This window comes from Lycium barbarum, chromosome 8, assembly GCF_019175385.1.
Source record: "Lycium barbarum isolate Lr01 chromosome 8, ASM1917538v2, whole genome shotgun sequence".
NCBI lineage: Eukaryota > Viridiplantae > Streptophyta > Magnoliopsida > Solanales > Solanaceae > Lycium > Lycium barbarum.
The window spans coordinates 36,270,644-36,342,732 of record NC_083344.1 but is presented as its reverse complement, the minus strand read 5'-3'; positions in this window follow the sequence as shown (position 1 = coordinate 36,342,732).

The following is a 72,089-nucleotide window of genomic DNA, read 5'->3' as shown; positions in this document are numbered from 1 at the left end:
GAACGATCTCCAAAACTTAGTTGTAAACTGGGTCCCTCTATCGGAGATAATAGATACTGGAACGCCATGGATTTTCACTATCTCTTTAAGATAAAGCTTCGCATAATCTTCTGCCACATAGGTCGTCCTGATCGGTAAGAAATGAGCTGACTTTGTGAGTCTATCCACAATCACCCATATGGAATCATACTTATGTCGAGAACGGGGTAACCCTGTAATGAAATCCATATTAATCACTTCCCACTTCCAAGTTGGGATTTCTATAGCTTGCAATAATCCACCCGGCTTTTGGTGTTCAATCTTCACTTCTTAGCAATTAGGACACTGAGCTACGAATTCCGCTATATCTTTCTTCATTCCATTCCACCAGTAAATAGACTTAAGATCATGATACATTTTCGTCGCTCCGGGGTGTACGGAGTAACGGGAACAATGAGCTTCCCTCAATATTTGGTGACGTAGGCCTACCACATCGGGAACACATAACCTGCCTCGACATCGAAGAACTCCGTCTCCCAAAATATCAAATGATGACTCCTCCTTCTGAGGGAGTGTATCTCTGTACTGCAATAGCATAGGATCCTCATATCGTCGCTCTTTTACTTCCGCTACTAGTGATGAAACTGCTGAATTCTGAATAGTAGCTCCGCTGCTACCTGAGTCCAATACTCGGACTCCTAGGCTCGCTAACTGTTGAAGCTCACGGGCCATCTCTTTCTTTTCTGGTCGTACATCACTTAGACTTCCCATGGATCTGCGGCTAAGACCGTCAACCACAACGTTAGCCTTTCCGGGGTGATACAAGATATCAACATCGTAATTCTTTAGCAACTCCAACCATCGTCGTTGCCACAAATTCAACTCTTTCTGCTTGAAGATATAGTGAAGGCTCTTATGATCTGTATAAACATCCACATGGACACCATATAAATAATGTCACCATATCTTTAATGCATGGACCACTGCGGCTAATTCTAAATCATGGGTCGGGTAATTCTGTTCATGTTTCCGCAATTGCCTAGAAGCGTACGCAATCACCTTACCGTGTTGCATCAGTACACAACCTAGCCCGACGCCTGAAGCATCGCAATAAAAAACATACCCTTCCAATCCCTCTGGAAGTGTCAAGACTGCGGCAGAAGTCAATCTATCTTTCAACTCTTGGAAGCTATGCTCGCAGGCATCTGTCCATTGAAACTTAGCTGACTTCTGAGTCAACTTTGTGAGCGGTGCAGAAATAGAAGAGAAACCTTCAACAAATCTTCTGTAATAACCTGCTAAGCCTAAAAAGCTACGAACTTCCGTAGGAGTCGTGGGCCTTGGCCAAGTCTTCACGCCCTCAATCTTTTGGCTATCCACCCGAATACCATCAGCTGCAACAATATGGCCCAGAAATGATACTGAGTTCAACCAAAACTCACACTTGCAGAATTTTCCAAACAACTCTCGAGCTCGCAGAACTCCAAGGACTATACGCAGATGCTCCGCATGATCTGTCTCGGATCTAGAATACGCCAGGATATCGTCGATGAATACAATCACGAATAGATCCAGAAAATGTCTGAATACATTATTCATTAAGCCCATAAACGCTGCCGGTGCATTAGTTAACCCGAACGACATTACTCGGAACTCGAAATGGCCATATCTCGTTCTGAAAGCTGTCTTAGAGATATATTTCTCCCTAACTCTTACTTGGTGGTACCCAGACCTCAAATCAATCTTTGAAAATCATTTGGCACCTTGCAATTGATCAAATAAATCATCGATCCTCGGAAGAGGATAATTGTTTTTAATCATCACTTTATTCAATTGCCGATAATCAATGCACATTCTCAAGGAGCCATCCTTCTTTCGGACGAACAATACGGGTGCTCCCCACGGGGATGAACTAAGCCTAATGAAGCCTTTATCAAGCAAGTCCTTCAATTGCTCTTTCAACTCCTTCAATTCTGCGGGTGCCATTCTATATTGGGGGATAGATATAGGTGTGGTGCCTGGCTACACATCAATGGAAAAATCAATCTCCCATTCGGGAGGAAGACCTGGAAGCTCTTCCGGGAACACATCCGGAAATTCGTTCACTACGGGAACTGACTGAAGAGTCGGCGATTCAGCTTCTACATCTTGAACTCGCAATAGATGATAAATGCACCCTTTTGTGATCATTTTCCTTGCCTTTAGATAGGAAATAAACCTACCTTTTGGTGATGCCGTATTTCCTTTCCATTCTAACACTGGTTCTCCCGGAAACTGCAAACGAACCAACTTCATCCGGCAATCAACGTTGGCATAACAAGAAGCCAACCAATCCATGCCCATAATGACATCAATATCTACCATTTCTAGCTCATGCAAATCAATCATAGTACGACGATCACAAATCACAATCACACAATTCCTATATACTCGGCTAGCTATTACCGATTCACCCACGAGTGTAGACACCTCAAAAGGTTTGATAGACTCCGGCTCAATTATAAATCGACCCGCAATATATGGAGTAACATATGATAATGTGGAGCCCAGATCAATCAAAGCATATACATCATGAGAGAATACCGATAATATACCTGTGACCACGTCAGGAGAAGACTCAAGATCTTGGCGTCCAGCCAAAGCATAAATACGGTGCTGAGGACCGCTAGTACTGGGAGCTCTGCCTCTACCTCTACCATGGCCGACTGGCGCATGTGCATCTGGCCCCGTAGGGCGTACAGATACTGATGATCCGGCTGCCGACCCTGATGGCTGGGTCCTACCCCTACCCTGTACTGAGGGGCAATCACGCATGATATGGCCTGGTTGACCACATGAATAGCAACCATCCGAGCCCAATCGGCATCGACCCCAATGCAACTTCCCACACTGGGAACGTCGTGGTACAGGTGGCCTTGACTGGCCTGAATCATCTCTGAAATGAGGTCCTGAATAACTGGGACTCGGCCCTGAATAAGCAGATCTATCTAGGCTCTGGCCTGGGAACTGAAGAGATGCACTGGTCATAGAATAGCCTGAATGTGTAGGGAACTGCTGCCTGTGTCCGCCTCTAAACTCGCTTGTCGGACCCGAAGATCTAGCTCTCTTGCTATATCCCCAATCTTGCTCACCCTCACTCCTCCGCTGTTGTAGGTTTTCTTCTAAGTTCTGAGCATGTGCCTGAATGTGTGCAATATCCATACCGTCCTGAAGGGACGCAGTCAAGAATTTATCCATCAAGTGTGGCCCTAGGCCCTTTACGAATCGGTGTACCCTGTCGCCCATATCTGCCACCATGGCCGAAGCATACCTAGCCAAGGAGTTAAAGCAGAGGCTATACTCTAGGGCACTCATACTACCTTGCCTCAAATTTAAGAATTTATCGGCCCTTGCTCGCCGAACTTTTGAAGGCATATAGTGACGGAGAAAAGCATCAACAAACTGTTGCCATACCGGGGGATGTGCATTGGCCCCCCGTGAAGCCATCCATACCGTATACCACTGGATTGAGACATCTCTCAATCTATATGACGCTAGCTCTACCGACTCGGTGTCTGAAGTATGTATCAACCGGAGCGTCCTTACCATACCATCAATAAAGTCCTGGGGATCCTCCTCCGGTTTTGACCCAAAGAATTCCGGAGGGTTCAAAGTAATGAAATCACGGGCTCTTGCACTAACAGCCCTATCACCATACCCTGAACTTTGACTCGGAGCCTGGGCCGCAACCAACTGGGTCAACAAATTAATGGCCTCTTTCACATCTTGGCCCGAAGCATCTGGTGGAGGAGCTGGAGGTGCTGGAGCTGGGGCTGAGGCTCCCTCACGCTCCTCAGTAATAGGCACTGTCTAGGAGGACTGAGATTGAGCCGCACTCTGGGACTCACTTTCCTCTACTACCGGTGGCGGTGCTTTCTTAGCCCGCTTCTCTACCACTTCTTGCCCTTTTGGGCTGCCATAGCCTTTTCCTTTTTAGCCATCTCTGAAATACACAACACACGATTTAGGAGCAAGAATTTCCTACATCATAGCTCTATCGCACGATTTTTATGAAGAAAGAAGGCCATTTATTGCTAAAATGTCCGCAGCTTCTTGTTTATAAGTGTGGCGCGCAACACACCCATAACCAAGACTCTACTAGACATGGCTCGTAGATACACCCTAGGACTGAACTGCTCTGATACCACTTTTTTCACAACCTGACTCGTGGCCGCGACGAGCACCCGGTGCTAGCCCACCCAAGCACCCTCTTAGCTTACTCTTATACTTACATCTAGGTGAGCCACATAATTATACATACATTTTCATTCATTCGTCAAGGAGTCCCAATTGGACAACAGTACATTTATATCACCATAGGCATCTATGCCACATCAATGTACCTGGGCCAACGTGGCCGACAAAATGATACACAAAACATAGGCCGATAAGGCCGGACATGTCTAACCATATACACATGACTACGAGCCTCTAGGAAAAGTATAACACATCACATGAGCGGGACAGGACCCCGCTATGCCCATAATAATATACACAAAAGAATAAGTACCCAAAGCTATGGCTCCGAAGGAAATGGAGCTCCGCTATGTAATCTCTGAATAAGCAGCTATGGATCAAGTCTGTCTCCCTGTGCACCTGCGGGCATGGCGCAGCGTCCACAAACAAAAGGACGTCAGTACGAAGAATGTACTGGGTATGTAAAACATGATCAACATCAATATAGAAGCATCATAGACAATATATGAAGTGGCATAGGAGGGAAGACAATAATATCATCATCATGGCACTTACCTGCCTTTCATAGGAACTTTCCATTTCTCATGCGTATTTCATAATTGTGCTCGTATTCGTATACATGCCCCTATTCGCATTCATATACATAGTCTTTTCACATTCATATTCATAGTATATACATAGCCATACACTTATATACATACATAGCGTACCCGACCATAAGGTTCGGTGTTTCATACATACTTGGCCAACCAAGGCTCAATGTTATTTCTACCTGGACCTACCAAGGCTTCAGGGTTATCCGTACCATCTGCAGATGTGTGCGCGCATTACGTAATCATATATATACATATATATATACGTCAATATACATATATTCTACCCGGTATTACAAGCTCGGGGTGTCATTATAGCCCTTCATAGGCACATGTGAATATAATAGCCCGTAGGCACCTTTAGCATCATTATTATTATCATCGTCATCACTAACATCATCGTTTTCGCTACATCTCTGTCTTATGCTTACTCGTCAAATGGGGTGCGTAGTACATTCGTAGCACGTATTGAGGATCGTAAGCTTATGGGCTCGGAGTGTTAATCGTTTGAATACAACATACTCATATAGAGGGTTCAAGAGTTTGGCCAAGGAACCATGCCTTATGAAAAAAAGGGTTAGCCTTACATACCTTTTCGTCGGACTATTCTACACTTGCACGCTTCCTTCCAATGCTAGCATCTATACTTTCATTAATATCATAACAATGGCCATTAGTCATTCACGTTATCCACATTATTTAGATTCCTTAATTTGCCTCTAATTCACCCATATTCATGGTCATAACATCCAACTTCGTCCATTCGTCTAAAGTGTCTAGTTCATGATCTTAGTACCATTTATAATGCATTCATATCACAACACAACAACATTCATGATTCAATTCAAACTATTCCTCAAAATGTCATTATTCATCATTCATGACCTACTTGACCATATTTTCTACAATCCATGTATTTTAACTCTTCAATACCTTAAACATCATGTAAAAATCATGAATCTTACCTTAGAAGTTGTAGGAACAAGCTTTGGTTAATAATACTCCACTTTGAGCAAAACCCTAGTTTTTCTCCATTTGCATTTCTTGACTTGAATGGTATTTAATGGCTTGCTTACACTTGCTTCACTTGTTTATGTTGTTGGTGACTTATAATCCTTGAAAACTTATGAAATAAATGTAGAGAGATGATTCTAGAGAGAAGTGGTGTAATGTAGAAATGAAATAAAACAAGTCTTGGTCCTCATATTTAATGAATTGAAATTCTGTGATGAGGTGTACAGTGGTCGTCCATGGAGGTTTACGGTCCGTATTCCAGTTTACGGACCGTCCCTCGTGGTCGTCTTTAACCTTAAGCAGAACCAGAAACTTTGGCTGCATGCATGGTGATTTACGACCATGGTTTACGGGCCGTAAATCACTTTACGGTCCGTCCACCAGGTCGTATTTTACCACTTCTCAACTGGGAGAAAGTTGAAACCTTGCATGGCAATTTACGACTGCCAGTTTACGGACCGTATTCCATTTTACGGTCCGTATTTTGCACTTTACGACCACTGGGCAGTTTTGCCAACTTTCAACTTTTCACATTTCTCAACTTTTCATTCTAATCATTCTCGTCCATATACGCACATTTCTCATGAAACATTATACACTCGCACTCCTCGCACACATCACTAGTTCGTTTACTTGCGTACCAACGGGAAATTTCCCGAGGTGCAACGTGGAAGTTTCATGGTGGCCGGAGAGGCCATGAATGGCCTAAAAGTTGTCCTCTCTCACTAGGTCACCTAGAGAGAGAAGCTCTAGGGTTAGGGTTTTTCTAATTGCTCCCACGCCCCTTTATTACTTACTTGTGGTGAAATTTTACATCACATAAGGAAGCCTTTCAGATTTCTAAAATTCTGGATAGAACATGAATCATTCTTAGAGGTGGTTAATCAGGCATGGATCACAAATTTTGAAGGAGATGACTTTATCAGATTTAAGTTAAAGTTGAAGAATGTGAAATCTGCATTATCTGCATGGAGTAAGGCAACTTTTGGTGATATTTTCAAGCAACTAACAGTAAGGGAAGAGGTTGTGAGAATTAAAGAACAATTTTTTGAAGAGGATCCTTCTCCTATGAACAGGATGGTGCTACAGCAAGCACAAGCAGAATTGAAGAAGTATGTTCACTATGAGGAAGAATTTTTGAGACAAAAGTCACATATGACTAGTTTTGCTGAAGGAGACAGGAATACAAGGTATTTTCACAGTATTGTGAATGGTAGGATAAAGAGATTGCAGATCAAAAGAATTCAGAATCAGCAATGAATACGGATAGAAAGGGATTCACTTTTGGCAGAAGAAGCTTGTAGATTTTATCAACAGCAGTTCTCTCAAGAGGGTGATCCATTAGACTTTGATTTGCTAAAACATGTTCCTAGTATGGTTGATCAGGATACTAACAATCAGCTGGTAAGCATGCTAACTTTGGAGGAGGTGAAGAAGGTTGTGTTTGAATTATCTGCAGATAGTGCTGGTGGTCCAGATGGTATGATTGGAATATTTTATCAGGTGTGTTGGGACATTGTTGGTGCTGATGTGTACAATCTTGTGAAAGCTTTCTTTGATGGGCAGACTCTTCCTAAGTCAATCACACATACCAACCTGGTACTATTACCAAAGAAGAATAACATTGAGACTTTTGCTGATATGAGACCAATCAGTCTCAGCAACTTCATCAACAAAGTTATTTCTAGAGTGGTTCAAGATAAGCTGGAAGGCATTCTAGCTTCTCTGATATCTCCCAACCAGTCTTGCTTTGTTAAGGGCGGATGTATCATTGAAAATTTCCTTCTAACTCAAGAAGTTGTGACTGACATTAGACTAAGAGGAAAACCAGCTAATGTTGTGCTTAAGCTTGACATGGCCAAAGCATATGATAGAGTATCATGGAGTTACTTGATCAGAGTTTTAAGGAAGATGGGATTTGCAGAAATTTTCATAGATATGGTTTGGAGGTTGATAGCAAATAACTGGTGTTCCATACTCCTTAATGGTCAAGCTTCTGGTTTTTTCCACTCCACCAGGGGTGTAAAACAAGGAGATCCACTCTCTCCTGCTTTGTTCATCTTATCTGCTACAGTTTTATCTAGAGCATTGAACTCTTTATTTGAGAACAATGATTTTAGAAGTTATGGAATGCCCAAATGGAGTGCAAGTCTGAATCATCTGGCATATGTAGATGACACAATAATTTTTTCATCTGCTGATGCTAGGTCTTTAGAGCTAATTATGGAGGTATTACATGAATATGAGCAGGTATCAGGCCAACTTATCAATAAGGGCAAGAGCTCATTCTATGTATACAGTAAAGTGTCTAATGTGATGATACAATAGGTGGAGAATATTACTGGTTTTAAAAGAGTTACCTTTCCTTTTACATATTTGGGTTGTCCTGTCACACATTCAAGGAAGACGAAAGCTGATTACAATAATCTAATCAAGAAAGTCAAGAATAGGCTGCAGACTTGGAAAGGAATATTGCTATCATTTGGAGGAAAAGTTGTTCTGATCAATAATGTTCTAATGAGCATGCCAATACATTTGTTGTCAGCCATCAAACCTCCAAAATGTGTTATTAATGATATGCACAAAATATTTTCAAGATTCTTCTGGAATAATAGTGAGGAAGGCAGAAGAAGACATTGGTCATCATGGTTGAACTTGTGTATGCCAAAAGAGGAAGGAAGAGTAGGCTTTAGATCTTTGTTTGATGTATCTAAAGCCTTATGTGCAAAACTTTGGTGGAAATTCAGGACAACAAATACTCTATGGGCAAACTACATGTGGATCAAATATTGCAAAAGGCACAGTCCTCAGAATGTGCAGTGGAAGGGAGGTTCTCAAGTATGGAAGGCAATGATAGAGGCTAGAGATAATATAGAACAAGAAATGTGGTGGGAACCAAGGAGTGGAACTGCAAATGTATGGTTTGACAACTGGACAAAGCTAGGAGCTCTAAATCACATTATTCCTGATGATTTTGTGATAGATGAGGGTGTTCAAGATGTAAAAGAACTTATGTTGCAGGATGGTTGGAACATAGGATGCCTGCAGCAGTCATTCCCCATGGATATTGTGGACCATATATTAGAAGAATTGCACTTTCATGAACCAAAAGAAAAGTGGGATAGGCCAAGATGGATGATGACAGCTTCAGGCAAATTCACTGTAGGCACTGCATGGGAACTTTTAAGGAGAAAAGCAGTCAAGTCAGATGTCTTTAAGAACATGTGGATATCAGGTGTACCTTTTAAGATATCTTTCTTCTTCTGAAGGTTGTGGAAGTACAAAATACCAGTTGGAGAGGTAGTAAGAAGGATTGGGATAGATACTGAGGCAAGATGTTATTGTTGTGATCATAGGCAATATGAAACTGTGGATCATTTGTTTGTTACAGGAAATGTTGCTACAAAAGTTTGGACTTATGTTAAAACTGTTGTTGGCATCACAACACAGTTTCAACAAGTCAAGCAGATTCTTTAGGTCTGGTGGAATGCAGATTGTCCCTCAAAGTTCAGAACTATCTTTAAAGCTATTCCAATGGTCACTATGTGGCAGATATGGAAGTGGAGGAATACAGTCCTACATGGAGGGAAGATGTCCATCAACAAAGTGATTTATGAGATAAACATGATCATATATCAAATGTGTAGAATGAGGTTTCCAGGGCAGAACAACTTACCAAGATGCATACCTCAAATCCTACAAGTCTTTGAAGCATACAGGCCAAGAATTATAAGCAAGATAGTGAAATGGAATTTCCTATGCCAGGGTGGTTTAAATGTAATTCTGATAGAGCTTCTAAGGGAAATCCTGGACCAAGCTCTGTGGCCTTTTGTATTAGAAATGCAGTAGGTGATTTCCAATTTGCAGCAGTAAGAAGGATATCAGATGGCTCAAATTTGATGGATGAAGCAAGGGCACTACATGAGGGTCTTAAGTATTGTGTTACACACAGTCTGTTTCCAGTTGTGATGAAAACAGACTCACTGACTATGAAAATGATCTTAACTGGATAGTGGGAGACTCCATCGAGTATATCAATGATCATAAATGATATTTCAAGATTGAGGAGGGATAATGAAGTGAGGGCGGAGCATGTTCTGAGAGAAGGAAATGGCTTGGCTGATTTTTTAACTAACTATGCTTTTGATTTTGCAGGTGATCACCATTTTCATAGTTTTACTTCACTTCCTGTGAAAGCAAGGAAAATCCTAAACACAGAGAAGTCACATATACCATACATGAGGATCAGGAAAGCTAAGGACCATCATATTCCTTGAGATTAATAGCAAATTTGGAGAACAGTAGCAGCAACAAGGCTACATTTCAACATGCCATGAATAGCAACATGTACCTATATGAAACTATCTTTGGCAGGAGTACAAGAGTGGTATTAGCATGAAGCTCATTCTCTTGTAAGACTTCTAAAGATTTTTTCATTAAGGAAACTTGAGACAATGGCAAACAAAGATCAACATCAAGGCAAGGAGATAGCAGCTACATTTGAAGGAAAATGGGGGAATTTTACTCCATCCTGGAAACCTGAATATGTATTCATTTTGACTTTGAACCATAGCACCTGATGAGAGCTTGTAGGTGTTTGAGATGGTATCAAGTCAAGCCCAAAGGATCTGCAGTAGACAAGCTTCTATCTAGTCTGTGGATGTAGTTTACATTTCATTTCTGTTTTTTAGGATCTTTTTCATTTGTTTTCTTTTGTTTTCTTTCTTTTGTACAGAAAAATTACTATTTTAATAAAACATTGCCAAACTTGGTTTGGTGGTTTTCATGCAAAAAAAAAATACATCTCCTCTCTTCTTGCCTATCTAGCCCGTCTCATATCTCACGACCATTTAAAGTTTCAATTATAAGGATCATATGCTCCTACTTTCCCCCAACTATTCTAGTTTCTCATATTCTCGTACGTTTAAATGTTAAACCTATAGGACTTCTTAAAATATTTTCTAAGTCCTAATTATGAGACTCTAGCAATATAGACTTAATAAATGGTCCCCACTCGAATGCCTACTCCTCTTTCCTTTCCATTCCTAAGCCGACATCGCTCTTATTTTTCTGTTGTCAGGTGACCCACACCGCATCTGTCTAAAAAATCAAGGTAAACCTTCTTATAAGGATCACACCCGTCCTTTTCACTACTGTATGATATTTCGTCACATGTCTTTAAAAAAATGATTTGAAGTTCTAATTGAAGACCCAAGTAAAACACTATAATACATTTCCTCATGTCTATAAAAGTCCTTTACTCTCCTAGCTGGATAAATGCTATTGTAACCTTTCGAATTCCCAATATCTAGAAAATTCTTCATAACCACAAGTCAACACACGTGGCAGCTTTTCATTTTCAGTCCCGAGGTTCCTCATGGAAGCAAAAATGTCTTAGTCGTAATTACCCATAAATACTCCAGTTGTCGGTTCATTTAGAATTCCACTCATCAACTATTAAATGATATCCTGTAAGAATCGCACATAACATAAATAATTAAGATAAAAGGCCCATATGTCGGTAGTCGGCATGTCCTGATCCTGGTCTGGGGGACTGTAAAGTGAAATATCTCTTTCATCATCCTCCCACCATCTACTGGTCTGACTATCCTCATCTTCCCCATCATAGTCCGAAGGATATGAATACTCTGGTAACTCCTGATTAACTGAAGGCCAAGACAGAGGGCTAGAATACTCCGTAACACTTACAATCGTGGCTGCTCTGACGTAATGCTCAATCATAGGCCAAATCTGGTGCAGCCTCAAGAGTCTCCTGCTCCACTGGTGTCTCATACGAACCCTCATATAGGTCCGTCTTATAATTATCCTCTGATGGAACTTCCTCCATAGAAGTCACAGGCTCTGGGGGAATCGTCTCAATATCCTCAGAAGGATCTGTCTAGATGGAGTAACTAAGACTCCTCCTAATCTATCCCGGTACCTATGGTCCGGAGTCCACCCTGGGGACCTTCTTTCACCCCTACTATCAGAAGCCAACCTCTTCATCTTTATCAATCTGCACTTACCTATAGGAAAAGAGAGTCAGAAACAATCTTTCCTAGACATTGGCTCTATCTCATGATACTTTGGCTCTATCGCACGATCCGAGATAGAAAGAAAGGTCAATGATTCCTAAATGCCCCGCAGCCTCTTGTTTATAAGTGTGGCACGCTTCACACTCATAAACAAGACTCTATTGGACATGGTCTGTAGATAACCCTAGGACAGAACTGCGCTGATACCACTTTTGTCACGACCCAAGCCGATGAGCAGTGACGAATGCCTGACCACCACTGACCAAGCACCCCTAGACTCGTACTTGCATCTTACTGAGTAACCTGGTGGCCCATATATTATTTATAACTGAGCTATACCGTCTTCTGTAACATTATTGCCATAAACTCAGCATCGAAAACTCACAACCCGTGCATATATATATATATATATATATATATATATATATATATATATATATATATATATATATATATATATATATATATATATATATATATATATATATATATATATAAACATATGTGATAAGGATAACAGTGCAGGCCGACTTGGCCGCTACATATGCTATACAACAAAATAAAATCTGACAAAGTTACACAACATCCTAATATATACTACTGTCTACAGAACTCTATGGAATACGAACTATAGAAAATACAGGACAAGGCCCCGTCATACCCATATATGCACATATCAAAATAGCATACCAAGAAGGTCCACAGCTCTAGATCAATGGAGCGCACTGACTGTGGCTGAGAGGAAGACCTACTAGGCCAGATCGTCTGGATGACTACCTGAACCTGCGGGCATGAACGCAGCGTCCACAAGAAAGGACGTCAGTACGAGTAATGTACTGAGTATGTAAGGCATGACTAACAACATAATAAGATATGTGAAACATAACAAGATATAAGGATAACCTGTACATCTGATTTCCTCTTAAGACAGATATCATGCATGTGTAGATTTCTAAAGAAAACATCTTTAATATAAATATATAACATAATCATTAGCTCGCGTCCGGACCTCTAGCGCCCGAGCCTCCCGTGGTTAACCACCTCACACCGCCCACTAGTGGTGACTGCCCGGCCATATACGCACGGTGTTATTATCATGTACATAAGCCGCCCACTGAAGTGGTGTCTACCGGCCAAATAGGAACGGTGTAACCATACATAAACATAAGCATGCATGAGAGCCTAATAAAAAGCTACAACTCTATCGGAGTGACGTAAGGTCAGCAACCTCCGATTTATATTATGGAATAATCATCAGCGCTATATCTCACCTTGAAGGGACAATGATCACAGGGTGAGATCAACAACGATGAATAAAATCAAGAAAATCATAGAATAACTCAGTAAATCTCATAATATCATTAAAAGCATAAGCTTTGGAATTTCTAGAAGTAGGATCATCATCATCATTATCATCATAAAAACATACCCATCTTTAGTGTCATAAGAAACTTTAAGAATCATGAACTTCTAACTTTTGGGAATAAGAATGTTATGGAAAACATATATATGTTCATAAGAAAGGAATCATGCCTTTATAAAGAAAGCGACTAGCCTTAACATACTTGGAAGTTCACTTCTCAACTTTCCCATCTATTTTCGATCTCGCAATCTAGATATAAGACCATTCATACTGTGGTTAGGCCTATCGACATATACTTATCCTAAGCCTTCAAAGTAAATCTCCTTAAAATCTGTTGAAATTTGGGCAGCATCTCCCCTATTTATAACCCTAACCCGAAATCACAATAGCAACAAAATAACAATAATAGCAACACTGATATCCACCATATCATCATCTATACCAACACATTCCATAAAACATCCCACACGATGTTTAAATAATTTCTCAACTCACAAATTCATTATACAATCATTTAGTAGCTTTATCTCCGTAAATAAATCTAAATCAATATTAATAAAGAGGGATTCATACCTCACTCCCGCTAGAACCGCATTATCTTTAATATCCGCCTTGAATCCAAGCCAAGATCCCTCACAAGATAATATTACAATCGTAACTATACGATGTTCGAACCTAAATCTGGAGAACTCCACTTAATTCGCGCTAAAATTTTATAACCGGAAGTCGGAGGAATATTCCAGGGGGTTTGAGGTGATTTTCACGGGTGGTTTGGAGGAAATAAGGGGGGTAAGCCCCCTTTTATAACATTCTAGAGTCGGTTTGCATCGACGTAGGATTTGCTCAGCACGTTCGCGCCACCTTGGGGCGCGTTCGCGCTGAGTTATCCCCTGGTTCCACTACGCGTTCGCGCCACCTCCAGGCGCGTTCGCACAGAGTAAATCTCTGCTCTCGCAGCCTGTCTTAAAATGCTCATAACGTTTGATTCCGAGGTTGGATTGCGCGCGGTTTGTTGCGTTGGAAACTAGACTTCCTAAACTTCAATTTAGGCTGTCACTTTACCTCAAAAATCTTCGTATACTAAAAGATATTATTTCCCCAAGTTCTCATATTTTGCCATTCAAAGTAACATTCATCTTCTTCCAAAGTCATGCTAACTCAACTTCTTCAACTCATTTCCTTACAGAAGATTCCTTATGTACATTCCTTACTTATAAAATATACTTAATAATACTTCGCTCCTTATATTCCAAGGATATTTTACTTAGCCCTAGCCTGACATCCTTACGTTACAATTTGATAAGTGGTTCTCTAAAAGTACAAGGTGTAACATGCACTTCCCACCAACCTGAACCTAATCCATTCAAACAGGAATATATGTTAAAGAAGTAAAAATTTGAACTTAAATCGTTTAGAATGTTAATATTGGTACATTATAAACTACTTATTTTATGAACTGATCTTTTTGTTTATTAAACTTAAAAGGGTGCGCCCTTTTCTTTACCTAGTTGTTGGTGAGATTGTTATATCCCGCATTTTGTACGTTCGGATAATTCAAGATAATTGCGAGAAGTTAAGGGCAATGTTATGTTTTGATCTTGTTGAATACACAAGTTGTTTATGGAAATCTTTGATGTGGAAATATAAGGAAAGCTAAGGGTAAAAAGGGAAATTCACAAGGTGGCTCATGGGAATATTAAGGAAAATTTGGGGTTAAAAGTTGATTTTGGAAAAAATTAAAATTCTTGAAACCATAGGCCCAAGTGGACGGCCAAGGTATATGTGGGCCTTGGCCCACATGGAGGCATCTTATATGTGTATAAAAAGATGACAAATTAGTCATATGCTTCATATTCACCACTTGGAAAGTTCAAGAAGCTTGAAGAAAAAGGGAAGAGAGCATTCGGCTATGGCTATGGAAAATTGAATCCTTGGGAAATTGATCAAAAAATTATTTTCTTCTAGCAATTCAACTAATTGGAAGGCCCTTATTAACATGGAGTAGTTGTTGGAATAACCAAATCATTCATTTGGACAACTTATAAGTCTAGCCGAATGAAGGAGTTAAGTGAAGAAGGTATGTATTCAATCTTCTTTCACATGTGTTAGGGGTGATTTGTGCATGTTATAGTATGTAGAAATGGGTGAAATTCATGAAATATGTGTATATGGGTTGTGGCCGAATAGGGCCATGTTGGTAGAATGTGATGAATTGATTTTACTTAGTATTTTAATTGTTGTTGTGGTATATTCTATGATGTAAAATGAGGATTTAATGGTTTGAAATGAAGTTGTAGTCGTTTGTGGATTATGGAAGAAGTTAATGTGACATTAGTATGGCTCCTTATAATTATAAGAATAGAGTTGTTAATGTGTAGGTTGTAAATATAATTCATGCATTTGAAAGTGAGACATGTGTTTGGAAGATTGTATTTTGGGTTGTTGTAATTGAATTTGAAAGAAGGAAATGTGTGTCATTGTTCTTGTTGAATTCAGAAGGCTTCGGGTGAAGTAATATGTTGATTGGGTTGTTTGGAATATTATGTGAATTGTTTGAAGTATTCTTGAATTTTGCTTGTAAGGTCTTGGGCAAGTACTTGAGTGTGAGATCATTGGTATTGGCTTGATTTCATGTGATTGAATTGAGTATAAATGGGATGCCGTCGGATTGTGTAGAAAGAATTGTTAATGTTAGAATGTATTTTGAAATAATTGTTGAAGTCAGAGATATGATTGTTGGTATTGTTGTTGATAATTTGGCCGAGTTGAATTCTCGGATTATTGTTGATAAATTGGCCGAGTTAGATTCTCGGGGATGGTGTATTTACAGGGGCAATGCTGCCGAAATTTCGGTAGAATATAAATGAATTCATTTGAAGGACTAAGACAAGCATATGTCGATGAATCTAATGATTATGTCAATTCTTTTGAATATAGACTAGCAAGTTTGGACGAATAAGCGAACCTAATTGGACGCGGGACAGGTACGTAAGGCTTACCCTTTCTTTCTTTTGGCATGATCTTTGTGACACGAACAGACGATACGTATATGATTCCAAAGGAGCTCCCATTCTTAGAGCCACTAGGATGGCTAACGTTCTTGATTTCCATAAGCTGTCCCATATGGTTTTGATGCATACTTATGATGTCCGAAGTTCTGTTTGATATGTTTCCGAATGGCATTCGAAAGATAATTGATATGACTAAAGTTTTGACCCTCAAATGCTAGCACGTTCGATTATTCCATTGAGTCTTTGATATGTACATATGGTTCCAAAAGTTATATTTGATTTGATCCATAACAATATTCGAAGGGTACCTAACATGATTATGGCTTTGGTTTTCCAAAAATGGCTTCTGAAACGCTTGTAGAAGGTTCTGTACTTCAAACGCTCATAACTTTCTTATACTAAGTCGGATTAACCCGAAACTTGTTTCTGAGCCTTCAGGGGTCGGTGAGTATACTTGTCCATCGAGTCTTAGAATTGATTTATATACACATGGTTCTCACTACTCCGCTCATGCGTGCTACTATTATATCGTTCGCCGAGCCTCGGGCCGGTTATATCTTTGTGTGCACTACGTTATACTCGCCACTAACATGTTATGTCATATATGGATCGGAGCCGACGCCTCGGCAATATTATATGGGGTTAAAGGGATCGGAGCCGACGCCTCGGCAACATGATATGTTCTATTTTCTGTATATATATGAACAAGAAATGTTTTTTTTCAAAGGAAGTATTACTATGCATATATGTATATAATATATATATGGAGCGGGCTGCACGTTCCGCAGCAGTATAATATATATATGGATCGGGCTGCACGTTCCGCAGCAGTATAATATATATATGGATCGGGCTGCACGTTCCGCAGCAGTATAATATATATACGTTCCGCAGCAGTATAATATATGTATGGATCGGGCTGCACGTTCCGCAGCAGTTTAATATATGTATGGATCGAGCTGCACGTTCCGCAGCAGTATAATATATATATGGATCGGGCTGCACGTTCCGCAGCAGTATAATATATATTTATGGATCGGGCCGAACGTTCCTCGGCACTAATATGTTATATATATGGATCGGCCCGAACGTTCCTCGGCACTAACATGTTATATATGTGAATCGGGTCGTACGTTCCTCGGCACCATTATATTACATATGGATCAGTTGTATGTATATGTATACGATGTCATATGATGTTGGCACGCACGGTCTGTGTATGGAAAGTAAGCATTTTGGCACTCTGGATGATTTACTTATTTTTTGTACTTCTTCTGACATTTGACATCAGTATACACGGTTTGCATTCTGAAAAATAAGCATTGTGGTATTCTGAAAATGTACCTACTTTTGTACTGCTTGTTTCGATTATGGTTCTGTTTTCCGTATTCCATGCCTTACATGCTCAGTACATTTTTCGTACTGTCCCCCTTTCTTCAGGGGCCGCGTTTCATGCCGCACAGGTACACCCAGATGAGTTGAAGCTATTAAAAAAGATGTTCCAGCGGAGTTGGCAAGCTCCTCTTGCTCCTGGAGTGCTGCCGAGTCAGAGTGTATGTGCTATGATATCTGATTATTGTTAGAGACTTTGCAGACAGAGTCGTGGGTATAGAATGTCAGTTTTGTAAGCGGCTCCATCAGCCGATATGTCATTCTGTGCTATGTGATAAACTCTATATGATTACAGATTTTGTTTGATTTGAGAACAACGAGAATGAATATTTTTGGAAAGCTTTACTATGTGTTTCATCCTTATTTGATTTAAAAGTCCAAAGGGATTATATATGTAATAAGAGTCAGAGGGTTCACTCGGCTCCGAATATGGGGTCGGGTGCCCATCACACCTTAGTAAGGTTAGGGTGTGATAGAGATAGAGAAGGACCACATATGAATCTTGTACCTTGTGACGGGGAGGAGGTGAGTGAGGAAATAGATGCATAAAGGGAGGAGATTGCGGATGCAAATTCATCAATAGGCTAAAAGAGGCCCGCCAACGATGTCTAGCCATTGAAGTAGAGAAGAAGGCAGTAGAGCAGGAGCATGTGACTTCTTAGGATACTGGACCATATCCTATTGGTGGAAAAACATATGGACAAGGTGCAATTAGGGGTAGTGGTGTTACACCCCAAAAAATTTCGCATTACCAAGACTGTAGACGGCTTAGTATGAACTCAAGGGAGAGCAAAGTTATACAAGGATCAGGGATGAAGATTATATGATCTGAGCAAAAGAATATATATATGACATTTGGAGACAGTATGGAGTAAATCAGTTAATATGTTACTTGATGAATAGCCCTCGTAACCGTAAGTTAAGGTGGGGCCCACATATCGTGGTTTTATAAAAGATACATGAAAAGTGATATGAGTAGTAAATGGGAAGTTGAGCAAGTCTTAAGAAGGACCTTTAAGCCAAATATGTGCATAAGCCCTCCAAAAGGATGATTTAAGGATACGTTTTCGGATTATCTGACTTGGAGGGGCCAAAACGCTATTATATGTTTGGAATTTGGAAACACACCAAAACTGGATGTTGTAGATAATTGAAAGATCGGGATCAAGAGTTATGGCCATTTTAATATAATGACTCCAAGCTGCCAAATGGCTTCCGCGGGTCCCACTTGAGAAGGTCGGTGGAACAGACTTATAAGGGGTATAAATACCCCCATTAACTCCATTTTTTCAGCATTTTACATTCTCAATAGTCCTAGAAACTTCTCAACACAACCCCCAAACATTTATATCCCATTAAATCAAGAATTTAACAATATTACACCAAACTAGTCTATGAAAGGTGATTGTTCTTGCTTCTACTTGATGTTGTGGTAAGTTTGGTCTTGAAGAAATTTGGTGTGGCTGAATTTCTTCAATTATAAGGTATGTTTTTCATCCTATCTCTTATGTTGAGTTGATTTGAAGGTTTAGCAAGTCTTAAAAGTGAAAATAGTTATGGAGGGAAGGTCATAAAGTGTCGTGTTGTAGTTGTTGTGTTTATGGACTATTTTGAGCATGTTGTGGCCGTGTGGCTGGGCTGATTTACATGTATAGAAATGGTATCCAATGTCGTTGGTGTGTTGATGAGATTATGCTTCTTGATTGGGAAGAAAGGAAGTGTATATTGTTGTTGTATGTTGAAAACATCGTGTGGGATGTTTTATGGAATATATTGGTATTGATAATATTGTTGTTGATGTTGGTGTTGTTGTTGTTGTTGTTGGTTGCTGGATTGCGATTTCGGGCTAGGCATATAAACAGGGGAGATGCTGTCCGAATATTGGCAGATTCTAAAGGAGTTTGGTTTAAGGACTTGAGATAGGCATATGACGATAAGTCTAACGGTAGTATAATTTCTCTTGAGTGTAGATTTTCAAGTTCGAGAGAATAAGCGTTAATTCGTAGGAGATCAATCAGGTATGTTAAGGCTATCCTTTCCTTCATTGTGGCATGATCTATGACAAGTGAAAAGTGTAATGATATCCATAATGAATCCACTCCTAGATGTAGGATATCCTGAGTTCCTTGACTTCTTAAGTCCTAAAGGGCATCCATAAGTTGTACGATTTCATAATGTTTTCTAATTCCCGAAGGGTACGTTCATAAGGTTTTCTCTTTCCTATGCATTTTACATTTGATTTTTAAGTCTCGAAAGAGACAAATGAAAAGGCGAAGAAGTTCCCATTTTTAAGAAAAGGGGAAGAAGTTCTCATTTTTAAGAAAAGGGAAGAAGTTCCCATTTTGAACTAAAAGTTGCTCCGAAGGGAGTCTGTTGATGGTTTCCAAATATTTTCATACCTTTTCATATTTACATACATGCACGACATCATTTCATGGGGAAGGGGAAAGGGCTAAGGCGTTATATACGCAAACTACCTGATCAGTTGGTATACGATGATTATGATGCTTGCAGGGGCCATTATGCTATTATGCCCGAAGGGGCTGCGAGCAGGGTGAAGGCATGCATTATCTATATATATATATATATATATATATATATATATACACACACACATACTCATGCTGCATCAAAAGTTCATACGCATACATGTTTATCAGAGCTGGTTACAGGTACAGATTGAGTCTGCTACTCTTTTATCATCCGAGTCGAGATATATTGTTTTAGTTCTGCCTTACATACTCGGTACATTATTCGTACTGACGTCCCTTTGCCTGGGGGCACTGCGTTTCATGCCACGCAAGTGTATATAGATGAGTAAGAAGACATTGACTATAGGATATTCCCAAGCTATCAGCTGGATTGGTGAGCTCCATCTCAGTTCGGAGTGTTGCCGAGTCAGAGTATTTATGTTATGGTATCTCGTGTATGTTAGAGACTTTTACAGACAGTGTCATGTGGATAGTGCGTCGAGATGTCGACAGTTGTGTAAAGCGACCATATAGGTCGATGTGTTTTTATGCTTTATTTTTAAAGATTTTATTGTGACCAAATGTTTTCTTTGAATTAATGATAAGGGAGAAGTCCCTAAGCTGACGAAAGAGTTTTATTGAAAAGTTTTTCATGTTTTACCTAACGAAAGCTTTATTTCATAAATTAAAGGTTCAGAAGAAGTTGTGACTCATGGATGGACTGGTAGTATGGCACTCAGCCGAGTAGGATCTTGGGTGTCAGTCGCGGCCCTCCTGTTTGGGTCGTGACAGAAGTGGTATCAGAGCAGTTCGTCCTATGGGATGTCTGCAAAGTCGTGTCCAGTAGAGTCTTGTTTATGGTGTGTTGCGCGCCACATTTATAAACAGGAGGCTACATGGTATTTAGGATGGTTACCCTTCTTTCATATCTAAGATCGTGCGATGAGAGCTAAGTCATAGGAAATGAAATTCGTTGCACTAACCCATGATTTCAGCAGAAGAATGGTATTGACAGAGGAAGTGAATGATGATATTGGGATTGCAGGGATAATATAAGTTGAAGAAATCAGTACAGAGGTAAGTATTGGTAAAAAGGATTATGAGTCAGATATGGTAAGAATGTTGCAAGTATGATTGAAATGTATAGCTAATGAATAGAAGAGGAAGTGAATAGGAAAGTACAAAAGGATGATCGATAAAGGTTCAGGTATATTCTGAGTTGTGACGCAAGAGGTAAGTTTCGTCATCTTTGCATTTCTGTTCGATATTGAGAGCCCTATATGGCTAAGGTGTGCTAAGTATGTATATATTTGTCCCTGTGAGGCATTGTATGTATTTTTTGGGCTGCGTGCAGGTCTTGGATAGTAAGAAATATAAGGGACACTCTGCTTAAATTTTTCCTAAAATTTAAGGACAAGGACCAAAGATTTAGGAGATCACGAAGATTATACATCTATGATTGCTACAGATTGATTAATGGGAAAGTATGGGACAAGATAATATGGAATGATAAGATGAAGATGACACTACAAGTGGACATTGGGCATTAGTTATTGGAATAAAAAGTACTATTCCGACTGGACAGACAGTCGGGCACATCACTATTTTGAGTATCCCATAAATTTCGATCAACAATGATAATGAAATACAACACCATAAGGTAAATCCTTTAAGGGGGAAAGCGAGTAAGCATGGGTATGAGCACAAGGACTGAAATAATATGTGGTAGATGTTGTATTGGAAATGGATTATAGAGATAGTTCGAAGTAAGAATTGTTGTGGAAATAAGATTAACAAAATCTGAAGGCAAGTCAGCAAATGAATAGAGTAACTAAAGAGTATCTTTTGAGGCTGGACTGAAAATAATTCGTGGGGAAGAAAACAAATTGAATGATATTCTAGTAGGGAACTTAATGTCCACAAAACGGGAAGGATATGACAAGAAAATAGAAGGGAATGCAAGGGAGTTTAAAGATGGTCTTCGTGTGCATGAAGAATGGTTTATAAGGAAGATGATTAGTAGTCCGAAGGATTAAAATGGGTTACATTAGAGGTTTTGTAGGAACAAGGTCTATTGGGGGATTCAGGGAAAGTCGACAAATGAGTTCTGCTATGGCTTAATATAAAGAAAAGGTTTTCACGACTAACTCAAAAGAAATTATTTATAGGAAGGATTATGGAACTGATTATATGTTAAGCTTGAGTTAAAGAATGTCATAAAGATAAGAGCTATTGGAGTACATGAGGTCATAATTGGTTCAGACCTCAGTTAAGAGGCCAGAAGCGTCGTGGTTCGGTATCCAGGTATGTTAGCGATTTCTTCAGAAGCATGTTTTCCGACTTATGAGTTTCAAGAGCAATGAGATTAGCTATGAGAGTAGAAAAAGATTTGTAAACCTATAATATTAGTAAATTCAGTAGAAGGCTATGAGTGGATTTAAACAGGTTAAAAGTCGGGGAATGGATGACAAGATTTCGGGAAGGACTGAAGTAAGCTTAGGAAAGAGCGAGTAAATAACCAATGGAGACCTGTTATGGCGATAGTACGATTAAATACGATATGTTAACGGGAAGAATGATTCGATAAGGGGATGCACCAGAGAATGGGACCAGGGATAGAGTACAAGACTAGTTTAAACATTCGAGGACGAAAGTTGGGAGGGATGTTACACCCCAGAAAATTTCGCGTTACCAAGACTGTAGATGGCTTACTATGGGCTCAAGGGAGAGCAAAGTTATACAAGGATCAGGGATGAAGTTTATATGATCTGAGTATAAGAATATATATATATATATATATATATATATGACATTTGGAGACCGTATGAAGTAAATGAGTTAATACATTACTTGATGAATAGTCCTCGTAACCGTAAGTTAAGGTGGGGCTCACATGTAGGGGTTTTATAAAGGACACATGAAAAGTGATATGAGTAGTACATGGGAAGTTGAGCAAGTCTTAAGAAGGACCCTTAAGCCAAATATGTGCATAAGCCCCCAAAAGGATGATTTACGGATACGTTTTCGGATGATCTGACTTGGAGGGGCCAAAACTCTATTATAAGTTTGAAATTTGAAAACACACCAAAACTGAATGTTGTAGATAATTGAAAGAGCTTTCCAACCACAGGTCGTGCGCCCTCGTACGATATCGGGATCAAGAGTTATGGCCATTTTAATATAAAGACTCCAAGCTGCCAAATGGCTTCCGCGAGTCCACTTGAGAAGGTCGGTGGAACCGACTTATGAGAGGTATATATACCCCATTAAATCCATTATTTTCAGCATTTTACATTCTCAATAGTCCTAGAAACTTCTCAACACAACCCCCAAACATTTATATCCCATTAAATCAAGAATTTTACAAGATTACACCAAACTAGTACATGAAAGGTGATTGTTCTTGCTTCTACTTGATGTTGTGGTATGTTTGGGTCACGACCCGGCCAGGGGGGCATGACAGGTATCCGGAGCTGACTACCGAGCACCACTCATTATGCTAATCATCATACACAACCGGGATATACACCATCTCCAAGGAAACATATAAATATACATAAGCCCTCAAACCTACAAAAATGATATAAAAAAATATACACTGATGTATCCATAAGACAACAACTACCCACGCATCCGTATCTACGAGCCTCTACTAGAGTACTGAGGGATAAGGATGGGACAGGACCCCGTCATACCCCAAATATACACAAAAGAATATGACCATAAGTAGCACTTCCGGAGTAGTGGAGTGCTTTTGTGAATCCGCTGATAAACTCCTACGTGTCTGCACCGTCTCCCTGTCTACCTGTGGGCATGAACACAACATCCAAAAAGAAAAGGACGTCAGTACGAAAAATGTATTGCGTATATAAGGCACGAATAATACTAGCATAAAAAGACATAATGAACATGAGGCAAAGATATAACTTGCTAGCTTTTAAAGGATATTATGCATATCGAATATACCATCATCGTTAATACGCATCCGTGTAACTATCGCACGCCGCCCACTAGTGGTGTCATGTTCAGCCACATAGGCACGGTGTAATCATAAGCCGCCCACCGTAGCGGTGTCATGTCCGGCCAACTAGGAACGGTGTAATCATAAGCTGCCCGTCGTAGTGGTGCCATGTTCGGCCAACTAGGAACAGTGTAATAATAAGCCGCTCGCCGTAGCGGTGTCATGTCCGGCCAACTAGGCACGGTGTAATCATAAGCCGCCCGCCGTAGCGGTGTCATGTCCGGCCAACTAGGCACGGTAAAATCATAAGCCTTCCGCCGTAGCGGTGTCATGTCTGGCCAACTAGGCATGGTGTAATCTCATCATTATATGCTTATCATAGGACATGCATAAGAACTCAAGTAAAAACTAATACTTTATCGGGGTGACGTAAGGTCGAGAACCCCCGATTCCATTATGGAGTAGTCGTGACCATAATGCCTCACCTTGAAGGAAATGGCATTATTAGGCGAGGGTATCAACAATGAATAGCATCAAGGAATCATGTCAAGATCATTAGCATCATAATAACATCATATCATTATCATGGAACATATCTCATCTCTATCTTGTGGGAAACTGTTAATGCTCTTTAGCTTTCATCTTTTGGAATGTAAGAAGGTCATGGAAATTACCGGAAAGAAATCACCATATATATAGGAATCATGCATTTTGAAAAAAGGAACCAGCCTCACATACCTTTGTATCTCTTCAACTCTATCATCTAATTGCGTGCCTCTCAAGCTTGCGATTATACCTTCAAGGGAATTCGTACTAAGATTAGATAATTGAATACATACTTAAGCTTAATCTAGATCGGCTAAGATCTAACGAAAATTGGGCAATATCCCCATTCTTTCGACCACTTCCTCCAACTGTAACAATTCCCAACCATCAACGACAACATCCACAATATTGTATCAATGTTCTTCACTGAACTATACATCATTCAATTCTCACAATTCTATTTAAAAGTCATCCCTAACCATAGCTACAACACAACACCACATTCATCCTCATATAATGCTTCTTTAACATCATTTATACAAGATCATACTCACAACATGTCAAGAACTATAATTCAAATAAAGTCATAATTCAAGAATATTACTATTTTCATATTTGCACTCCATATCTTCCTCCCTTCCATAATCTAAGCCTTTTAGCCTCTCAATATTCTTAATAACTTGACTTGAACATAAAACTTACCTTTGATGATGTAGGAATAAGCTTTGGATGAAGATTCTTCACTTGAAGGAACTCCAACTTCAAAGGAAATCTTGTCTTCCACAAACCCTAGTGGGCATCCAAACCCTTGATTCTACTAATTTATGATGATTATTCTTTAATCCCTCATGGATTTGTGATAATATGACATGGAGAGTATTCTAGAGTTTTCAGGGCTGAGAGAAAAGTGAAATCTGAAAATTGTGGACTAGGGTCGTGTATTTATAGCTGGGGCTGGAAGATTCCAGATTGGCAGTTCAACAGTCGTGTCGACGGTCCGACGACTTGCTCCGTCGACCTACTTCTGCAGATCAAAAGTTACAAAGCCATATTGACGGCGGCGATCGACCGCCCGTCGACATGTCGACGGTCCGTCGACGTGTCTTGTCGATAGGTTTCTGCTGATTTGAATTCTCGGAACATAGAGACAGTGCACAATGACAGCCCGTCGACATGGTCGACGGTCTGTCGTTACTGTCTGGTGTCTGCAGATTCCTTGAATCTGCTCAGCCTGCGTCGGTTCAACCCGTTCAACTTCTAATCCTATGATATACCTAGAATGCCTGCTAGTACCTCCATACACGGGGTAAAATACTTAGCATGTCAATACTCGAGTACAAATCTCCCTTTCAAGGCATACTTTACTATGAAGTCGTAAGTTTTTCCTACCATGAAAATGAGAGGTGTAACATTCTTCCCCCCTTTAAAAATATTCGTCCTCGAATTTTAAGTTCTCGGGAATCCTACCAAAATTTTGCCAGAGTTTCCCCTGTAATACGGCCCTACCATCCTGTCACAATAGCCAAAAATAACAACGCCTCATAGGGCTACAACACAATAGCAAGAAAGAATATGGCCACACACGGCCAAAGCATTAAAAGGAAAGCATTTCATACCTCTTAATACCGATGTCTCGTCTTGAATCTCTGCCGGGGCTGGAAACAATTGCGGATATTGGGACTTCATGTTTTCTTCCGCTTCCCATGTTATTTCCTCTCGGTTATTGTTTCTCCACAAGACCTTAACTGAGGCTACCTCTTTATTTCTAAGTTTTCGTACTTGCCTATCTAATATGGCAATGGGTACCTCTTCATAAGTCAACTTTTCCTTAACTTGAATATCATTTACCGGCACAATTTTAGTAGGGTCTCTGACACACTTACGGAGCATTGATACGTGGAAAACTGGATGGACTGATTCAAGTTCTGGGGGTAATTCCAGTTCATAAGCTACTTGGCCTATCTTACGGATAATCCTATAGGGTCCAATGTATCGAGGACTTAATTTTCCCTTATTACTAAATCTCATCACGCCTTTCATCAATGATACCTTTAAGAATACCCAATCATCAACTTGGAATTCTAAGTCTTGCCGACGGTTGTCCGCATAAGGTTTCTAGAGACTTTGGGCTGTCAATAATCGATCTCGGATAACCTTGATCTTTGCCACTGCTTGTTGAATCATCTACGGACCGATTAGTTGTATCTCTCCTACTTCAAACCACCCAATTAGGGATCTATATTTTCTTCCATATAGGGCTTCATATGGGACCCTCTGAATACTGGAATGATAGTTTTTGTTGTATGCAAACTCAATAAGAGGTAAGTGGTCATCCCAACTACCGCCAAAATCTAGCACACATGCCCGTAACATATCTTCCAAGGTCTGAATAGTGTGTTTGGCTTGCCCATCAGTTTGTGGATAAAACGCTGTGTTAAGGCTTACCTAAGTACCCAAACCTTCTTGGAAAGACTTCAAGAATTTAGCTATAAATTGTGCTCCTCTGTCTGTGATAATAGATATCGGGACACCATGAAGTCGCACTATCTCTTGAGGATACAACCTTGCATAATCTTCTGCCGAATATGTGGTTCTGACTGGAAGGAAATGAACTGATTTTGTCAGTCTGTCCACGATCACCTATATGGAGTCATACCTGCATCGGGAGCGAGGAAAACCTATAATGAAATCCATATTGATCGCTTCCCATTTCCAGGTTGGAATTTCCATGGCTTGTAACAATCCTCCTGGCTTTTGGTGCTCAATTTTCACTTGTTGGCAATTTGGACATTGAGCTACAAATTCTGCTATGTCTTTCTTCATTCCATCCCACCAATACATTAACTTGAGATCGTGATACATCTTTGTCGCTCCTGGGTAAATGCAATATCGAGAGTAATGAACTTCTTCTAGAATCCGACGACGTAGTCCTGCAACATTTGGAACACATAGCCTGTGTCGGTACCTAAGAAATCCATCTACAGAAACTTCAAATGGTGACTTTTCTTTCTCAGGAAATGTATCTCTATAGTGATTCAACTGGGAGTCTTCATATTGGCGCTCTCTCACTTCCATATCTAAGGACGAAATAGCTGGGTTGTGAATACCAATTCCTGCAATGCTTGATCAATTAGACGAACTCCGAGACTGGCTAGCTGGTGAAGCTCACGGATTAATTCTTTTTTCTCTGGAGGAACCTCACATAAACTTCCCATTGATTTGCGGCTAAGTGCATCAGCTACTACATTCGCCTTTCGGGGGTGGTATAAAATACTCACATCATAATCTTTTAGTAGTTCCAACCACCGCCATTGCCGTAGATTCAACTCCTTCTGTTTGAAAATATATTGAATACTTGTGTGATCTGTAAAAATATCAACATAAACGCCATACAAATAGTGTCTCCACATCTTTAGTGCATGAATAACCGCAGCCAATTCAAGATCACGGGTTGGATAGTTCTTCTCGTGTTTCCGCAACTGCCTGGAAGCATAGGCAATAACTTTACCGTGTTGCATCAACATACATCCCAATCCGACACCGAAGGAATCACAATAAAAAACATACCCCTCTGATCCTTCTGGAAGTGTCCGGACTGGGGCTGAAGTTAGTCTATCCTTCAATTCCAGGAAACTGCATTCACAAGCATTGATCACTTGGAATCTTGCTGATTTCTGAGTTAGCTTCGTTAATGGTACTGAAATAGAAGAGAATCCTTCCACAACTCTCCTATAATAGCCTGCTAATCCCAAGAAGCTACGAACCTCTATCGGTGTTGTGGGCCTTGGCCAAGTCTTCACAGCCTCTATTTTCTGAGTATCAACTTGAATGTCGTCAGCTGAAATGATATGGCCAAGAAAAGTTACAAAATTTAGCCAAAACTCGCTTTTGAAAACTTAGCATACAACTCGCGAGTCCAAAGTATCCCAAGGACAACACGCAAGTGGTCTACATGCTTTGTTTCTGACCGAGACTATACTAAGATGTCATCGATGAACATGATTATGAATAAGTCAAGAAAGGGCCTGAATACATTATTCATAAGATTCATTAACACTACTGGAGAGTTAGTCAACCCAAATGACATCACCCGAAACTCATAATGGCTGTATCTTGTCCTGAAAGTTGTTTTGGGAATATCCTCTTCTTTAACTCCCACTTGGTGATACCTTAATCATAGATCAATTTTGGAAAACCATTTGGCACCCTGTAATTGATCAAACAAATCATCGATTCTTGGAAGCGGATATTTATTCTTTATCGTCACCTTGTTCAATTGGCTGTAGTCAATGCACATCCGTAGGGAACCATCATTCTTTCTCACAAATAGAATAGGTGCTCCCTACAGTGATGAACTGGGCCTAATAAATCCTTTCTTAAGTAAGTCTTTCAATTGCGCCTTCAGCTCTTTCAACTCTGCAGGAGCCATTCGGTAAGGAGGAATAGATACAGGCTTGGTGTTCGGCAGCACATCAATAGCAAAGTCAATCTCTCTTTCCGGAGGAAGGCCTGGAAGATCATCTGGAAATTCATTTACTACCGGGATGGATTGAAAAGTCGGCGGCTTTGCTTCGGTGTCATGAACTCGGACTAGATGATAAATATAGCCTTTGGCGATCATCTTCCTTGCCTTAAGCACGGGTTATCCCGGGAATTGAAATCGAACTATTTTGGTTCTGTAATCAACATTGGCATAACAAGAGGCCAACCAATCCATGCCCTTAATCACATCAAAATCTAACATTTCCAGATCAATTAAATCAGCAATAGTCTGACGATTACATATCCCCATAACACACTTTTTGTATACTTATCTAGATATTACGGGATCACCAACCAGAGTGGATACCTCCAAAAGTTTAATTAGCTCGAGTTTCACCCCAATGCGGTCAGCAATATAAGGAGTAAGATAAGACAGCGTAGAACCCGGATCAATCAATGCATAAACATCATGAGAGGATATGGATAGTATACCTGTAACCACATCCTGGGAGGACATAAGATCCTGACATCCGGCTAAAGCATAAATACGGGGCTGAGTACCACCTGAATTGGACACTCCTCCTCTGCCCCTACCGCGATCTGTCAGAGTCTGGGAAGTCTACCCTACGGGGCGCACGGACGAGGAAGAACCTGTCACGACCCAACCCCGTAGGCCATGACTAGTGCCCGAGTTGGACACTCATATTATCTGTTAACTATAATCATTTATAATCAGCATGTCATGATCTCATTTGTATAAAAAGGTAGAGTGTTATTTTAAAGCTGTCAAGTTTTGTATGTCTTAGGCACCTGTCTCCTGAGGAGTTGCACTTTTTAAACAACAACATGTATATATTCCTACGCAAGCCGACAAGGCTGCCACGATATGCAAAATACCAAACATACATATATATGCAAGCCGACAAGGCTGCCATTACGAATGGGTACGCCCCAAACATAAGTCATAGTCGTAAAACGCATCAACAACTACAAACAAACCCACACAGATGTCCACAGACCTCTAAGAGTAATGACTGTATCATATGGCGGGACAGGGCCCCGCCGTACCCAATTAAACACATATGAGTACAACATAAGGGAGTTATACCACAAGCTAGATCCGGAACAAAGGAGCAGTCCAAAATAGCTGAATAAGTGTCCTAGGCTGGCGGATCTCCGAAACCAGCGTATGTACCTGCAGGCATGAACGCAGCCCCTCGAAGAAAGGGGGTCAGTACGGAATATGTACTGAGCATGTAAAGCTTGAAACATAGTAATAGACTTATATTGAGACGTGGTATATAGGATTCAATGCAACAACCAAAATTTCATAAAACTTGCCTTTGAACATATTTCATCTGTATCATTCTCATATCCATGTCATTATAGAGTTTTGTAATCAAAGCTGCATAGCATAATCATTCTGTATATAACATATATTACGTGTCCCGGCCCTTTAATGAGGGACTTGGTAATTAAAATCATAGCATCATAATCATAAACATGTACGTGTCCCGACCCTTTAATGAGGGACTCGGTAATAAGGAATATATGCCCTCCTGGCCACCATCTCCATATCATCATATCATCATCTTATCATCATATCATCTTGTCATCATATCATCATCATATCATCATACCATCATATATATATATATATATAATGTGTCCCGGCCCTTTAATGAGGGACTCGGTGAATAATAGAGTAAACATGCGCATGAAAACGTATCCTGGCCCGGGAATCAGTGAAGGATATAGCGGTAGGAACGAGCAGAATAACAGGCAACCACATATATGCAATTTATCTTTTTGAGACTCAATGGATAAGCAACTAACCAGTTCTAAAGTGTCAAAATAATATTCATATTCAGTTCATTTTAAATCTCACAACAAACTATTACAAGGAACGTTTCAGACTTCATGTACGTATATCACTTTAACATGGTGTAGCTTTTGAAAGTCAAGTATGTCTCTAGTTGTGCAATTCTTTAAGAATAGGAACTTTCATGCATTAATCATTAGTCACTCATATTGTAGGCACACGACAATAGCCTTAATGAAATATAGAATCATAAGTCATGCATGGAACTAGAGAATAGAATTTACCCCAAGGTTCATATCGTTTCATACTTACGTCTAGGACATGCCAAAAGAAAGAAGGAATAGGCTTTACATACCTTTAGCGTTTAGTTGTATTCTAACTTGTACTTGCTGCCCAAAAACACTTATCCTATATCAAGATATGAAGAGCTACAATTATTCTACAAGGGAATTCAATACGTATTTTGACGCTCACAATCCCTTTCTAACATTTAAACGACGTTTCGTTCGCATTCAAACCAACTAGCGCTACAAGCTAACATTGCCAATCGTTCTTTCATGTATCAATCCAAACTTGTTTAAACACTACATAGTGAACTTGGGCAGTCCATACATCATTCAAAACTGCCCCATACACACGGCTAAACAACACACATAACATTTTCATTCTCGCTTAGCAATTTTCCAGTTTTAACTTGCAACAACAACTACACGTTTAATGACATTACTTTCATGGTTCTTGGAACTGTTTTAGCATCATCTTCATTCTTACAACAGTCCACAATTCATTTCAGTTTTAACTTGAATCATTGCACTTTACTTTCACTAAACGTTTGCAACAAGAATCAACATTCAACACACACAAATTAACTTCTAGTACCAAAACAGTCCACGGTTTTGGACTGCCTATACACTTCAACAAAATTCATTTCTTTAACACCTCAATTCACATATTCAACATGCATACAATACACCACAATTTTCATAACAACAACAATCCTAAATCCCCCCAAAACAGTCCACTCACACGGCTACAACACCACTTCAACAACTTCATGATTTCCATCCATTTATCCATACTACAACACATTCAATTCACTTCCAATCCATGCACAAAAAGATTAAGCATGACTTCATTAGAATCAAGGGCACACGGCTCATTTTAATTTCAAGAAAACAGTCCAATATCCAACATGCAACATCACAACCAAACTTCTACAATCTTTGTTCATTTACCTATGTTGATACCTATTCAATTCATCAACAATACATGAAAAATGAAATAAATCATGACTTCACCACACTCACGGATCACTCTCTACTTCAACCATAACAACAATCCAACACCAACATGCATGAAATATACATTCAAATTATCATGCAACACAAGAACAATAAGCATTCTTACCTTTCAATCTTGTTCTTCACCTTGGACGAAACTTCAACTCTATTTAGGTGCTACACTTTCTTGTTTCTTTTCAACAACTACTACACCTTCTTATACACTAGATGAGGAGTAAAATTGGTGGAGAAAACTGGAACTTTTGAGCAATTTGTGAACCTCACTCTCGGCTAGCTCTTAGCCGAGAGCTTCCCTCTCTCTCTCTAAGTGTTCTACACTTTGGAATGTTGAAATGAGTTGTGAAAATGTGGAGTGAACAGATTTTCTTGTCTATATGTCCCCTCCATGCCTTGTACATGTGGATCACACTAAATTGGGTCAAGATTCCTTGACCAAGGCACTATAGTGCACGGCCAAACATGGCCTAAAATAGTGGGCAGATTTTTGTCTTTCCAATCCCACTTATTAACCCAATTACGGTTAGTTTAATCCCAATTTTCCATTAATACTTCAATGCCAAACGAAAATTATAGATAAATTGTGACTCGAAACGAAACCGGAAGTTAAAATCTCTACTTCGTACCTTAAGATAGTCTTGTCTTTAACTTGTCGCGTTTATTTTAAAACGTCCTAATGTATGAAAATACGGGACATAACATCCTCCCCCCCTTTAGAACATTCGTCCTCGAATGTCGATTTTATCCCGTTGGGTTCTATAAGAGTTTTGGGAAGGGTTTTCCTTATCGCTAACATATAAAGTGAGCAACCAATTAACACAATCAAGCAAAGGAGTTTAAATTACCTGTAGATGTGGAAAACAAGCGAGGATATTTCTTTTTCATCTCCTCTTCAGCCTCCCAAGTCATTTCCTCCCTATTATTGTTCCGCCACAACACTTTAACCAACGCCACATCTTTTGTTCGTAACCTCCTGATTTGTCGATCAAGTATGGAAATAGGCTGCTCTTCGTATGATAGCTCCTCTGTTACCTGAATATCATCTGTAGGGAATACCCTGGAAGGATCGCCTATATACTTCTGAAGCATTGACACATGGAAGACCGGATGTACTGCTTCTAAATCTGCTGGTAGATCTAACTCGTAGGCAACTTGGCCTACCTTACGGATAACCTGGTAAGGTCCAATGCATCTCGGGCTCAACTTCTCTTTCTTGCCGAATCTCATAACACCCTTCATGGGTGACACATTAAAGAAAACCCAATCGCCAACCTGAAATTCCAAGTGTCGACGTCGATTATCTGCATATGCCTTCTGTCGACTCTGGGCTGCCAGTAATCTTTCCTGAATAAGTTTCACCTTATCGACAGCCTGCTGAAGCATATCTGGGCCTATCAGCTTAGTCTCGCCAACATCAAACCAGCCTATAGGGGATCTGCATTTCCTGCCGTACAGGGCTTCGTACGGTGCCATCTGAATACTAGAGTGGTAACTGTTATTATAAGCAAACTCGATAAGCGGCAAGTGATCCTCCCAGCTGCCCTTGAAATCAATAACACAGGCCCGCAACATATCTTGTAGCGTCTGGATGGTACGCTCGGCCTGCCCGTCAGTCTGAGGATGAAATGCGGTGCTGAGACTCACCTGTGTCCCCAATCCCTCCTGAAAGGATCTCCAGAAGTTAGCTGTAAACTGGGCCCCTCTGTCCGAGATAATAGCTGTGGGAACTCCATGAAGTCTCACTATCTCCTTAAGATACAGTCGGGCATAATCCTCAGTTGAGTACGTAGTCCTGACTGGAAGAAAGTGGGCTGATTTTGTCAATCTATCAACAATAACCCAGACAGAGTCATACTTCCGTGGAGTGCGAGGGAAACCTGTGACGAAGTCCATGTTGACTACCTCCCATTTCCAGGTCGGAATCTCCATTTCCTGCAATAATCCCCCGGGCTTCTGGTGCTCTATCTTGACCTGTTGGCAATTCGGACACTGGGCCACAAATTCTGCTATGTCCTTTTTCATACCATCCCACCAGTACAAACACCTAAGATCATGATACATTTTTGTCTATCCCGGGTGGATAGAATAACGAGCACAGTGTGCTTCCCCCATTACCTGCTGTCGTAACCCTGTAACCTCAGGTACACATAATCTGTCTCTGTATCGTAGTACTCCATCAGCTGACATCTTAAATGGAGTCTCATCCTTCTGAAGTGTTGTATCTCTATAATGTACCAGAACAGGATCCTCGTATTGACGCCTCTTTACCTCTTCTACAATAGAGGACTCAGCAACACCCCGCACAACAATGCTACCATTATCAGAATCAGCCAAACGAACTCCGAGACTAGCTAGCTGATGAATCTCACGGGCTATCTCTTTCTTTCCTGGTTGTACGCCTACCAAACTAGCCATGGATTTACGGCTGAGTGCGTCTGCTACAACATTAGCCTTTCCTGGGTGATATAGAATATCGACATCATAATCTTTCAGCAACTCTAGCCATCTCCTTTGCCGCAAATTCAGTTCCTTCTGCTTAAAGATGTACTGAAGACTTTTATGATCTGTATAAATATCAACGTGCACGCCATATAGATAATGTCTCCATATCTTCAAAGCATGTATCACCGCCGCCAACTCCAGGTCATGTGTAGGATAATTTCTTTCATGTTTCCTGAGCTGTCGGGAGGCATAGGCTATAACTCTGCCGTGCTGCATCAACACGCAACCCAACCCAACACCGGAAGCATCACAATAAGCAACATAGCCATCTGGCCCTTCAGGAAGAGTTAGGACTGGAGCTGTAGTCAACTTATCTTTCAATAATTGGAAACTCCGTTCACAAGCATCGGTCCACTGGAATTTAGCTGCTTTCTGTGTTAGCCTTGTTAAAGGCGCTGATATAGAAGCAAACTTTTCTACAAATCTCCTGTAATACCCTGCCAGCCCCAGAAAGCTACGTACCTCAGTAGGCGTCGTAGGTCTAGGCCAAGTCTTGACGGCCTCAATTTGCTGCGAGTCTACCCGAATGCCGTCTGCTCCAACAATATGCCCCAGAAATGCTACAGAAGCCAACCATAATTCACATTTAGAGAACTTAGCATATAACTTCTGGTGCTGGAGTACCCTGAGTACTGTCCTCAAGTGATCTGCATGCTCTTCTTCCGATCGTGAATATACCAGGATATCATCAATGAATACAATCACGAACAAGTCGAGAAATGGCTTAAACACCCTATTCATTAAGTCCATAAACACGGTTGGAGCATTGGTCAGCCCAAAAGACATCACTTTAAACTCGTAATGCTCGTATCGGGTCCTGAATGCAGTCTTTGGAATGTCTGCTTCCTTTACCCGCACCTGGTGATAACCTGACCGCAATTCTATCTTTGAAAAACACTTAGCACCCTACAACTGGTCAAATAAATCATCAATCCTAGGGAGGGGATATCTGTTCTTTATTGTGACTCTGTTCAGCTGCCTATAATCAATACACATCCGCAGCGACCCATCTTTCTTTCTTACAAATAATACCGGTGCGCCCCAAGGTGATGTACTGGGCCTAATAAAGCCCTTTTCTAGCAAATCTCTCAGTTGTTCCTTCAATTCTTTCAATTCTGCAGGTGCCATTCTGTAAGGAGGAATAGATATAGGCCGAGTGTCTGGCAATACATCTATAGTGAACTCTATCTCACGTTCAGGAGGAAGGCCTGGAAGTTCATCTGGGAATACACCTGGAAATTCATTAACCACTGGGACAGATTGAAGAGTCGGTGCTTCTGCTTTCAAGTCATGCACACGAACCAGGTGATAAATATAGCCCTTTCTAACCATCTTCCTTGCCTTGAGGTATGAAATAAACTTACCCCTCGGCGATGCTGTATTCCCCCTCCATTCTATAATTGGTTCCCCTGGGAACTGAAACCGAACTACTTTGCCTCTGCAATCAACGTTAGCATAGCAGGAAGCCAACCAATCCATCCCCATAATAACATCGAACTCAGTCATATCTAGCTCTATCAAATCTTCTTTGGTACAGCGATTACATATGACCACCGAACAATCTTTATATATTAGCTCTGCTACGACAAAATCCCCTACTGGTGTAGCTACCTCAAATGGTTCTATAGATTCAGATTTATCCCAATTTTACTAGCAACAAAAGGGGAAATATATGATAATGTGGAGCCTGGGTCTATCAATGCATATACATTCTGGGAGAAAATCGATAATATACATGTGACCACATTGGCGATGCTTCCTGATCCTGTTTGCTGGCTAAAGCATATAGGCAGTTTGAAGGACCGCCAGAACTGGAAGCCCCTCCACGGCCTCTGCCACGACCTGCTGGTGTCGGAATACCTTGCCCCATAGGGCGCATAGCAACTGAAGATGAAGAAGAACCCGCAACCGATCCCGTAGGCTGAGCTGGGCCACCTTCACCACCCCCAAATCGACACTCCCTCATAGTATGGCCCTGACGGCCGCAAGTGAAACAAACACCAGTCATGAAACAACATTCTCCTGGATGGCGTCTTCCACATCGAGGACACGGAGGTATGGGTGGCCTCATCTGGCCTGAATTCCTGTGCATCTAGAAACCTGAAGTCATGGAGCTTTGACCAGCTCCTGAATACCCCGTGCTATCAAACCTCCTACTCGTAAATCATGAAGGTGCACTCTGTGCCGGCTGGGAAGGATATTGACTATACTGTTGTTGGGGCTGCCCGCCCCGAAAGTCACCAGAAGAATACCCAGCTGATCTAGCTCTCTTATGCTGACCCCTGTCCTGCTCCCTATCAAATCGACGCCCTCTCTATCGACCCTCGACTCCCTGTGCATATGCCTGCACTCGAGCGATATCTATACCGGGATGAGAAGCCATTGCCATACAGCTATCAATCAAGTAATTATCCAGCCCCATTACATAACGATGCACCCTATCTGCCATGTCAGCTACCATAGTGGGCGCGTACCTAGCCAGCGAATCAAACTCGAGGCTATAATCTCGAACACTTCTACCATTCTGCCTCAGGTGTATAAATCTGTCAACTCTGGCTCGCCTCATCTCCGGAGGCAGAAAATGACCCAGAAAAGCCTCTACGAACTCATCCCATACTGCTGGTGGAGCATTATCACCCCTGGACAACTCCCAGGACTCATACCAATTAACTGCCACATCCCACAAACGATATGAAGCCAATTCGACCGACTCAGTCTCGGAATATTTAGTCACCCGCAACATACGCAGCATCTGTCGAATAAAATCCTGTGGATCCTCTGCGGGCTTTGACCCATAGAACTCTGGGGGGTTACAAGTCAGAAATTCACGGACCCTCAAACTATCGTGTCTATCCGCATAATCATCTCCTAACTCGCGTCTACGAGCCTGTCCTGATACCAACCTAGTCAATAACTGTACTGCTTCACGCATAGCCCTATCCTCTGCTCCAGGCTGGGGAACTGGAGGCTCGGGTGCTGGAGCCGCAGGAGCTGGTGGTAAATCTGTCTCCTGACCTGTAGCTGTTGTTGCCCTAGGCTCCTTTGATAGTGATGGTGTAGCGGAGGTCGCGGACTAAAGCCTAATCCCAGGCACATATTGGGAATAAGCTCTAGTGACCCTCCGGGTCCCACTGGTCTCCCCAACTACCGTTTTGCCCTTCTGGGCGGCTGTCGCCTTCTTTGGAGGCATCGCTGTAAACATAGCAATCTGTTAGGGAAAGATTTATCCTTATAATATAGCTCTATCGCACAATCTAGAATGAGAAGAAAAGATGACATCCTAAATGTCCTGTAGCTTCCTGTTTATAAACGTGGTGCATAACACATCGATAAACTCTCTACTAGACACGGTCTGTAGACACTCCGAGGATTGAACCGCTCTGATACCACTTTTGTCACGACCCAACCCCGTAGGCCATGACTAGTGCCCGAGTTGGACACTCATATTATCTGTTAACTATAATCATTTATAATTAGCATGTCATGATCTCATTTGTATAAAAAGGTAGAGTGTTATTTTAAAGCTGCCAAGTTTTGTATGTCTTAGGCACCTGTCTCCTGAGGAGTTGCACTTTTTAAACAACAACATGTATATATTCCTACGCAAGCCGACAAGGCTGCCACGATATGCAAAATACCAAACATACATATATATGCAAGCCGACAAGGCTGCCATTACGAATGGGTACGCCCCAAACATAAGTCATAGTCGTAAAACGCATCAACAACTACAAACAGACCCACACAGATGTCCACAGACCTCTAAGAGTAATGACTGTATCATATGGCGGGACAGGGCCCCGCCGTACCCAATTAAACACATATGAGTACAACATAAGGGAGTTATACCACAAGCTAGCTCCAGAACAAAGGAGCAGTCCAAAATAGCTGAATAAGTGTCCTAGGCTGGCGGATCTCCGAAACGAGCGTCTGTACCTGCGGGCATGAACGCAGCCCCCCGAAGAAAGGGGGTCAGTACGGAATATGTACTGAGCATGTAAAGCTTGAAACTTAGTAATAGACTTATATTGAGACGAGGTATATAGGATTCAATGCAACAACCAAAATTTCATAAAACTTGCCTTTGAACATATTTCATCTGTATCATTCTCATATCAATGTCATTATAGAGTTTTGTAATCAAAGCTGCATAGCATAATCATTCTGTATATAACATATATTACGTGTCCCGGCCCTTTAATGAGGGACTCGGTAATTAAAATCATAGCATCATAATCATAAACATGTACGTGTCCCGGCCCTTTAATGAGGGACTCGGCAATAAGGAATATATGCCCTCCTGGCCACCATCTCCATATCATCATATCATCATCATCTCCATATCATCATATCATCATCTTATCATCATATCATCTTGTCATCATATCATCATCATACCATCATATATATATATATAACGTGTCCCGGCCCTTTAATGACGGACTCAGTGAATAATATAGTAAACATGCGCATGAAAACGTATCCTGGCCCGGGACTCAGTGAAGGATATAGCGGTAGGCACGAGCAGAATAACAGGCAACCACATATATGCAATTTATCTTTTTGAGACTCAATGGATAAGCAACTAACCAGCTCTAAAGTGTCAAAATAATATTCATATTCAGTTCATTTTAAGTCTCACAACAAACTATTACAAGGAACGTTTCAAATTTCATGTACGTATATCACTTTAACATGGTGTAGCTTTTGAAAGTCAAGTATGTCTCTAGTTGTGCAATTCTTTAAGAATAGGAACTTTCATGCATTATTCATTAGTCACTCATATTGTAGGCACACGACAATAGCCTTAATGAAATATAGAATCATAAGTCATGCATGGAACTAGAGAATAGAATTTACCCCAAGGTTCATATTGTTTCATACTTACGTCTCGGACATGCCAAAAGAAAGAAGGAATAGGCTTTACATACCTTTAGCGCTTAGTTGTATTCTAACTTGTACTTGCTGCCCAAAAACACTTATCCTATATCAAGATATGAAGAGCTACAATTAGTCTACAAGGGAATTCAATACGTATTTTGACGCTCACAATCCCTTTCTAACATTTAAACGACGTTTCGTTCGCATTCAAACCAACTAGCGCTACAAGCTAACATTGCCAATCGTTCTTTCATGTATCAATCCAAACTTGTTTAAACAATACTTAGGGAACTTGGGCAGTCCATACATCATTCAAAACTTCCCCATACACACGGCTAAACAACACACATAACGTTTTCATTCTCGCTTAGAAATTTTCCAGTTTTAACTTGCAACAACAACAACACGTTTAATGACATTACTTTCATGGTTCTTGGAACTGTTTTAGCATCATCTTCATTCTTACAACAGTCCACAATTCATTTCAGCTTTAACTTGAATCATTGCACTTTACTTTCACTAAACGTTTGCAACAAGAATCAACATTCAACACACACAAATTAACTTCTAGTACCAAAACAGTCCACGGTTTTGGACTGCCTATACACTTCAACCTAATTCATTTCTTTAACACCTCAATTCACATATTAAACATGCATACAATACAAGACAATGTTCATAACAACAACAATCCAAATGTGACACAAAACAGTCCCTAAATCCCCCCAAAACAGTCCACTCACACGGCTACAACACCACTTCAACAACTTCATGATTTCCATCCATTTATACATACTACAACACATTCAATTCACTTCCAATCCATGCACAAGAAGATTAATCATGACTTCATTAGAATCAAGGGTACACGGCTCATTTTAATTTCAAGAAAACAGTCCAATATCCAACATGCAACATCACAACCAAACTTCTACAATCTTTGTTCATTTACCTATGTTGATACCTATTCAATTCATCAACAATACATGCAAAATGAAATCAATCATGACTTCACCACACTCACGGCTCACTCTCTACTTCAACAACAACAACAATCCAACACCAACATGCATGAACTATACATTCAAATTATCATGCAACACAACAACAATAAGCATTCTTACCTTTCAATCTTGTTCTTCACCTTGGCCGAAACTTCAACTCTATTTAGGTGCTACACTTTCTTGTTTCTTTTCAACAACTACTACACCTTCTTATATACTAGATGAGGAGTAAAATTGGTGGAGAAAACTGGAATTTTTGAGCAATGTTTGAACCTCACTCTCGGCTAGCTCTTAGCCGAGAGCTTCCCTCCTTGTCTCTAAGTGTTCTACACTTTGGAATGTTGCAATGAGTTGTGAAAATGTGGAGTGAACATATTTTCTTGTCTATATGTCCCCTCCATGCCTTGGACATGTGGATCACACTAAATTGGGTCAAGATTCCTTGACCAAGGCACTATAGTGCACAGCCAAACATGGCCTAAAATAGTGGGCAGATATTTGTCTTTCCAATCCCACTTATTAATCCAATTATGATTAGTTTAATCCCAATTTTCCATTAATACTTCAATTCCAAACGAAAATTGTAGATAAATTGTGACTCGAAACGAAACCAGAAGTTAAAATCTCTACTTCGTACCTTAAGATAGTCTTGTCTTTAACTTGTCGCGTTTATTTTAAAACGTCCCAATGTATGAAAATACGGGACATAACAGAACCAGCTGATGATCCTGTGGGCTGAGCCCCACCTCTACCTTGCCTCGAGGGACAATCACGTATCACGTGCCAGTCTGTCCACAAACATAACAAACATCTGAACCTTGGCGACACAGGCCCGAATGTGACTTTTCGTACTGACTGCATCGTGGAACCGGTGGCCTCCTCTGACTAGGATCACTTCCAAAGGGAACCTAAGAACCTCGAACTCTGACCCGGACCAGAATAAATGGGGCGGTCAAATCTCCTACCCGCAAACCGAGGAGGTACACTCGTCGCGGAATGGCCCGAATATCTGGAATACTGTTGCTGACCCCCTCTATACTCACCGCTAGCAGATCTGGCCCTTTTGCTCTGTCCTCTATCAACATCACGCTCACCTCGGCGCGGTTGCTTTTGCTCCTCTAAGTTCTGGGCATGGCCCTGAATACGGGAAATATCCATCCCCTCTTGTAATAAAGCCGTCAGACAATCCTTGAACAAATGTGGCCCTAGGCCACTAACAAATCTGTGTACTCTATCTCCCATATCGGCTACCATAGTGGGAGCATACCGGGACAATGAATTGAAATGGAGACTATACTCCCGAGCACTCATATTCCCTTGCTTTAAATTCAGAAACCTGTCAGCTCGGGCCCTTCGAACCTCTGGTGGAAAATAGTGACGATGGAAAGAATCTACGAATTCCTGCCAAACCGGGGGAGATGCATTCTCCTTCCTCGAAGATATCCAATTATTATACCATAATACCGCTACATCCCAAAGTCTATAAGATGCTAGCTCCACTGACTCAGTATCCAAAGCATGAATGATCCTCAATGTCCTCAATATCTCATCTATAAAACCTTGCGGGTCTTCGTCCGGCTTTGACTCAAACAATTCTGGGGGATTTTAACTCATGAAATCACGGGCTCTTGCATTAGTGGCTCTATCACCGAGACTCGAGCTTTGCTGTTGAGTATGAGTAGCAACCAACTGGGACAATAGCTGGATGGCCTCGATCATCTGTTGACCCGAAGTACCCGATGGACGAACCGGAGGCATAGGAGCCGGAGCTGAAGCCCCTCCTTGTTCTTCTAGTATAGGCGGAGTGTGAGAGGTATTGAATGGAGCCTCATTATAGGATTCACCTTCTTCTACACTGATTGGCGGCTCCCTTTCCACCCGACTTTCTTTCATAGCCTGGCCCTTCTGGGCGGCTGTGGCTTTCCTCTTTACCGGCTTCGCTGAAATCATAGCGCACAGTTAGAGAAAAGAAAATCTTATAACATGGCTCTATGGCACGATCTAATAAGAAGAAGGACGACCATTTTTCCTAGATGCCCCGAAGCCTCCTGTTTATAAGTGTGGCGCGCTTCACACCTATAAACAAGACTCTACTGGACACGGCTCGTAGACACACCCTAGGATGGAACTGCTCTGATACCACTTTTGTCATGACCAGGCCAGGGGGCCATGACAGGTACCCGGAGCTGACTATCGAGGACCACTCGTTATGCTAATCAACATACACAACCCGAATATACACCATCTCCAAGGCAACACATAAATATACATAAGCCCTCACGGCCGCAAAAATAATATACAAAAATATACACTGATGTATCCATAAGACAACAACTACCCACGCATCCGTATCTACGAGGCTCTACTAGAGTACTGAGACATAAGGACGGGACAGGACCCCGTCATACCCCAAATATACACAAAATAATATCACCATAAGTAGTCCCTCCAGAGTAGTTGAGTGCTCCTGTGAATCCGCTGATCAACTCCTACGGGTCTGCACCGTCTCCCTGTCTACCGGTGTGTATGAACACAACGTCCAAAAAGAAAAGGACGTCAGTACGAAAAATGTACTGAGTATGTAAGGCGTGAATAATACTAGCATAAAAAGACATAATGAAACATGAGGCAAAGATATAACCTACTAGCTTTTAAAGGAAAACACATATTATGCATATCAAATACACCATCATCGTTAACTCGCGTCGAGGTAACTATCGCACACCGCCTACTAGTGGTGTCATGTCTGGCCACATAGGCACGGTGTAATCATAAGCCGCCCACAGTGGCAGTGTCATGTCCGGACAACTAGGCATGGTGTAATCATAAGCCGCTCGTCGTAGCGGTGTTATTTCCGGCCAACTAGGCATGGTGTAATCATAGGCCACCCGCCGTAGCAGTGTCATGTCCGGCCAACTAGGCACGGTGTAATATCATCGTTATATGCTTATCATAGGACATGCATAAGAACTCAAGTAAATGATAATACTTTATCAGGGTGACGTAAGGTCGAGAACCCCCGATCCCATTATGGAGTAGTCATGACCTTCATGCCTTACCTTGAAGGAACTGGCATTATAAGGAGAGGGTATCAGCAATGAATAGCATCAAGGAATCATGTCAAGATCATTAGCATCATAATAACATCATATCATTATCATGGAACATATCTCATCTCTATCTTGTGGGAAACTGTTAATGCTCTTTAGCCTTCATCTTTTGGAATATAAGAAGGTCATGGAAATTACCGGAAAGAAATCACCATATATATAGGAATCATGCCTTTTGAAAAGAAGGGACTAGCCTCACATACCTTTGTATCTCTTCAGCTCTATCATCTAATTGCGTGCCTCTCAAGCTTGCGATTATACCTTCAAGGGAATTCATACTAAGATTAGATAATTGAAGACATACTTAAGCTTAATCTAGAGTGGCTAAGATCTAACGAAAATTGGGCAATATCCCCATTCTTTCAACCACTTCCTCCAACTGTAACAACTCCCAACCATCAACAACAACATCCATAATATTGTAATCAATGTTCTTCACCAAGCTATACATCATTCAATTCTCACAATTGTATTTAAAAGTCATCCTTAACCATATCTACAACACAACACCACATTCATCCTCATATAATTCTTCTTTAATATCATTTATATCATTTATACAAGACCATACTCACAACATGTCAAGAACTATAATTCAAATCAAGTCATAATTCAAGAATATAACTATTTTCATATTTGCACTCCATATCTTCCTCCCTTCTATAATCTAAGCCTTTTAACCTCTCAATACTCTTTATAACTTGACTTGAACATAAAACTTAGCTTTGATAATGTAGGAATAAGCTTTGGATGAAGATTCTACACTTGAAGGAACTCCCACTTCAATTTCAAAGGAAATCTTGGCTTCCACAAACCCTAGTGGGTATCCACACCCTTGATTCTACTAATTTATGATGATTATTCTTTAATCCCTCTTGGATTTATGAGAATATGACATGGATAGTATTCTATAGTTTTCAGGGCTGAGAGAAAAGTGAAATCTGAAAATTGTGGACTAGGGTCGTGTATTTATTGCTGGGCTGGAAGATTCCAGATTAGCGGTTCAACGGTCACGTCGACGGTCCGTCGACCTACTTCTGCAGATCAGAAGTTGCAGAGCCATATTAACGACAGCGATCGACGGCCCGTCGACGTGCCTCGTCGATCGATTTTTACAGATTAGAATTCTCAGATCATAGCGAGGGTGCACATTGACGGCCCGTCGACATGGTAGACGGTCCGTCGTTAATGTCAGGTGTCTGCAGATTCCCTGCATTTGCTCAGCGTGCGTCGGTTCAACCCGTTCAACTTCTAATCCTGTGATATACCTGGAATACCTGCTAGTACCTCCATACACGAGGTAAAATACTTAGCATCTCAATACTCGATTACAAATCTCTCTTTCAAGGCATACTTGACTAGGAAGCCGTATGTTTTTCCTACCATGAAAACGAGAGATGTAACAGTTTGTTCTTGAAGAAAGTTGGTGTGGCTGAATTTCTTCAAGTATAAGGTATATTCTTCATCCTATCTCTTATGTTGAGTTGATTTGGAGGTTTAGCAAGTCTTAAAAGTGAAAATAGTTATGGAGGGAAGGTCATAAAGTATCGTGTTGTAGTTGTTGTGTTTATGGACTATTTTGAGCATGTTGTGGCCGTGTGGCTGGGCTGATTTACATGTATAGAAATGGTATCTAAAGTTGTTGGTGTGTTGATGAGATTATGCTCCTTGATTGGGAATAAAGGAAGTGTATATTCTTGTTGTATGTTGAAAAACATCGTGTGGGATGTTTTATGGAATATATTGGTATTGATAATATTGTTGTTGATGTTGGTATTGTTGTTGTTGGTATTGTTGTTGATTGTGATTTCGGGCTAGGCATATAAACAGGGGAGATGCAGCCCGAATTTTGGCAGATTCTAAAGGAGTTTGGTTTAAGGACTAGAGATAGGTATATGGCGATAAGTCTAACTGTAGTATAATTTCTCTTGAGTGTAGATTTGCAAGTTCGGGAGAATAAGCGTTAATTCGTAAGAGATAAATCAAGTATGTTAAGGCTATCCTTTCCTTCTTTTTAGAATGATCTATGACATTTTTAAGATCAATAAGCGTTATAATTTTTAAGAAAAAGGGAAGAATTTCCCATTTTTAAGAAATGGGAAGAAGTTCCCATTTGGAACTAAAGGTTGCTCCGAAGGGAGTCTGTTGATGGTTTCAAAATATTTTCATGCATTTGCATATTTACATACATGTACAACATCATTTCATGGGGAAGGGGAAAGGGATAAGGCGTTATATACGCAAACCACCTGATCAGTTGGTATACGATGATTATGATGCCCGAAGGAGCTGCCCAAAGGGGCCATTATGCTATTATGCCCGAAAGGGCTATATATATACACACACTCATGCTGCATCAAAAGTTCATATGCATACGTGTTTACTAGAGTTGGTTACAGGTACAGATTGAGTCTGTTAATCTTTTATCATCCGAGTCGAGATATATTGTTTCAGTTCTGCCTTACATACTCGATGCATTATTCGTACTGACATCCCTTTGTCTGGGGGCGCTGCATTTTATGCCACGCTGGTGTATACAGATGAGTAAGAAGACATTGGCTATAGGATGTTCCCAGGCTATTAGCTGGATTGGTGAGCTCCATCTCAGTTCGGAGTGTTGCCAAGTCTGAGTACTTATGTTATGGTATCTCGTGTATGTTTGAGACTTTTGCAGACAGTGTCCTGTGCATAGTGCGTCGAGATGCCGACAGTTGTGTAAATAGACCTTATAGGTCGATGTTTTTTATGCTTTATTTTTAAAGATTTTATTGTGACCAAATGTTTTCTTTGAATTAAGAATAAGAGAGAAGTGCCTGAGCTGATGAAAGAGTTTTATTGAAAAGTTTTTCATGTTTTACCTGACGAAAGCGTTATTTTGTAAATTAAAGATTCAAAGAAGTTGTGACTCATGGATGGACTGGTAGTATGGCACTCAACCGAGTAGGGTCTTGGGTATCAGTCGTGGCCCTCCGATTTGGGTCTAACAAGTGGATTTTGCAAGGAATGTGGTCAGTGGTCGGTGGCCGAATTTCATTCTAGATAGATTGACAACAATTAAGAAATCAATTGTTGAGTTTAAAAATCCATCATGCTACAATATGATTAGTTAATTGATTTAGTTGAGGACAATTTGAAATATTAGCTTTGTTTTTGGTTTCTTTTATTAGCATTTCATTAGTGTCAATGAAATTTTAGAATCAACACACATGTTCAAATGAATGACTTTTCAGTTGCGCCAATTATTAATTGTGTGTAGACGTGAAATATTAACTTTGTTGTTGCTTTCTTTTTATTGGCATTTCATTAGTGTAAATTAAATTTTAGAATCAGTTGTACATGTTCAAATGAATGTCTTTTCAGTTGCGCCAATTATAAATTGAGTATAGACAAAACAAAAATCAGCAACATACCAATTGTAATTCCACAAGTGTAACTACCCGTTTGGTCGTTTTAGGCTTTTCATCCCTGTTGACTCTTCCCCTAGCTTCTTTAGAGTGTATTTGACTTGCAGGAATAGGTGGACCAGTTCTCGAGGCAATTGGGTGAGTTGTGGTTGGCTTTGAGTGTATTAAAATCTCCTAAGTTGAATATGAAAAAGTGCTGACCCATAGTTGAATTTTGAGTAAAAGAGTCTCTTTGCAAATTTCATTGGTTCCATTAGGTCCGGAAGGTCGATTATAACTTGGTAGAGTGGTCAGCTCAGTTCCCAAAGGACTCAGGGGTATTTTGGTCTTTTGGTTGAAATTCTAGTTCAAAGGTGTTTGGGGGTTGACCGGGTCAAGATGACCTCTTTTGAAAATTTTGACGTTGCGAAATAATTCATAGCATCGTTTATACTTGATTTGTATATTCTGGTTACGTCCAGGAGGTCTCGGATGAGCTTCGGGTTTCTTAGATTGTAAGTATTTTATCTTTGGGTAACTTAGTCCTAAGCTTGAATCTCCCCTTATTACTCAAGAATCTTGGTATGAAATTGAGAGTTTCTCCAAATTGGGGTTTTTTGATTATTAATGAAATTGAAGGGAAAATTTAGGTTAGACGTTGGGTAACATGTTTCCACTTGAAACTTTTGATTTTTCCCTTGTGGCCCGGGGTCATTTTCTAAGGTCTTTTTTTAGTCAATTTAGAAGTATAGTAATATTGGTATCCTTATATTCATAATCTAATGTAGAATAATTATTTGATAGACTTTGCTCATTCGGAGGCAGTTCGAAAAGGAAAGGCTCAAATTGGATAGTTCGTGGCTCCTATTCAGCACTGAAGTAGGTTACGACTTGCTTATATCTATACTCCGATTAGCGAAACTTATGTAGATGGTAGTTATTGACGGGGAAAGCATGATAGGCCTTGTGCATGGTGGTGGTGATAAACCCACTGGTTTGGTATGAATTTTGGTATGTGGGCTTGCCGCCATACTTGTTGATATGTTGTGATTACTGATTGAATAATTGTTCTTGATATCTCGCTTATCTCTTGAAAAGGGGACGATTATGTAATGATGACTTGGTTGAGTTTGGAATTCATGATATCAGTTTGTAGTTTCTATGTTTGAGATGTTATTAAAATTGATCCATGCATTTACAAATCATCTATCCACGTGCATAAATGGTTACAATGGAAATAATGATACTCTGTGTGGGCGCAAGTGGCAATTGTAATAATGATCATATGTGTGCGCCCAAGTGGAAATGATCTTTTGTGTAGTTGCATGGACTTCACGGGTTCCCCATAGGTCATGACTTTAAGGCATTTCCCTTAGCATGTTTATACATGATTCGGAGAGGAGGCTCGGGGGGCATTGCATAGCATGACATTGCGCTGCATTGCATTCACTTTATTATTCATGACTGCTTATGGAAATCTCATACATTCTTTTTGATCCTATACTTGGACGTGCTTTGTGACTGTATGTCACGACCCATTTCAGCCTAGGTCATGTGGGCACCTACCTTTCCCACCTCGGTAGGCGAACCCAAAACTCAACATTCACAATAATAGAAAATAGCGGAAGAAAGTAAAATAACGTAAGTCTCACAATATAATATAATGTTAACAAGTGTGGAAGTAAATGAAATCCACTGCAGTATTTGGTCTGGTAATACAAAAGCATCTAAATCTGAATACTAAAGGTCTGAATAATAATACATAAGTTGTCTCAAATCATGTCTCTGAATGGAAAGCAAGACATAAGTAATAGAAGAGTCTACGAGGTCAGCGGACGCCATACTCACCCTGGAAAACTCAAGTGGAAGCTGAAGAGTTGATCAGTCATGAGTCAGAGAAGTAGATCCGACCTGATACTTTACATTCATAAAAGAATACAACAAGTACAAGTTAGTACAAACAACAATACTGGTAGACATCATCGGCCTACGAAGCATAGATAACACAATTCAAAAAATAAGTAGATAGCGAGGAATGCAACAAGTATAAGATAATAAGATAACAACCAACTATTCGTCATCGCCTACGTAAAGCCTCTAAATCCAAGTACACCAAGTTCGAAATATGTATATATCCAGTTCAATCATCACAATAGAATCATCACGATCCATTATCATAACAGAGTCATCACAACATCTCAATCAAGTCATAATGCAATGCAATACAGTGCAATGCAATAATGGAATGGATGAGATATAATGCCATTCAAGTGAGGTGTACACATGTACTCCGGACGGAAATATCGACGTCTCGGTAGCACAACTCAGTATGACTCGCGAAGTCTAAGTGTCACCCATCCTGGATCTTTGCCCAACAGACAGACGGGACCCTGGCTAATTGCTCATAGGGGGAGTCTCACTGGCACCACTCTGGGGACCGCGGAGCCCATGCACTAACAACGATTCTGGAATAACATCGAAATCGGCCATGCAACAATGATGCCAGAACATATCATCGGTCATTGGCCTCTCACAATCACTCAAGTAAAAGAGTCGCTCAATCAACAATACCGGATAATTACCGGCTATCGGCCATGTATCATGAATATTAGGGAATGTATGCAATGCACTTATCAATGATTTTGGAATTGAACCTCGGACATCGGCCTTCTCACAATCACTCAAGTAAAAGAGTTTAGCAAACATCAGTTTCATACAATCAACGATTCCGGAATGGATCTTCGGACATCATCCTTTACAATCACTCAAATAAGGAGTTTATCAAATATCAATTTATGCAATCAACGATACCGGATCATCACCGGGTATCGGCCATACATCATGAATGTGTGAGAATAAGTGCAATGCAGACATCAAGTATCAACAATCAAGTTCAATATCACAAGTACCACGAAGGGGTACGCCATCAATGTATCATATCACAATCCCATTAAGGGTATGCCAACAATATACCAATATTACTAGTACCAACAACGGGTACATCAACAATGTATCACAATGCAAATACCAACAACGGTATGTCAACCATATCTTAGTCAAGATAGTAACACAGATTCTGATATTTACCACTACTCGTAGCATCAACTATCAAAATGGAACAATAAACACACATAACAGGGTGGCAAGTCCCAACACATATTAGGGCCCAACCTAAGACAATATCCAACCCAACTTCATACCCAAAGGTTCGCATGCTGTCTCCGACATTATACTCTAAATATGTGATTCGCTATGCATAGTCTCACTAGAGGTAAGCCATAACCTATCTAGACTGCCGAACCACAACACCAACAAGTCACTCTATCGTTTTGCCCTTCCTCTGAAGCTCAGAACCAAAGTAGTCTAAGCATAATCAAATTCTAAATTAGAAATCATGGAAAATGATACTAATATTGCTATTGTCACGACCCAACTAGGGCCGTGACGAGTACTCGATACTTGTACCGAGCACCTCTTATCTCGTATCGTATGAACATCACCGTATTTGTTTTTCTGCTTAACATTAACATTAGTAGCATAATTATAAACATAGGCTAGCAAACTTTGCTAGCACATTACACAGCGACGAGGACCATCAAAAGTACAAAACATCTAACTGTACATATCTGTCTACGAGCCTCTAAACATAGTACACATATACATAGGAAGGGACGAGTACTGCCGTGCCCGAACATATATACACAAAATAGTACCAAGAAACTAAGGCTCCGGAACAACTGGAGCGCTGCTACAATACTGCTGATGAAGCTCCTAGGAGTCAAGTCTGTCTACCTGCTGACCTGCGCGGCATGGAACGCAGCGTCCACAAGAAGGGACGTCAGTACGAATAGTGTACCGAGTATGTAAAGCATGGAAGATAATACAAACAGAAACATAAAGTATGATTAACAATATCATGGGATCATAGGACATATAGTGATACAAGAAAGTAACCTGTACATAGGAATACCCTTTTCAGGCCGGATACCATGCATGCTTGTCCTTCCCTTTAAAAAGAACATTTCTTTTTCATAGACATAGAAAATAGAACTTATATCATGTCATGTCTTATCATATCATATCATAGCGCATCATGTCATATCGTATCATATCTTGTCATATCATAGCGTATCATGTCATATCGTATCATATCATGTCATGTCATAACGTATCATGTCATATCGTATCATATCATGTCATGTCATAGCGTATCATGTCATAGCATATCAGATCATGTCATATCATAGCACCGAACAATGTCGGCCCGCCCATATAGCGCCGAAATACGTCGGCTCGCCCATCTATCCCGCGTCCGGGATGATAACGCTAGCTGACCAGGTGGCAATGAAACATGTATCCCTTCCAATCCCCCACCCAATGTACATATTCATATCTCATATACATATGTCATATAAGCATGCAGGAGAGCCCAAAGAAAACCATGTATCCATCGGAGTGACGTAAGGTCGGTGACTTCCGATTACATTATGGTATAACCGTGACCGCTTTGTCTCACCTTGAAGGAACTAGTATCATAAGGCGAGACTATCAATGAAGAGTGTCATTATGAGAAAACAAAAAATAGGGTCATAAGGCATCGTTTCATATACTTGGAACCTCTAAAGTAGTCATTACCCATAATAGAGTTGAGATATCAAGAAATAATTTAACATTGTCATATTGTCATATTCATAGTAGGAACATATCGTCCACATATCTATCATAGACATTTGAGACTTTACGACTTGGGGATCATGCCTTTGAAATCTTTAGAAGATAGTGTCATAACCAAGGAATAGAATTAAAAATCAAGAACTAGTTTGATACTTTCGTATTCACATTAGGTCCTTAGCCTAAGACTCTTAGTCATGGAATCATTCTTGTCATACTTATCATAGACGTATTCTCTTCCTTAGCATCATGGTTATCATGGTTATCATAGACATATTTCCATTAGAATGGTATGGTACTTATCGTTTGGTAATCGAGACAAGGGTCAAAAGTTTCCTTTGAATTCTGCATCAAAATAAGTCAAACGGAACAATAAGGAAAATCCGGGAACAATGGGCCCACCTCGGGCCGAATGAGGTAGCGTGCACACTTTACATATATTACATGTCATGGCGTTACTTGTGAGGGTTTCAAGGTAGTCGGGTCCTATTTATGCAAGTTCTAGAGGTTTGGATAGTTTTTCCAACGTTTCGCACACTTTCTAATTCAATTCTACTGAATGAAAGAGGGGAAACTTTAGGTGCGGATTCCGGAAAATAGAGTTGTCCCCGAGGTTCATATCCAACATATTACGTCTAAGACATGCTATAGAAGGAAAGGTGAAGCCTTACATACCTCTTTCCGCTCCTTATGCTATTCCAAATTCAAGTTGCAAATCCGCCACAATCTACAAATTGGTCATATTTACCAAACTTTGGTTAGAGCATTTAGAATTGGAATCTTAAGATAATACTTGGCTACCGAAATTCCGGCAGCATTTCCCCTGTAAATACTCCATCCCACCAAGTTCAACTTGGCCAATTTCAATCAACAACAATCCCGGGAATTCAACCTGGCCAAATTATTAACAACAATGCCAACAACCATACTAACAATTTCGATAACCGACCCAAAGTACATTTTAACAATTCAATCAATATACAATTTCCTTCAAAGCCTTCCAACTTCAATAAAACAATAACAACCTTATAGTTCATACACCAACAACATCACACTAGTCTCATTATCTTCCATACTTGCAAGAACATTATTTTCAATTTACATAATCTCTAAAGCAAGTTTCCAACTACATCGACTTCACTAAGGTCATTACGCCTTTATTAGAAACATAGAATCCACTTAACAACAACCAATTACTAAGTAGAATTGACTCTTTATTTCCACACAATATACACGGCTAAACATCATGTATACACGACCACATATACACACCACACACTCACGGCCACAACATGTTTTCCACATTTCCATGAATTTCATCAACCTCTACGTACTACAACATACATAATCACCTATAACACATAAAATAAATTGATTCTCACCTTCCTTCTTGACTCCCCACTTGACTAGAATTGTAACTTGCAAGAATATGAAATCTTCTTGTTCCAATGAACACTCCACCTTGTGAAGGGCCCTTAAATTAGTAGAAAATGATTTTTGAAGGAATTTTTTGTCAATTCTCTTGGCAATTCTTGCCCTTGGCCGAGAGGCCTATGGAGTTTTGCTCCTTTTGTTTTTTTGTTCTTTAATGTTCTAGGGAGTTATGAGGAAAAGATGACTTAATGGTCATCTTTTAAACCATTCATTAATTCTCATATGGGCTTGGCCCATCAAGAAGGATGGATAGCCAACCTTGGCCCAAAAAAAATCAAGCCCACTCCTTTTTTTTTTGTTGTGCTTCATGACAAATTTTTAATTTTTCCAATTTCCAAATTTGCCCTTCGTTTTCCTTCATAATTCCACGAGTCATATTGCGAATTTCTCTTTATGCCCTTGACCTTTCTGAATATTCCCACTTCAAAATTTTCATAAACAACTCTCATGCTTAACAAGATAAAAATATGGCCTGGCTTGTTGTCTTCCCGCGATTGTCTTGAATTATCCGACTGTACAAAAATGCGGGATATAACAGCTATGATATCAATTAGGTCCATTTTAACCCTAGAAATTGGGGAAACGGGCCCACAAGGGCGAAACAGAAAATTCGCGGGTAAAATAAATTGAATCCTAGGTAATCATAACCCAATCATTAATTGTTGATTTAACTTAAGAATTGTTCCAAATCTGATTTCAAGTAAAAACCCCTAAATTGGGTATGAACCCCAATTCTCTAAATCTGGAATTCAACGTTAAAAGCGGAAGATATGGACTTACTGAGCTTAGATTCATCACATTTTAACATTAACATCACCAATTTATCAAGTATAATATTAGAGAAAAATCTCCCAAAACCCTCCTTCAAATTCCATTTTTAAGAGATTGAAAAGGGAAGGGGAAAATCTAAGATAATTGTGATTAAAGAGGAGTAAAGGATTAGACAAAGTTTTACCTCCAAGAATTCCTTCAATTTGTCTCCAAGAACAACTTTCTCAAGCTCCAATATTGAGATATGAAATAATGAGGGTCTAAGACTCATATGAGACTCATTTAATGGATTTAACTGCCCGTCACCCGCTACAGTGGTACTATGACCGCCCCAGCGGCTACCTGACCGCTTTAGTGGTCAAGCCTAAATGGCGTGTACCGCTTCAGCGGCAGGTCGACCGCCCTAGCGGCCCCGCCGTTGCCGTGCTGGTGCCGCCAAAGTGGGCACCGGACACCAGAGACTTTAGCCCAATATTTTCCTTCTATCCAATTTTTCGACTAACTCCCGAGACCATCTGCTCTCATACCAGATACTTAGTCCCATATAAAAACGCATTACGAACACACCTGTGGCCTCAGAATTTCAAACGGAGGTCTCGTTGACCGAGTCAACCACCGATGCCTTAATTCCTATTTCCCATCTAACGTCCCGAAATGCATTGGAAACCAAACCAAATGCACACACAAGTTCTAAGCGACTATATGGACCTCTCAGAATTGACAGAATTCTGAAAAATGTTCGTTTTCCCAAAAGTCAACCTCGGGTCAACCCTTTTTCACTTCAAGTCTACATTTTTCCCAAAGTTGCTTGAATCCAGTCTAGACATCTCGAGAAGCGTGTACTCTCAGGTCAAAAGGGAGCTAATCAATGCTCGGGAGTTGGCGAAAGTACCAAAAAAACTATAACGACCAAACGGGTCATTACACTGTACTTGACTGCTCATCTGTTTACTTGTTGATTTCTTTCCTTTTATATGTGTGAACTAATCGTTGTCGGCCTATGATACCTACGAGTACTTGTCTTGTACTCATACTACTCTTGTTCCACTTTTTCTCGAGTGTAGAGTTTGTCACCGGTTGCAGTTTGTGGCCTTTTGAGTAAACCCGTCAACTGGTTTGAGTTAACCGGTTCAAACCGGTAACCGGACCGGTAAAACCGGAACCGGAACCGGAACCGGAACTGGTTGAACCGGTTAACCGGTTCCGGATAACTTGTTCCGGTTAACCGTTTATTATATACCGGTCAGTTTTTAATTTTTTTGGAACCGAAACCGGACCGGTAAAACCGATGGAATTAATTTTTTTTTAAAATAGAGCCATTGGGCTGCTCTGTTGGACCGTTGGCCAACGGTCCATTTGCAAAAATGGCCATTGCCAAACGGTCCCAAACCCATTCCCCCCCCCCCCCCCTCCCCCAATCCCCCAAAATTTTTTTTAGCACTTTAACCCATCCCCCACCCCTATATAAACCCCTCTCCATTTTCATTTTAATCACACCAATTCACTCTTCTCTTTCTGTCAAATCTCAATCTCTCAATTATAGTTACTTTGCAAAACTTAGCCACTTTAAATTTCTTTCAAATAAATATTATAAAGTGTTATTATAGTTCAATTATTAATTTTGCAATTATAATATTGTTGGAGGAGCTGGTGATTTTGCAACAATCTGAAGTAGCTTTGGTGGATTTGCAATTCTAGCCGCCTTCACTTTGTTGGAAATTAGTCCGGCAAGTTGGTACCTTCGTTCCAACTCTATCTTTATTTTTCGCAATTTAATTTACGCAATTTAATTTGTTGCAATTTATTTTCTTGTGATTTATTTGAGTGTGATTTAAATTAATTCTATTTAATAATGGCGAAGAGATTTAGACGTGGTGCCGGTAGTAGTGGTATTGTTAGGGGTGGGCTTAATGAGGAAACATTTGTGGAAGAAACACCTAATTTAGGTATTGATGTTGGTGGAAATAATCCACTTTTAGGTCATGAGGCTATGCAACAACATTATACCGACACTTTTAATGAAATTGATGATGATGATGAAACACAAGCCCCCGAAAATCCCATAGGAGATACATGTCCTGCACAATCACATCCACAAGACAAACCGCCTAGAACTCGTAAGCCAACCGCTAAAATTTGGAAATTTATGACTAAGGATAGGGAAAGCCAAACAGCTAAATGTATCCTATGTGGACAAGTATTTGCTTTTAGGTAAGAAACTAGTAAGGATGGTGGAACGGGTACACTAAAAGGCCATATGAGAAAGAAACATATAGATGTTTGGGGAGAGCAAACGGGTTCAAATGTGGGGGGTATTCAAATGACAATAGACCCACGAACCGGTAAAAATTTTAAGTATGACAAGAAAAAAGAGCGTGTAGAAATAGCTAAAATGGTAGCTTATGATTGTTTACCATTTTCCATTCTTTCAGGTTTGGGGTTTGTTACTTACATTCAACATTATTATAATCCGTTATTTGAGGGTATTCCTAGAAGTACTTATAGATCGGATGTTATAGATTTGTACAAAAAAAATATAGATTTTATTTGCGCCATGTATTTAATTCTTTAAATTGTAATGTTTCTCTTACCGCTGATTTGGGTCTTAGTGCTAACAAGTTAGATATTTTGGCTATTACATGTCATTGGGTTGATGACAGTTGGGTTATGCAAAAAAGAATTGTATCTTTTTTATATGACGAAGGAAAAGGTCGTCACGGTGGAAAAGTTTTAGCGGATTCATTGTCTACTATTATGAGATTTTTTAACATTTATAGAAAAACACTTTGTATTTCTTTAGATAATGCTTCTAATAATACAAAGGAGATTGGTCTTTTAAAAAGAGAATTAAACCCTCCGCTAAAAAATATTTTTCATGTGAGATGTAGTTGTTACATTTTAAACTTAATTGTTAAAGATGGTCTTGTGCGTTTTGACGATTCTATTCAAAAAGTTAGAGATGTGGTTGCGTTTATTTTTTGTAATGCTAATAGGGGAAGACTTAGAGATTTTAAGAATTGTTGTGTGGAAAATAACCTTAGACCTAGAAAAATTCAAGTAGAAATTGAGACTAGGTGGAACTACACTTACATTATGCTACAACAAGCATATGAGTATAGGATTCCCATACAACAAGTTCACAACAAATATAATATTAATAATGATGATTGGTTAAATTTTACACATTGGGATGATTTTAAGGAATGTGTTGAACTCTTAGAAATTTTTTATAATGCAACTCTTGCTTTTTCTAAATAATTCTATCCCATGATAACTGGAATTTTAGCCTACTTAGCAGAAATAGCTAGAGTTTTACAAGAGTATAAATATAAACCCGGTTATCAAGCGGCTATTTTTGATATGACAACAAAATTTAAGAAGTATTTTTTTCCCATCCCAACTTTATTTATATTGGGTTCTCTTTTAAATCCTTGTTTAAAAGTGTCTTATACTAAAGCATTGGTTGGTCAAATTTATACATTTTTAGAAATTAAAGAGGGAGTTCAACCATCTTTAGCTGAAGCCGAACTCGCTATTGATGACGAGTTTAGAAAAGTTTTTACTCATTATTCTAATTTGGAAGAACATGCTACACCTGTTGCTCCACGCCCTACTACTTCTCAAAGTAGCAAAAAGGGCTTGTCGGGTTTAAAAGTTTTACATTAACATCCAACTCCTTTTTGTAAGGAAATCTTTGATGAATATCACTTTTATTTGATGCAGCCAAATGTGGATATCAAGTAACTAGATGAGTTAGACGTCTTAGCATCGTGGAAGAAATACAAGGCAAGTCATCTGATACTCTCAAGAATGGCTCGAGATATCCTTACGGTTCAAGTATCAACCGTGGCTTCGGAGAGTGCATTTAGCCAAGGAAGACAACAAATTGGAGACCATAGACACTCATTATCCGGCTTTAGCTTGCAAGTACTAGTGTGCATTCGCGATTGGATTAGATCGGAGTGACGCAACCAAAACTTAGAAGCGAAGGAAGGCGAAGAGGAAGAGATTGAAGATTTGATAGCAAGTGGACCAGACCAAATGGAAGACTTTGAAGATATCTCTATGGTCGAATATGATATGGGGGAAATTAACCAAATTATTGAGAATTGGTGATTTTATTATTCTACTATTTGTTTGCAACTCATGTATTATTTGAAAGTTAAAAAAAAAACTACAACTTGCAAATAAATGTTATCCAAGAATGAATAAAATATATGGCTCATTGAGCTTTCTTCTATTTACTTGTGTTCATATTTTTACTTATATTAAGTTAGGAATATACCTAAAATATACTAAGAATATACTTATAATATACATCTACTTAAATTATAAATTAGAAAGTTATATACTTGAAAAATAACTAAAATATACAAAGAATATAATTATAATATATAGTATACATACATATATATATATATATATAACCTAAGTATATTGACATATATAAGTATATTCTTACTATATTTTAGGTATATGTAGTATAACTTAAGCATATAACTTAATATATATATATATAGATAGATACACGTATATGTTGTATTGCTGACTTGATGTTAGCCTGTTAGTCAGTAAATATATAAACTTTACTTATAAACTTATATAACATATGTAAATATACCTACAATATACTAATAAATACTATAATATATATATACTATACAAAAAATAAAAGGTTTTGGATGTGTTTGAACCGGACCGGTTCCGGTTTTGGGTTTTTAACCAGTAAATCAGAACCGGTGGCTGGTTCCCGTTTTTTAACCGAAAATCGGCAGGTTTGTTAACCGGTTACCAGTCTGGTCCGATTCAAACCGGTTACCAGGTTTACTTGTGAGTGAGTCTGAGGCTACTTCTAGAAAATCTCCAGGGTGAGCTATTACTGGATCTGCAGCCCTGGATTTCCTTCCTATTTATCTGTCTACTTTCTATTATTCACACGAACTTGTTATGTTTTATTGAGACTTGTACTAGTATTCAGACATTATATTAGTAATAGTATTAGAATCTCTTGTACGAGTTTAGACCTGGTTTTGGGGTGTAGTGTTTCATATTTCCGCACTTATGTTATTTATATATATATTATGACTTCGAAATATTTCGATATTTACTTCCGCATTTATTCATTAAATAACATGATTTAAGGGAAGGGTTCACCTATCAGGGGGGGATAGTGTAGGTGCCCTCATGACTCACGAAATGGGTCATGACAACTAGTCGATATAAATTGAGTGTAGACGTGATAAATATTATAGACTTGAAAAATGCATTGACAATTGCGTACATCTGGTCTATGGGTTAATTTTTCTACACATATATATCTATGTACAACTGATTTTGGCTAAATATTTTTGGCCATATTTCTTGTTATATCCCGTATTTTGTACATTAAGATATTTCAAGAAAATCACGATAAGTTAAGGGCAAGGCTATACTTTCGATTTTGTTTAACACACAAGTTACTTAGGAATATTATTGGTATGGAATATTAAGGGAAAAATTGGAATTAGGAATTTAATTCTTCATGAACCATAAAAAAAAGAGCCACAAGTGGCCGTGTGGCTTGGTGTGGGCTCCCACCAATGCCTTGGCCAATTGCTTCAAGCCATGAGATGGGGCATGTGTTCACTTTGTATGGGACATTTAATTATATATATATAGATGGATGATGACCAAGCAAGGCTCATTATTTATCTTTTCCAACTCTAGAAACTTGAAGAAACTTGGAGGAAAAAAAAGGGGGGGAACCATTCGGCCAAGGCTAGCTGAAATTGGTCCCATGAAAAATTGATCAAAAAAATATTTTCTTCTAGTAATTCAACCAATTGGAAGGTCCTTACTAACGTGGAGTAGTTGTTGGAGAAATCAAACAATTCATTTGTGCAATTTACAACTCTAGCCAAGTAAGAAGATAAGTGGAAAAAGGTAAGGTTTAATCTTCTCTTTCGTGTGTCATGGATGATTTGTGCATGTTGTAGTGTGTAGAGATGGATGAAATTCATGAAACTATGTGTGTTGAGTTGTAGCCGTGTAGGTGTTTGTGTTGTGTGGAAGGGATGAATTAATTTTACTTAGCATTTTAGTTGTTGTTGTTGTGGATTCTATGATGCAATGGAGGTTTAATGGTTCAAGTTGGCGTTGTAATTGTTTGTGGGTTGTTGTAGGAATTAATGTGATTCTAATATGGTTTCTTGTAATCATGAAAATGAAGTTGTTAACGTGTAAATTGTTGGTGTAGTTCATGAACTTGGGAGCAAGGAATGTGTTGTTGTTGTTTTTATTGAGCTTGGAAGATTGCGGATTGTGTTGTTGTGGTAGATTTGAATGTAAATGAAGTGCCATCGAATTATGTAGAAAGGTTTACTAACGTTAGAATGCAATTCGAACTAATTGTTGAAGTGGTCAATATGGTTGTTGGTATTGTTGTTGACGATTTGGCCGAGTTGAATTCTCGGGGATGGTTGAATTTATAGGGGAAATGCTGCCCAAATTTTTGTAGGTGGATTGCCAGTTTAGAACCGGATTCCTAAATACCTATAGCTAATGTTTGATATCTTTTGACGTTGTTGTAGATCTTGCGAAAGCCGAGACTTAAGTTCGGATTAGCTTAGGAAGCGGGCAAGGTATGTAAGGCTTACCCTTTCCTTCTTTTGGCATGTCCTAGAGCTAAGTAAGGTATGACACGCGTCTTGGGGTAACTCTATTCTTTATTTCCGAGCTTGTCTACGATTCTTATTCACTTCTTGACACTAGCCTACTTAGTACTGTCAAGCTTATTGTATGATTGAATAACGAGCAAAGCATAGAGGGTCCCTATTCCAAATAGGGTTCTACAAGGGTTAACGTCCATAACTTTCTTATGCTAACTCGGATTGACTCGAAACGTGTTTATGATCCTTCAAGTGTCGATTAGTGTACTTACCTATCGAGTCTTAAAAATTGATTTATTTGCATATTGTTTCTCACTACTCTGCTCGTGCATGCCTCAATATGTCCTTCACTGAGTCCCGTGCCAGGACACGTTCTCGTGCGTACTCCACTGCATTGCTCACCGCGTCCCTCCCTAGAGGGCCGGGGCACGTTATATATATATATATATGATGATACGGGGGTGGCGGCCAAGATGGCATATGATGACTCAATTCACCGAGTCCCTCACTAGAGGGCCGGGACACGTTATATGTATATATGATATATGATGTTGACATGCATGATTTTCATTTCAAAAGGCAAGTGTATTGATGTTTTTAACAGTCATACCTGTTTCTGGTAATTCTCCGTTTTAGTTATGATCCTTTTTACTGTATTTCATGCCTTACATGCTCAGTACATATTCCGTACTGACATCCTTTCTTCGGGCGCTGCGTTTCATGCCCGCATGTACAGACGCTCGTTGCGGTGACCCGTCAGCCTAGTACATCCATTCTACTACTTTGATGTGCTCCCCTGTTCCGGAGCCTATACTTTTGGTATAGATCCTTCTGTTGTATATATATATATATATATATATATCCCATATTTTCATACATTGGGACGTTTTAAACTAAACGCGACAAGTTAAAGACAAGACTATTTTAAGATACGAAATAGAGACTTTAACTTCCGGTTTCGTTTCAAGTCACAAGTTACCTACAAATTTCAGTTGGCATAGAAGCATTAATGGAAATTGGGATTAAATTAACCATGATTAGATTATTAAATGGGATTAAAAAACCAAATCAGTCCATTAAATAAGCCATAGTGGCCGTGTAAGTTATAGTGGAATGGTCAAAGATAATTGACCCAAATATTGAGTGGGACACTTGTCCAACCCATGCAACTCATATATATGTAAGAATTCTGATTCATTATCAACTAAACAATTCATTTGCATCTTTACAAAGTAGAAAACTTAGTGATAGAAAGAGAGGCTCTCGGCTAGAGCTAGCCGAGAATGGTGAAGTGAAATTGATCCAAAAATTTCAGTTTCTCAAGCAATTTAACTCCCTTGAAGGTGTGTATTAACGTGTAGCATTCATTGGAATAGCAAGAACAAGTGTTAAAATTCAACAAGTGAAAGTGAAGGGCTAGCCGATTGAAGGGTTTAGTTACAAGGTAAGAATTGATCCCTTCTCATGTGTTTTATGGTGAATTGAATGTTTATGATTGTGCATGTTGGTATTAGACTGTTTTTCTTGAAGTTGAAGTGGGCCGTGTGCTATAGACCTAGGTGAAATGAGGCTTAATCTTCTTGTACATATATTGGGAATGAATTGAATGTGTTGTAGTATGGATAAATGGATGAAAATCAAGAAGTTGTTGTAGTTGTGTTGAAGCCGTGTAGGGGACTGCTTTAGGAGAAGTTATGGACTGTTTTGTGTCATGTTTTAATTGTTGTTGTTATGGACATTGTGGTGTATTGTATGCATTATGGAAAGATGAATTGGGGTGTAAAAGAAATGAATTATGTTGAAGTAGGAAAACAGTCCCAAACTGTGGACTGTTTTAATGATAGGAGTGGATTAGTGCGTTTTGAATGTTGATTGTTGTTATGAACGTATAGTGAAAGTGAAGCTTAATGATTCAAGTTGAAGTTGAAATGGTTTGTGGGCTGTTGTAAGAATAAATATGATGCTAAAACAGTTCCAATAATCGTATAAGTAATGTTGTAAACGTGTTGTTGTCGTTGTAGTTGAAGTTGGAAAACTGCGAATTGAAAATGGTAATGTTGTGCGTGCTGTTTGGCCGTGAATAGGGGACTGTTTTGAATGATGTACGGACTGTCCAAAGTTCCCTTAAGTCATGTTTAACCAAGTTCGGATTGATACTTGAAAGTATGATTAGCAATATTAGTTTGTAGTACTAGTTGGTTTGAATACGAACGAAACGTCGTCTAAATGTTAGAAAGGGATTGTTAACATTAAAATACATATTGAATTCCCTCGTAGACTAATCGTAGCTCTTGATATCTTGATATAGGATAAGTACCATTGGACAGCAAGTACAAGTTATAATACGACTAAACGCTAAAGGTATGTAAAGACTATTCCTTCTTTTTCTTGGCATGTCCTAGACGTAAGTAAGAAATGATATGAACCTTGGGGTAAATTCTACTCTCTAGTTCCAAGCATAACTTATGATTCTATTCATTCCTTAATGTTATTGTCACGAGCCTACTATATGATTGACTAATAAATGATGTATAGACGTTCCTACTCTTAATGAATTGCATAATTAGAGGCATACTTGGCTTTCAAAAGCTACACCATGTTAAATTGATACATGTACATGAAATCTGAAACGTTCCTTGTTATAGTTTGTAGTGAATTTAGAAAGAACTTAATATAATCATTATCCTGATACTTGAGAGCTGATTAGTTTACTTATCTATTGAGTCTCAAAAGATGATTTGTATGTATGTGGTTGCTTATTACTCTGCTCATGCTTACCGTTACATCCTTCACTGAGTCCCGGGCCAGGACACGTTTTCGTGCGCATATTTATTACATTATTCACCGAATCCCTCACTAGAGGGTCGGGACACGTTATATATATATGATGATATGATGATATGATGATATGATTATATGATGATATGATGACATGATGATATGGGGATGACGGCCAGGAGGGCATATGTTCATTATTCACCGAGTCCCTCACTAGAGGGCCGGGACACGTATATGTATATGTTTATGATGCTATGATCGTAATTACCGAGTCCCTCACTAAAGGGCCGGGACACGTTATATATGTTATATACAGAATGATTATTCAGCTTTGATTACAAAACTCTATATTGATATTGATATGAGAACGATACCGATGAAATATGTTCAAAGGTAAGTTTTATGAAATTCTGTTTGTTGCATTGGGTCCTACACACCTTGTCTCAGTATGAGTCTATTACTATATTTCATGCTTTACATGCTCAGTACATATTTCGTACTGACCCCCTTTCTTCGGGGGGCTGCGTTCATGCCCGCAGGTACAGACGCTCGTTTCGGAGATCCGCCAGCCTAGGATATCTATTCAGCTACTTTGAAGTGCTCCTTTGTTTCGGAGCCTAGCTATGGTATAACTCCCTTTTGTTGTATATGTATGTGTTTATTTGGGGTACGGCGGGGCCCTGTCCCGTCATATGATTCTGTCATTACTCTTAGAGGTTTGTGGACATTTGTGTGGGTCTGTATATAGTTGTTGTTGCGTTGTATGAATACGACTTATGTTTGGGGCGTACCCATTCGTAATGGCAGCCTTTTAGGCTTGCATATATATATATATATATATATATGTTTGGGATGTTACGTGTAGTGGCAGCCTTGTCGGCTTGCGTAGATATATATATGTTGTTGTTGAAGATCGTAACTCCTCAGGAGACAGGTGCCTACGACATACAGAATTGTGACAGCTTTAAAATAACGTCCTGCCTTTTTATACAAATAAGTTCATAATATGCTGGTTATAAAAGATTATAGTTAACAGGGGATATGAGTGTCCAACTCGGGCACTAGTCACGGCCTACGGGGTTGGGTCGTGACAATATATATATATATATATATGTCTAATTAGGGTACGGTGGGGCCCTGTCCCGCCATATGACACTGTTGTTACTCTTAGAGGCCTGTAGACATATATGTGGGTCATGGGTGGTCATCGTTCAGTTATGTCAGTGTGGATTACGTTTTGGCAATTTCTTGCATTATGATAGCCTGACCGGCTTGTGTGTGATATCATATGTGACAGTTTATACAACATTTTGTCTTGCACTATAAAAGGCCTTAATATACTAAACACAAGTATGATAAATGTCTATCTGGTTGGGTCGTGACAGAAGTGGTATCAGAGCGGTTCATCCTCGGAATGTCTACAGGCCGTGTCTAGTAGAGTCTTGTTTATCGGTGTGTGGTGCACCACATCTATAAACAGGAAGATACGGGACATTTAGGATGTTATCTTTCCTTGTTAATCTAGATCGTGCGATAGAACTGTATTATTAGGATGGTTCCTCTCTAATAAATTGCTATGTTTACAGCGATGCCTCTGAAGAAAGCGACCGCTGCCTAGAAGGGCGAATCAGCAGCAGCGGATACTAGCCTGCCTAGGAGAGTTACTAGGGCCCGCGCCCAGATCATGCCCGAGGTTGTGCTCCAGTCCGCGAGTTCTTCGACAAGGCCACTTCCAGAGGAACCTAGGGCAGCGACAGCTCCAGGTCGGGGGCGGCTCCACCGCCGGTCTCTGAGGTTCCAGCACCTGGGCCTCCAGCTCTTCAGTCAGGGGCGGAGGATAGAGCTATGAGAAACGCAGTACAGTTGCTGACTAGATTAGTAGCAGGGCAGACTCGCAGGCCTGGGCCAGGAGGTGATTATGTGGATAGACATGACAGCTTAAGGGTTCTTGACTTCTTGACTTGTAATCCTCCAGAGTTCTACGGGCAAAGCCCGAGGAGGATCCCCAAGAGTTTATTCGACAGATGCAGCGTACGCTGAGGCTAATCAAAGCCTCTGAGACTCAGTCTGTCGAGATGGCTTCATACCGGTTGCGTGATGTGGTTGTTAATTGGTATGAGTCCTGGGAGTTGTCTAGGGGCGAGGGTGCTCCCCCTGCGGAGTGGGCTGAATTTACAGAGGCCTTTCTCGGCCACTTTTTTCCTCCCGAGGTACGGCGAGCTAGGGTTAACAGATTTCTACAGTTGAGACAGAGGGGCAGAAGCGTTCGGGAGTACAGCCTAGAGTTCGACTCTTTGGCTAGATATGCACCCATAATTGTAGCTGATATGACTGATAAGATGCATCGATATGTGATGGGATTGGATCATTATCTGGTTGATAACTGCATGACAGTGGCTTCCCAGCCAGGGATGGATATCGCTCGGGTACAGGCGTATGCACAGGGGATGGAAGATCAACACAGAGGACGCCAGCCCGATAGAGATCGTGACAGGGGCCAGCCCAAGAGGGCTAGATCAGCTAGTTATTCCTGGGAGTTTCGAGGCGGGCAGCCTCAACAGCATACCAGGCATCCTTCTCAGCCAGCACGGAGTGCACCCCCACAGTTTACTGGTAAGAGACTCGATAGCACAGGATATTCAGGAACTGGTCAGAGCTCTAGGGCTACGGGTTCGCAGTTGAGCAGAGGGTTCAGTCAGACGAGGCCACCCATGCCTCAGTGCCCTCGGTGCGGCAGGCGCCATCTGGGGGAATGCCGTCTCGCTACCGGTGCATGTTTTGCTTGTGGCCGTCAAGGCCATATCATGAGGGAGTGTCCGTTTGGGGGTAGTCCAGGTGGTCCAGCCCAGGCCACTGGGTCAGTTGCTGGTTCATCTTCCTCCTCTGTAGCTATGCGCCCTACGGAGCAGGGTATGCCGACACCAGTAGGCTGCGGTAGAGGTCGTGGCGGAGCTCCCGGTTCTAGCGGTCCTTCGAACCGCATATATGCCTTGGCCAGCCGACAGGACCAGGAGGCGTCACCAAATGTGGTTACAGGTATATTATTGATCTTCTCCCGAGATGTATATGCATTGATAGATCCAGGCTCTACTTTATCATATATTTCTCCCCTGGTTGCTAGTAGAATTGGGATAGAGCCCGAACCGATAGAATCGTTCGAGGTAGCTACACCGGTAGGAGATTCCGTTATAGCAAGGTGAGTATATAGAGACTATTCCGTAGATATATGTGGCCGTTGCACCAAAGCGGATCTGATAGAGCTAGATATGACTGAATTTGATGTTATTATGGGTATGGACTGGCCAGCTTCTTGTTATGCCAACGTCGACTGTCAGAAGAAAGTAGTTCGCTTCCAGTTACCAGGAGAACCCATTTTAGAGTGGACAGGAAGTACAGCATCGCCGAGGGGTAAGTTTATTTCATACCTCAAGGCCAGAAAGATGATTAAGAAGGGGTATATTTATCATTTGGTTCGTGTGCATGACACGAAAGCAGAGGCACCCACTCTTCAGTCGGTCCCGGTAGTGCATCCTGTCTATGCTTCGTAAATGTATTGGTGACCCTTCCAGAGTATTTCCCATAGATGATATCCAATTGACAGTGGAGCTATCCTACGAAGATCAGCCGATAGCCATACCAGATCGTCAGGTGAGAAGACTGCGTACGAAAGATGTGGCTTCCGTTAACGTATTGTGACGGAACAATAACAGGGAGCAGATGACCTGGGAAGCTGAAGAAGAGATGGAGAAGAAGTATCCTTACTTGTTTCTTATACCTACAGGTAAAATAAATTTCTAAATTGGTTATGTTGATTGATAGATGAACTGTGTGTGATAGCTATAAAGAAAAAAAAGATTCCCCCGAAGTGTTTATAAGACCCTACACAACTATTCCAACATTCAAGGACGAATGTTCTAAAGGGGGAGAGAATGTTATATCCCGCATTTTGTACATTCGAATATTTCAAGAAAATCGCGATAAGTTAAGGGCAAGGCTATACTCTCGATTTTGTTTAACACACAAGTTACTTAGGAATATTATTGGTATGGAATATTAAGGGAAAATTTTGAATTAGGAATTTAACTCTTCATGAACCACAAAAAAAAAAAAACCACAAGTGGCCGTGTGGCTTGGTGTGGACTCCCACCAATGCCTTGGCCAATTGCTTCAAGCCATGAGGTGGGGCATGTGTTCACTTTGTATGGGCCATGTAATTATATATATATATAGATGGGTGATGACCAAGCAAGGCTCATTATTCATCTTTTCCAACACTAGAAACTTGAAGAAACTTGGAGAAAAAAAAAGGGGAACCATTCGGCCAAGGCTAGCTGAAATTGGTCCTATGAAAAATTGATCAAAACTATATTTTCTTCTAGTAATTCAACCAATTAGAAGGTCCTTACAAACGTGGAGTAGTTGTTGGAGCAATCAAACCATTCATTTGTGCAATTTACAACTCTAGCCAAGCAAGAAGATAAGTGGAAAAAGGTAAGGTTTAATCTTCTCTTTCGTGTGTCATGGATGATTTGTGCATGTTGTAGTGTGTAGAGATGGATGAAATTCATGAAACTATGTGTGTTGAGTTGTAGCCGTGTAGGTGTTTGTGTTGTGTGGAAGGGATGAATTAATTTTACTTAGCATTTTAGTTGTTGTTGTTGTGGATTCTATGATGCAATGGAGGTTTAATGGTTCAAGTTGGCGTTGTAATTGTTTGTGGGTTGTTGTAGGAATTAATGTGATTCTAATATGGTTTCTTGTAATCATGAGAATGAAGTTGTTAACGTGTAGTTCATGAACTTGGGAGCAAGGAATGTGTTGTTGTTGTTTTTATTGAGCTTGGAAGATTGCGGATTGTGTTGTTGTGGTTGATTTGAATGTAAATGAAGTGCCGTCGAATTATGTAGAAAGGTTACTAACGTTAGAATGCAATTCAAACTAATTGTTGAAGTGGTCAATATGGTTGTTGGTATTGTTGTTGACGATTTGGCCGAGTTGAATTCTCGGCGATGGTTGAATTTATAGGGGAAATGCTGCCCAAATTTCTGTAGGTGGATTGCTAGTTTAGAACCGGATTCCTAAATACCTATTGCTAATGTTTGATATCTTTTGACGTTGTTGTAGATCTTGCGAAAGCCGAGACTTAAGTTCGGATTAGATTAGGAAGCGGGCAAGGTATGTAAGGCTTACCCTTTCCTTCTTTTGGCATGTCCTAGAGCTAAGTAAGGTATGACACGCGTCTTGGGGTAACTCTATTCTTTAGTTCCGAGCTTGTCTACGATTCTTATTCACTTCTTGACACTAGCCTACTTAGTACAGTCAAGCTTATTGTATGATTGAATAACGAGCAAAGCATAGAGAGTCCCTATTCCAAAAAGGGTTCTACAAGGGTTAACGTCCATAACTTGCTTATGCTAACTCGGATTGACTAGAAACGTGCTTATGATCCTTCAAGTGTCGATTAGTGTACTTACCTATCGAGTCTTAAAAAATGATTTATTTGCATATAGTTTCTCACTACTATGCTCGTGCATGCCTCAATATGTCCTTCACTGAGTCCCGGGCCAGGACACGTTCTCGTGTGTACTCCACTGCATTGTTAACCACGTCCCTCACTAGAGGGCCGGGGCACGTTATATATATATATATATATATATATATATATATATATATATATATATATATATATATATATATATATATATAGATATATTTATATTTATATTTATATTTATTTATATATATGATGATATGATGATACGGGGGTGGCGGCCAGGATGGCATATGATGACTATTCACCGAGTCCCTCACTAGAGGGCTGGGACACGTTATATGTATATATGATATATGATGTTGACATGATATGATTTTCATTTCAAAAGGCAAGTGTATTGATGTTTTTAATAGTCATACCTGTTTCTGGTAATTCTCCGTTTTAGTTATGATCCTTTTTACTGTATTTCATGCCTTACATGCTCAGTACATATTACGTACTAACCCCCTTTCTTCGGGGGCTGCGTTTCATGCCCGCAGGTACAGACGCTCGTTGCGGTGACCCGTCAGCCTAGGACATCCATTCTGCTACTTTGAAGTGCTCCCTTGTTCCGGAGCCTATACTTTTGGTACAGATCCTTCTGTTGTTATATATATATATATATATGTCTAATTAGGGTACGGTGGGGCCCTGTCCCGCCATATGACACTGTTGTTACTCTTAGATGCCTGTAGACATATATGTGGGTCATGGGTGGTCATCGTTTTGATATGTCAGTGTGGATTACGTTTTGGCAATTTCCTGCATTATGATAGCCTGACCGGCTTGTGTGTGATATCATATGTGACAGTTTATACAACGTTTTGTCTTGCACTATAAAAGCGCTTAATATGCTAAAAACAAGTATGATAAATGTCTATCTGGTTGGGTCATGACATTTCTCATAACTAAACCTATATGATCCGTTCCAATGTAGCTTTTCAAGCATTAAACAAGGAAAAGAGGGTTTTACAATTAATGGGTTGATAAAAAGTGGAAAAGACACTTATTTTTATACCCTATAAAGAAACCCCTTCATCTTCATTCTTGTTCAAGAAATAAAATTTTGAAAGTTTATTCAAACACTCCTTGAGTCTTAAAAATGGCCAACTTCAACTACCCAACAAACAACAACAACATACCCAGTGTAATCCTACAAGTGGGGTCTGAGGAGGGTATGATGTACACAGACCTTACCTCTACCTTTGGGGGTTGAGAGGCTGTTTCTGATAGACCCTTGGCTCAAAAGAAATGAAATCAATACAAATTTGCAAGAGAAATAAGACAAAAAATATTAAGATACCAAACAAATGGAGCAACACATAGTAATACAAACATAAAGGATAATGATGTATGAGATACCAAAATAATACTACCTAAGAAAAGGAGAAGAGGAGAGGAAAAGGCTAGCCCCCCACCTCTCTCACACACATCACTACAAAACTCAATTACCTCCTATCCTTCTATCCTAATCTTCGACCTCCAAATCTTCCTATCTAAGGTCATGTCCTCAGTTAGCTGAAGCTGTGTCATGTCCAGTCTAATCACCTCCCCCTAGTTCTTCTTCGGCCTACCTCTACCTCTCCTAACTCCTATGACCGCCAATATCTCACAGCTCCAAACTAGCGCATTCTCACACTTCCTCCTTACATGCCCGAACCATCTCAGTCTCGCTTCCCTCATCTTGTCCACCACGGAGGAAACTCCGACCTTGTCCCGTAGATCTTCATTCCTAATCATATCTCTTCAAGTATGAATACACATCAATCTGAGCATCCGCATCTCCGCTACCTTCATCTTCTAAAGATGAACGCTCTGGACTGGCCAAAAGTTTGCCCCATACAACAATGGTAGTCTAACTACCACTTTGTAGAACTTACCTTTCAGCCTAGGCGACACCTTCCTATCAAAAATCACCCCAGAGGCGAGCCTCCATTTCATCTACCCTGCTCTAATATGATGTGCAGTATCATCGTCAATCTCCCCGTTTTCTTGTATTATGGACCCAAGATACTTGAAACTCCCTCTTTTGGGTATAGCTTGTGCCTCGATCTTCACTTCCACATTAGTCTCTTGTGTTACGCCACTGAACTTGCACTCTATGTACTCCATCTTAGTACTGGTTAACCTAAAACCTTTCGATTCTAAGGTCGCTCTCCATACATCCAGCATATCGTTGACTCCACTATGTGTCTCATCAATCAAAACTATATCGTCTACAAATAACATACACCATGGAACCTCCTCCTGAATATGCCGCATCAATTTCATCCATCACTAAGGCAACTTCAACTACCTAAATCGCCATCCAAATGGCCATGCTAACCCCTAACCGCACACCGTGTTTCCAAGCCCTTAACCCTTGTGTTAGCAGATTGTTATGGGATGTACCAGGTGCTAGTGGGAGCATCACCACGCTGCTAAATCTTGTACATTTACTTGAGGATGACATGTGGTATATCTGACCAATTGTTATGACCACGAGAGAAGAGAATGAGCGGCATTATAGGCGAACCAATAGGATTCTCATTGATCTCCTCGCTGATCGGGGAGAGGTGCTCGGTGACTACAACAACCCCTCTCCTTCACCCCCCACCTTTCCCTCAAGCTTCACCTCCAGCTTCCCCTCAACTCCCCCCCCCCTACCCCCCCCCCCCCCCCCCCGCTCCCCCCCTCTCACGACCCCTAGTAGTTGTAATTTCTCTTTTGTTGTTGTCTTTTGGTTAGTTTTTAAGGATATTTTTTTTATTTGTTTTGTTTTGTTTTATGTTATGTTAATCACCCTATGTAATTATTAATATAGCTTCCTACTTTTATTGATATTCATTTCTTTCCCGTTTATTTTTTTTACTAGTTAGTCACTGATAAGAAATAACTATAACTGCCATAAATAGTCACTAATCGGATTATATCTTCTAATAGACGTTATTGCAAAATGGGAAAAGTATGCAGTGATAACTGAAGAGTGGCACACATAGATACTAGACCAATTGTACATTCTATTAGACGTTATTGAAAAATGAGAAAAATATGCACGATAATTGAAAAGGGCCAAACATAGACACTAAACGAATTGTATATTTTACTAGACGTTACTGAAAATGGGAAAAATATGAACTGATAACTGAAGAGCGGAATGTATGTTAACATATATGTTATTGAAAAATGGGAA